The 60,948-nt window shown below is 39.4% G+C and overlaps 3 protein-coding genes and 1 long non-coding RNA gene across 5 annotated transcripts; all 4 read right to left on the reverse strand.

Moving 5' to 3' along the window:
• Nucleotides 1–12,461: 12,461 nt before the first annotated feature.
• Nucleotides 12,462–13,985, reverse strand: LOC117488079 (homeobox protein HMX1-like). Its single transcript, XM_034136815.1, has 3 exons — nt 13,973–13,985; nt 13,561–13,908; nt 12,462–13,046 (listed from the first exon to the last, which is right to left on the reverse strand). The coding sequence occupies exons 1-3, from the start codon at nt 13,983–13,985 to the stop codon at nt 12,517–12,519; spliced, it is 891 nt and encodes a 296-aa protein (XP_033992706.1). The 3' UTR covers nt 12,462–12,516.
• A 1,605-nt stretch (nt 13,986–15,590) lies between these two features.
• LOC117488052 (homeobox protein HMX1-like) lies at nt 15,591–17,573 on the reverse strand. Its single transcript, XM_034136780.1, has 3 exons — nt 17,324–17,573; nt 16,546–16,728; nt 15,591–15,976 (listed from the first exon to the last, which is right to left on the reverse strand). The coding sequence occupies exons 1-3, from the start codon at nt 17,571–17,573 to the stop codon at nt 15,591–15,593; spliced, it is 819 nt and encodes a 272-aa protein (XP_033992671.1).
• An 11,389-nt stretch (nt 17,574–28,962) lies between these two features.
• On the reverse strand, nt 28,963–31,800 carry LOC117488162. 2 transcript variants are annotated; one of them, XR_004556507.1, is made up of 4 exons: nt 31,725–31,800; nt 29,696–29,743; nt 29,218–29,373; nt 28,963–29,027 (listed from the first exon to the last, which is right to left on the reverse strand). It is a non-coding gene; the product is annotated as an uncharacterized LOC117488162 (long non-coding RNA). The 2 variants fall into 2 exon arrangements; XR_004556506.1 differs by lacking the exon at nt 31,725–31,800 and having other exon boundaries at nt 29,696–29,920.
• Nucleotides 31,801–50,868: 19,068 nt separating this feature from the next.
• On the reverse strand, nt 50,869–52,674 carry LOC117488161 (alpha-2 adrenergic receptor). The gene has a single exon (XM_034136955.1). It carries the CDS (start codon nt 52,672–52,674, stop codon nt 51,376–51,378), a length of 1,299 nt encoding a protein of 432 aa, XP_033992846.1. The 3' UTR covers nt 50,869–51,375.
• Nucleotides 52,675–60,948: the final 8,274 nt, after the last annotated feature.

Here is a 60,948-nt window from a genome sequence, read left to right on the forward strand (position 1 = left end):
CAGAGAAAATGTCAGGAGTTTGGAAGTATTATAAAATTGAAAGCGAAGGCAGTGTAACAGCCAGATGCAATGTTTGCAAGGCGGAGGTTCCGCGTGGTGGAAAGAACAGAGCTACGTTCAACATGACCAATCTAATACAAACACCACCAACAACAACACGACGAGTACACAGCGGCCACTCAGGTAACGGCACTGAAACAACCGACACTTTCAGAGACTTTTAAAAGGAAAGAGAAACTACCCCAGAACAGCCAAGATAGCTGAATTCATCGCGTTGGATGACCAGCCGTTATCTGTTACCTTTTTTTTCCTCTTAATGCATTGCATAAAGATCGGATCGGGAAAAATCGGTATCGGCAGATTGTCAAAATCAAATGATCGGAATCGGATCGGGAGCAAAAAAAGGTGATCGGGACATCCCTACTGAAGGCATACTGGACACTCATGTGATTCACTATTGCTCACTCTCGAGGAACAATGTATTGCAAACTGGACGAGCCTTGGCTATCCAGTTGGTGGAGGACTGTGTAGCGATTGTAAGGATTCTCACATTGAATCTTATAGTGTCAATTAGTTGCATGTAAAACAGGCAACCTCTACTATCTTGTATAGTTTTGTTGAGAACATGCGCCAAACTCCGGTCTGAAAAGGAAAAGGGAAACCAATGTTGAATTGCCTTAAACCTGCATTTTTTTTTCAGCAGGGGACGACTCCTTGTTACGGTCCAATTGCATAGAAGTCTATGAGAAAATCACCCTGCATCAAGTGGTTTTCAAAACAGCATGATGTTCATTTTGTCAATAATGGTCCTATTTGGAGTGAAATGGATAATAAAGCACGGTTAGGTTTTAGCTGCCTTGTGATTGACAGGTCACTACCAAAGCAATAGATTGGCGAAGTCACGCCCATCTACTTCCGCCCCATGGGACCTTATTTCGGAAAAATAATGTATTGAAGTCAATGGAGAGAGAAAACTTATCTTTCGATCCCGTTTGAATTGTGCCATGAATTACACATATGATGTTTGTCAATCTTAAAAAATAATTTCCATGTCAAAAAAGTCACAGTTTGTCGTAAAACTGTTGAAATATAAGACTATGAAAAATACGCAACTAGAAAGACTACAAATCCCAGAGTCGCGTAAGTGATGTCACAATTGTTTTCCTCCACTAAGAGATAGCTAAGATCAGCGCCATATAGATAGAATCTATCTATATGGCGCTGGCTAAGATAAGATAACTTTAACAAGATGCCTGTGTGCTTAGTACCAGGTTGTTATCATACCAGCAATGGGTCTTGCTCGTTCTTTCGCTTCCCGTCTGATGAAAGGACCAGGAGTGTCTGGATCAAGCTAGCACGTTAGTTAGCATTACAGCCTTGTCATTTGTATTAGCCTTAACATGAAGTAACATTAAGTAACCCAAAATGTTAAACAGTAAGAGTAGTAGTCATATTTCGTGAACCCTTTGAAGAGTACTCTTACACCGGTGTGATCATTCTATAATACACAATTTAAGCCCGGGGGAGAAATGCTAACGCGAGCGATCTTCTCTACTTCATGCTATCTGCACAAATGGTTGACATTAAACATTAAAACGACCAGGCAGTTCAGAGAGAATCAAAGAAAGGCAGGCAGGCAGCTTTGCATGACTTTCTTCAGGACGTGTTTCATTGTGGTGATAGTGAGGGTAGTCAATCGTTTTGTTGACAAGACAGTAGTGACGGCCATCTTGGTGACGTGTGTTGTTCTGTGAGACCAGAGATGTAGTTCATTGAGCGTTTCACACAAACAAATGTGTTACTTCACAGTTTTACGACACATTTTTTTTTTTTTGACTTGCAAAATTATCTTTTAAATTGACAAACATCATATGTGTAATTCGTGGCACAATTCAAACGGGATCGAAAGATAATCTTTCTCTCTCCATTGACTACAATACATAATTTTTCCTAAATAAGGTCCCATGGAGGTCCACCGGAAGGGGAGGGACTTCGCCACTCTATTCCCAGCCGTACTTAGCTCCACCCACTTGTGTCACCATTGGTCCCAAAAATCCAAAATGGCGACTTCGAAAATGCCAAACTCAAAGCTTCAAGACCACAAACCAATGGTTGTGACACAGGACTTCTTTATGTCCACTTGTTATATACAAACTATATTAGTGTGTTTTGATTATGTTATTAAATAAAATATTAACTGTGATTCTAAGACTTTCACACTCAGTTGTACAGTTTTATTTTTTGGGGGGAAGTGACTGAAAATCCAAACGATGCTGGTAAAATCTACGGATGACATTCAAATGACTTTGTTGTCCATTTAAGTGGCATACAATATTCTTTTGCATAGGCATATACATATAACAACACACACTATCAGGAATACACAGCAATCAAAGAAGCTTTATCCAAGTGTTTGTTCAGTTTGTGTATCATACCGATGCCTTTGTGGCTACAGGGATCACAAATTAGATTAAGCTGTTGGTTCATACAGGCTGCTTTTGCGTTATTGAGTGTAAAGGTTGTTTTTCAGCAGCTGTGAGTTAATGGTTCTCTCTGTGCTCTGAGCATATGTAATGGTTTAACTGTAATGATGACACAGCCTGTTTTAGGGCCTCAGGTGCATCTACCTGGCAGGATGCCACTGAAGCTATTAGCTCACAATCCAATGGTCCCTATACGGGGAGTAGTTGTCCTTTCACTGCATCAACCACAGCTCGACTTGTATTCCACTCAGCCGCTGATTGCTCAGTGATATGTGTGTTTACCGATGATAAATTCCCATGACTGGGCTGTTGCACTTGTGATGTGAGCTTTCACACTGGATGAGCTGAGCGATGCGCAGCTGCTCAGCCCTCGGGGAGAGCCGGGCTGGGAGCACATGCTGCCAATTCAGAAGGAAGCAAAATGGTTACAGCGCAGATTATGACATTTTTGTGGTGAGAGATGTGGGTCAGGTTACCGTCCTGTCTCCAATTGCCTGGAAGAGGAGGGTAAATCAGCAGGAAATACACCAGCTGTCAATTAATTGTCACTTTCACACTACTGTCTCGTATCGGATCAGCACTTTGTGTACAAGCACATCACAGGATATAAAAGGTTATTTCTGCACGCCCAAGCACAAGTTTTCCTTTTTTAGCTCATTCACATTTAAGTGCAAACTGTAATTGAGATAAGCATTGACAACATGAACACTGACATGGAGTAGAGTGAGATGAAGGGAAGTGCCCAACAACAGTAGTCTCTGGTGTCCAATTTTCACATTGCCTCATCGCACTAAAGCAATCTAAATATGTCAAGACACATAGAATAAATAGCGTCAGAGTATAACCAAATAAATAGATCTTAATAACATGAATTAGTAAAGTCAACAGTGACCACACGCGTGTTGTATACATGATCAACCCGTGTTCTATCAATAGTTAGCTATAGTGGCATCATCATAGACGTCACAGTCCATCGTTAAATCGTTTGAACTAAATGCTCGGTACAGCTTGCTCTCTGTTGATGTGGTGTGAGCTTTTGCACCAAAATAGAGTGTTCTAGCATAACTAGAGGATGCAACATGGCAAATGTATTGCGTAGGACCCAAGAAGGCAAAGTGTGGAGTTGTTTGGATGAGGGATTCTCAAAATATTGTGAACATTACTAGAGGCCATGCAATCGGTCCATTCGAAACACGCCTGTTTTGAAGCGGCCCTGCTCTAGTTTATTTCAATGGTACATCACTTTTATAAGTTGATTATTGTATTACTTTAGATCAGGGGTGTCAAACTCAATTTCATCGCGGGCCACATTCACATAAAGGTTGCACTCAAAGGGCCGGTTGTAACTATATAAATATATAATATATATATATATATATATATATATATATATAAAGTATTATATTACATTATTGCCTCTGAATTGGATTATTATCGGATAGGATAATAGCTTAGTAATTAACTACGTCTGAGAGCAGAAGTCCAGGGCAAATAATTGCAAGTCTCTTCAGTGCGCATGTCAAAAAACGAGATGCATTGTGGGACATGTAGTTTATGGGCAACCTGCTTCATGTAACCGTATAATAAACGTATTATATTCTTTGCATGCTCTTAAGGGGCACATAAAATGAAGTTGCGGTCCGGATTTGGCCCCCGGGCCTTGAGTTTGAGACCCCTGCTTTAGATGCTATGCTGTGATACAGTTTCACGAAATAGTAGCCGTTTCACAAGAAAGTGTTTGTGTTTTCAATGTCAAAAATGTTTTGTTTTTTTGTTTTGAAGGGGCTAAATACATAGTTCAGACCTTAACTCAGATTGTGGGATTGCATCCACACATCTCGTCTCACATAATTTAAAGGTAAATATTGGTTTAAATTTAAACATTAGCAATGAGGCTAACCACGGAGGCACATTTGTATCTTTGTGTGCATCTGCCAAACGTGACAGATTATGACATTAACAGTTCATGCTAATAAACATTAAACAGCGTTAAAGACAAGACACAATTTGTATTTTCAAATGTCATATCGGAGCACAAACAAAGAGCAAGGTTGTCCCATCTTGAGCAGAAAAGGGCATTATTGAGCGACTAATAACATGCTATTGATCAGAAAGAGAGTCCCTCAGGATGGTTAAGAAACTGATACGTCTGCATTCACTCACATTAAAGGTGCACAAGCACCAATACAGACACATTTATTCTGGTGCAGGCGCACGCAGACACTGTGCCTCCCTGTTAGTCACAGAAGCTTCTTCCCAATTCAGTCGATAGGCTTCCATTAAGAGGGGGTAGGCTGTCAAAGCAACCTGTGACCTCCTCTCGCCCTCGTGGAGCCCACCGTCCTGTGATGTCCGTATCAATATGATTTTCAGCCCTTTGCGCCCATCAACCGCAATTCCCAGTGTCCATTAGTCTCAAGTATCTGTTTCCTCCAACTTGTACTATTGATTTCGGTGTGTCTTTGTAACAGAGCATGTACACTGATCTTAAAGACGAGGACAGCTTCATAAAACACTGTTAGACTCAAAGTTTCTCTATATTGTTATTATTATTATTATAATTATTACTTTCATGACTTCTGTCACTCTTGATAATTGTATTAATGCTCATAATTTCTCTGTGCAGTTAAGTAAAGCGATGACATCTGATTCTGGCTCAGATGTCAAGTAGTCTAAAGACGGCTGGACCGGTGCCCTCGTAGGTCAGGGCTTTTCATCTTAGGGGCCACAATGAAGTGACCTGTTGTTGCCACACACAGAGGGAAACCACAGCAAACACAGGGCACAATATGGCCCTATATCCCTGGAGACTTTGTGTTGCTAACACCCACATCTGTTCCTGAGAGGTGTCGCGCCGGTGTGATTTTAGTCATAACAGACTTCACCTTCCTTGAATTAGAAGTGATTTTATCTTAAATTTAAGAAGATATTCATTTGATACAGCAGCATAGAAAACACCCTTTTGTAGGGTAAAATCAATAAAACAATAAAGAGAATCAAAGTGTTTTAAAATATGGCTTTTTATATGTGGATTTTTTAAGTCATATGACATGTTCATTGTGCAGTTGGCTATTATTATTATTGTACTGCAATTCATTTGGGTTGACACTCGTTTACATCTTATATAAGTATACAACACAAAATATGTATATTCATGCATGATTAGTGCATTTATAGTGTTGATGGCATAGTTAAGGTGGAAAAGTGACTGGCCTTTGGTTATAAGCATTTAATACATTTCGTGACTAAAGTTTATTTTTTTTTATTATTACAAAAAGCATACATTTAAGAAGAAAAAAAACGCTACCCACAAAAAATGTAGAATAAATATAAATGCTGGATATATATCATTCTTGCAGACCATTTGCACACCACATTTCCATCAAAATAAAAGTTAAACATAATGCAAAGTTGCAAAAACTCAAATGTGACCTCAGTGTCTCATTTGTAGCTCTGGCTCTGTGTCATTTGAAAGAGTCTGGGAGTGATCCTAGTTAGTTCAATTAATACTCATGACAATAATAACAGATATGAACCCTTAAGTGTAAAAAACTGAAACATAAATGCAGAAATAGCCTCCCTAGGTGCCTTGGTCATTCCACTGCTTCCCCACTGCAAGTGTGAGGAGCATATGCTGACATTTGGCCGCTCTTCACTGTTGGGGGCATATTTACCACTAGGGGGCTTCGGGGGTGAGATGAGATGCCCCCTGACACAGTAGAGCAGTTCCTGAGAGAGGAAGATGGATGACCTTTGGCTTTATTTATGTCGTCGCCACTCATGCAGGACCTTTTCATCAGATACGGTCATTGTAATCCCTCAGCCCCCATTCAATTTACAGAGGCACTCTGTCACTGCAGACCACTAAAGTCGACCAAATTAATGGATCAATAAGCCCTCTGAAAGCCAGGCGGGAGGGTCCACATCCCTCGGGTCGCTATCAAGTTACCAGTCATAATGAATGGGGTGTTGTTTATGTTGTAAAGTGCAGCGTCACCGAGTCCTTTGAACAATCCACCCTCTTATCCAGGGATTAGTACACCACTGTGCTGTCTTTTCAAAGATGTGATTAGGAAACTGTAAAATGGAAATGTGTAAAAAGATGACCGCTTTTCGATAATGCAGACGTTTTAATTGCCTTTATTAATTATAAATAGTTTATCAGTTAAATCAGCCATTAATCAGAAGAAACTGACAAGATGTGCAAAGCCACTTTTTATTAACTGGTGTTCATCCTCCTGCATGACATGACACTATTATTAAACCCCTTTTAATAATGACTTAGTATACAGTACATACCTTATACTTGTCCGAAAGTGACTAACCCACAAGCAAATATGTATTTCTTTATTTACTGTATGATCACTAACATTTATTGGGTTAAACATTTTTTTCACAGCAAGGCAAACCAAACATTAGTTGTTATACCTGACCTATGGCCTTAAGATAAGCCCCACAAACTTCAGATTTGACAGAATTAATTAATAATTAACAAAATAAACTTATAAAATCCCTCATGAATGATTGTTCTATTACACATCTGTTAACATGAACCTTCACCAACAATAGAAGTTGATATTCATTTTCACATTTTGTGGTAGCAGAACAACAAATCTGTCTGTGTAATCTAATGTGTTTTCCATTTTAACAATGAATAATTCTGGTTTATATTGGATATTGTGGTGGATCAGTGGGTGAAGCCATCAAAACCACACAAAGGGTTTGATTTCTGTGTTTCATTTCTTCATTGTCTTTTGAGCAAATTGGAAAATTCACCAATTAACCTTGAAATATTTCAGTTGTAACAGTAAGTGCTTGAAACTTAAAAGATTGGTTCATTTCAGTGACAAGATGTGTATTCATTGCAGCTGTTTCAGCTTCACTGAGCTTTTTAAGCATATTCCAGCTAATTTGTTTTGGTTTCCCGGCCCATACCTTTCCCTAACAAAAGAATGACATAGGCTGACTGTATTTTTGTTTAGGTGTGATCAGTCATTGGTTAGGGGAGCCAATGATAACAGTTATTGACGAACAAATTCAGTTTATTCAGCTTGAATTTTCTGTGTCAAAACATTTCTTTTTACATTTTGACTGCTTCTCTGCCAATAGAAGCTGAAAGAAAACCCGTTGTAGTAGTTTTCAGTAGTTCCAGCTCACTTCTGCATCATTTTAAGAAATTAAGCTCAGTCTTTTCCTCGAGGCAGTTTAAACAGTAATTGGTAGTAATTATAAATCCCATCTGAGAATGCACAAAGAGAGCTCACGGCAAAACAGGCAAGCTTTTCAGCGTAGCGCGCCAAGTAGGGTGTGAACAGGGATTTAATGGCTCCTTAAACAACTATCCAGACGTTCGGGTCTGGTTACGAACAAGGCCAGTGGTGAATGATTGATATGGAAATCTCAATCAAAGATGTCACCCGGCGTTAGGGAGATGAAATGAGATATGACGTGATCTCAACCTCTTTGAAACGAAATCAAGATGATAGCTAGCTAACACACTCATGCACCATTATAGTACAGACATTTCAAAGCAGTACTGATATCCCTGCAGTACAGTAAGTACAAACATCGGTCTCTATTCACTTTTCTTTAGTTTGGTCATGATGTAAAATAACTTCACATCGATGTCTAAACAATGGTGAAGCGAAGGCATGGTCATCGTGCCACATCTCCTTATTTGCATGCTAACGGCATGAGAGAAACACCCACCACAATCATTCGGTGGGACCACATCATCACTTGCAATTCTGTGATCAATGATTTCAAACAATAGTGTTCGGCCTTCAAGTATTTATCATGGAATGGAAACCATGTGCGGCGTGGTTTAGCACTGGTCAAACTAGAGGAACGTGCTGACAGCTCTGGATGTCCTTGAGTTGAACATCAGCTTGGAATAACTCCGCCAAACTCTAGCTCTGTTTCTTTTGTAGAAAAACATTCTTAGTTGCCCCTGTTGGCAGTAAGTCAATCGTGTGTATTAGGCTACCGCACAATGCTCGCCAGTCATCGATAGCCCTAAATGGGTGCATATGGTGTCTTGGCTTTGGGCGTCTTTTTGATCAGGTTGAGATTTTAATGGATTTTCTTCGCCTTTTGACAGATATGGGTGGGGTGTGGGGTGTGGGGGGGGGGTGCAGTCCGGTCTGGGCAGACTGCAGGCAGCCGGTGGGGTCACTTGAACCTTGTGGTTGGAGAACAGAGTGCTGAGACACAAAGAGCCAACACTGCGCTCACAAGTGTCCGACAGCGCGAGAGTCAGGAAGTCTGGCGACTGTAAACCCCACCATGCCCCCCACCCCACCGCCCCCCCCACCCCACCCATCTCAGACACACAAGACACGCCAAGCAGGCACTTCTATACTCAAACCTGCACTCCTACACTTGTGATGAGGACATTTGTATTGGCTTACATTCACCCTATGCAGACTAATTTAACCATAACTGCTCAATGATAAACCCAACCTTTAACCTAGCCTTAATAAACAGTAGCATAATAATATAAGGGCCATCCATTATCTATATATAGACATAGTGTCTCCCCAACCCCAAAAAATAGAATAGAAATAGAAAGAAAATTGAAGAGTGTTTATTAGTAATTATTTGTTTTACATCAATAATGTTTGTATTTAGAATTTGTGGTTAGAAGAGAAATGCACAAAATGGTAATTTCCCATCAGTATTTGAAATTGTTTAATTTTCTATGTGTCTATACATTAAATGTATATGGTGCTGAAATATTTTTTAGTGGTGTCCTTTATAGTTTAGATTTGTTTTCACACACACACACACACACACACACACACACACACACACACACACACGTTTATACTTAAAAAAAAGAACTTAAAGAAATGAATGTCTGTGAATGTAGGCACATTTGGTCTAGGTTTTATGTTTACACTCGTAGCCCATTTACTTGCAAAACCTTAATTTAGCCCTCTAGCACAGATCAGACATGAAAAAGTTCAAAACTATTATAAACTAAAATATGTTCAATGACGTCTATTACATTATTGTGCGACTAAGAAGTGAACAACAATTTGCATGGTTCTTGATACATCTCGTAATTTACACTGATACTCGTAAAACATTTCTGTAATGTGAATTGGCATTATAGTCAACACCAATTCCACTTATATAAATGCAGGGTGTAGAAATATGCTGTGGATTGCCTAAACTAATACACGTTCCTTATTATCCACTGACTACAGTATATAATGATATATACATCTGAATGGGGGTGAGGCACTGAGGCAGGGAGGGAATAGTTGGCTGAGTCACGGCTGGTCGGTTGAATGCTAAAATGTAATTCAACTTTGTAATGTTAAAGCTTATAGGGCAATACTACAAACTTGGTTCCAAAATAGTAAATATTCAAACAATTAAGAATAGTGCTGTAATTTATCATACCAATAAGATATTTTAGCCGTGCAATTAAAAGGTTGCTCTCAGTTAAATGAATCGAACCCTTCAGTTTAAAGTATCCATAGTGCTTTGATTTGTTGAAATAAATGCAAGAAACAACATTAAAAAGAGAAGAATTAACTAATAAGCATATCTTTATGTAGAATTTTAAGAGTTTTCCTTTTAATTTACTCCAAATGTATAAAGAGGGCTTTCACAAGATAGCCTATCAATGCGTACATAATCCAAAATCTTGTTGAAGAGGTATTCCTTTCTTTAACACTCTGCATTTTAAAACTAACATATTAAACAACAACCTCAAATCCTTTGGTGATAATTTGACAGTAGATTTCTAACTGCTCTGCATAGGTGGGGAGGAATTTAGTAGAGACAACAACAGATTTGCAGGCAGACTAAGTGGTTGAATGAGCAGGTTAACAGCGCCGGGGCCCTGAATGGCTGTGACAGGGAGAGAGCAGTGAGAGGCTCCAGCACTGAAGGGGGAAGTGACCCGGAAACGGTGTGTAAGTGCAGCTTGCCGGGCCCTTTAGGAAAGGTCTCTCCAGAAGCACTGATGCAAGTCCACCTAAATACACATTTCTCTTGTTTTCTCGCCTTTCTCTGCGGAGATGCATTACTCAGCTACACTTGTGCCTCTCTTAATGCTGGAAAGGCAGAGAAAGACAGATAGTGGGAAACCCTCTGGATGTGTTCATTAACAACATGACAACGTCTTTTAAGGATTCCATGGTTTGAGGGAACTACTTTACTTTTAAAAACCGGAAGAAGATGCAATTGAATTGATTTATTTGTTTTGAAACTTTATGAATGCATTTTGGTCTGTCCTTTTTGTAGATTTTACATTTTAGAATACTTTATTAGTCCTGAAATTGGGTTTTGTGACAATTGCTCAATTTTGGAAATAAATAAAACAAAAATATAAAAATATTTATATAAATATAAGAAGTTAAAGTAAGAATAACCAATAAAACAAGCAAATCAAACTATTTATATAAACAAGTTGTTTAGTTGTTTGTTTTTCTACTTCTATAAAGAAGCATTTTCCAGCTTACATTGTGACATCTTCTCATCTGGTCCTGCATTTCCCCAAAAACTATAATGTTAATTTGAAACACTACAAGCATCAATGTACACACACACACACACACACACACACACACACACACACACACACACACACACACACGGTAACGGATTGTGAAGATGAGGTGTTTTGATAGATGGAGCAACTTTCACATGCATGTCTAAATGAAGCCCAACAGACAAATAAACTGGTTTACACATTTCTGAAGTTTAGGAACACAGTTTAGGGGGCTAACTAGTTAATGCACAATAATTGGAATAATGATCATACAAAAAAAAGAGAAAACTATTCTTTGTTATTGCAAATAGGCTTAGGCACATTTCTTCACTTGAGTATTTCTATTTTACTTTATAAAACTATTTTACTACATTACAGAGAGAAATATTGTTCTTAATGCACATGATGGATTTAGTTAGTTTTGTTAATATAACAAAATATAAATTAACTAATAAATAACGATGCTAAAGTTATTAGCCCTACATACAACAGCTGCAATATGAAAGCAATGTTTACATTAATATTCCAGTAAGATATGTGATTGTTAAATGGATTTGCATTTTGAAGACTTTTACTTTTGGAACTTAACAGAGTATTTCACACTGCTACTTCTTCCACCTCTGCTGAAGCAGTGCTATACACAATTTGTATTTAAACAATGAAAAGTGAAATATTGCTGTTAACTACTTTATGTCAATAACAAACTCGCTTCAGGAATATTTCACAAAGGCGAGTTTGTGCGCTATAAAACAAGTAATGCAACCTGGAGCCACTATTTTACTGTTTATAAAAATATTATAAGGTTTAAAGAAGTCATTTTGCCACTTCAGGGGAAAAATCTAAACTTTGACTTAGTTGATGGCAATGCAAAATTGCAACAAATAATTACAAGTAAATAATAACAAGAACCTAAATGTACGATAAAAAGAAAAACACAATCAATAAGTAGATTTGATATAAAGTCTTTAATCCGAATATAATTCAGCTCGAGTCAACACACGTTGGTAAAATTGCAAATATTACACCTTTTTATTGTAAAATTCATCATGATATAGTAACTGTATTCACAGTGTAACAGTCTGAAAAGTCACGAAAACAAACGATAAGAGTTCATTAAAAAAATAAGGCCATATAGATACAAATGAAGTGTTGTTCCACATAAACTAGGGTTTAAACCATAAGATAACGAAAATAAAATATATATTATTGCAGATTTATGAAGTGGATGAAACATTAACGTACATTCATTCAGATGACATTACTGCTCGAAATAAAACTGGCCATAAAACTGCATGCACATTTTTCTGAAGATAAACGTCCTAAGCATTGAAATATAATAATAATAATAATAATAATAATATTTAATTTGGAGGAGGACAAAAAGTGGCACATGCATGTCTTGGATTAATGGGAGATTTTTTTTATGAAGTAAAAACAAAAAAAGGGCAAGTCCAAAAGACAAAACAGGAGACACTGTATGCCCAAATGTCCACACACTGTCTTGCGATTCCAAACAGAGAAACGGCCTCAGTCTGCATCGAACAGGCCATAATATTTGCCAGTGTTGGAGAAGTAGATGTAAGGCGCGGCGGCTGCAGTGGGGTACATGACGGGGAAATGCATGGGTAACAAGCATCCTCCCAGCAGGCTGCTGCTGTCTTTGTAAAAAGTGGGTAATTGCACATTTTTGCCCGCGTCTGAGAGCTGAGACCCCTCCATGTCCGTGCAGGAGACCTGTCTCTTCAGCTTGTTGCGGCGGTTCTGGAACCAGATCTTCACCTGAGTCTCTGTGAGCTGCAGCGAGCTGGCGAGGCACGCTCTCTCCGAGCTGCTCAGATACCGCTTCATGTCGAAAGTGGCCTCCAGCTGGAAGATCTGTCTCTTGGAGAAGATGGTGCGAGTTTTCTTCTTCACCATGCCTTTAGAGTCCCCTGGGCCCTCCTGCTCGGACGCGTCCTCGGCGCTGTGCTCACTGTGCGCCCCGGGACAGGAGCCAGCGGTCCGCGGCGGGCTGTCCTCCCCGCGGTTTGCGCGCCGCACCCTGGGCTTCACTGCCGCTGTGAATGAAGCGACAAAACGAGCTTTGATGCAGCGGAAAATGCAAACTTACGCGCTACTTTTTTGCGAAGAAACTGCACAATAATTACTGTAGCTTGATTATTAACTATAAAAACATCACCTCTGGTCTGGGTTATACCCCCTACAGTTTCTAAAAAATAATTTAAATTAGTCTCTTTGGTGTGGATCCAGCTTTATATGTGTGCACAACAGCTTCATCAGCCTACACAGTCTACTATTTCTAGATTCCTTCCAAAATGTATTAGTCATTGAAATTAAAATACGGGAGAGGCATAACATTACATTTAGCTGACGCCTTAATAAAGAGATTAAACTAAAATGCATTCAACTATGAAGAAACAAACCAACAAAAAATATCCTGCAAGTGCTAGCGATAAAACAAACCAATAGCAAGTTCTACATAATGTCAGATTTCTTCTTTTGTATTGGCCATTGTGCATTCGATACTTCCATATACTTATTACTGATTTATTTCTATAAATTCCCAGTTACCTGTCTCTTCTGAGCCGCTGCCGTGCCTCCTCCGGACGTCCCACGGGTCCTCACACCGCGCCCGTAAATCCTCCTTACATCCAGTGTCCCCCCGCTCCTTGGTCCCGGCACTGTCCCCCCTGTCCCGCTGCTTCAGGTTCAGGATGTTGTCGATGGTGAAGGTCAAAGAAGCGCTCCGGCTCGGGGCATCCTCTTTGCTCATGTTCCTGGGCATTTCATCCGCTCCTCCGAGATTCCCGAAACACCCGAAACACCGACGTCTCCGGACGCTCCGAGCACCATTGCGCCTCGGCTGCGAATAGCGCGCGCAGAGGAGCGAGTTGCAACGTTCTTCTGCGACCCGGAAGACTGCGGTTTAGCAGCTCCTGATTGGTGAGGGTGTGGGGCAGATGAGGGCGGGGTGCAGACGTACGCTTGGCTGCCATACTGTGGCTTTAAAACCCCTTTCTGTCGTAGAAACGCTTGCTTCCTGGCTCCATCCATAATACTGACTCAGACTAACATTTGCACAGTTCCTTGTGAAGTCCACTTGACTTAGAGTTGTGAGAACTTTGGGGTTCCATGACATACAATTTATTTAGCCATATTTACATCACAGTTTAACAACTTGTTACTGTGGCTTTGAGAATGTAAGTCCCTAAAAGATGGGGTCAAGCTTTAACACGTATTCCTTTTTCTCATACTTTGACAGCCTGAAACCTTTAATCCAACATCTGAATTTGTCCTAATCCCTTTTTTAATTTGGCCTTCATTGTTCATTTTATACAACCTGATTTTTAGTAGTGGAAAAAAAGGGACGGGAAACAATCCAAGTTACCAATTTGCCTTGCCCAAAAAACCACCAAACAATTTGTGCATATATTTTTATTCACATGTGAACATATCCGTGTACAAAAGTCTGTATTAAAATCCTCTTAAATAAAAAAATAGTGTCAAAGAATATTGCTAACAACTACCCATGCTCACAGCTATCAAAAGTCACAAACACCAAACTCCTTTGCATAAATGATCTAGTCTCTACAGTTTATTTGATCAAACCGAGAACACAGTGCATAATACTCCCAACTAGTGTGTATGGGCTCAAATAGGGCAGTAAGATTCAGAGCTTGTGAAAACATGTTCAGAAAGAATCATAACGTGGTTGTTTATAACCCTTTATAAACCTGCAACAAAAACTGCATGAAACTAGGAGAACAGAAGTAGAAGCTAAAAATGGAAATGTTACCCCTAAATTTGTCTGTAAACGCAGGGAAAACATTTATACTCGTATACCTTAAAGGTGCAGTCTACGATTCTAGAGAAAGATTGATGATATTTTGAAACAAATACCTGAACAAATGCACCCCTCCTATCATTGCTGATCAGAAACCACTGCCTTTCTATAAATAGCCTTTCCCTCCTGGAAAAGTTTCGTGTAGCTCTGTCTGAACAAGTAATTTGATTGCCATTTACAAAGCCAGAGCTGTGTATGAACAAAATGTTCACGCAGAATACACGTCTAACTCGTTTTCACAGTTTCATAAAATATTTGTAAAATTCAGTTTTCATGGTCTTGAGCATTGATCACATTTGTGAGCTCATTCCTATTTTTGCAACCATTTTTTTCAACTATTGCAAATTTCACCCAAAATCTGGAGGAAACGTTTTATAGGTTTACAAAGACTTATACATGCCAAAAGCTTGTTTCACAAACTCAATCATATTGACCCTTATTAGATCCCATAGATATGGTTCTTCAATACAATTTCTGTGAAAAATAATAAAAAATGAGCAATACATAAAACCTATGAACCTGGTGTGAGATGTCCTCTGTAAAATACATGATTGTGGGCACCTTTAAACCTCAATTATTGTCCCTACACTTTATATTCCAAAGGTACTTGTTTAGCAGTAGCATTTGTTATAAATAAATTGGAATGCATAAATTGATCATCTAACTCAACAGGATCAGAAACTGAACTAAAAGTAATACTTTTGCAGAATCATTGGGGCCAAAAGAGTCAAAAGTCTTCTCCGTCTCTTTCTTAAAGTCACACCAGTCCTGTCATCTGCGTCGTTAGGAACGACACCGGATGGCTGAAGTGGGAAGTCAATGGATAGTGGATAGAATTGGAGAAGCCGACCATCTGTGGCGTCTCGCGATACAACACGGGAACTCTGACGACCCTCTGGCCGGTGTAGGGGAGGGCGGCACTGCTAGCCTCCATGTCGGCTGCTATCAGCCTCTTCCACTTGTTCCTGCGGTTCTGGAACCAGATCTTCACCTGGGTCTCGGTGAGCTGCAGCGAGACGGCTAGCCCGGCTCGCTCCGAGCTGCTCAGGTAGCGCTTCAGGTCGAAAGTGGACTCGAGCTGGAACACCTGAGTCCGGCTGAACACGGTGCGGGTCTTCTTCTTTCGTGGCACTTTTTGGTCACCTGAGAAGAGGAAGCAGAAGAAGGGTTACTAAATGGAACTGGTTACAACTACGCTAACAGTGCAGTGTAATTGAAAATGGTGAATGGATAATATCATCTGCCAGATATACCAATATTGGTATTTAGTGATAACGTTTTAAATGCAACATTTCTGGGAAGTTAATAGTAAAACTGTTTATTGATCAAAACAAACATAACTGTTGTTGGCCAATCCAGGGAACCAACTTATTTTTTTTTTTTTTTTTTTTTTTTTTAACCTTTATTTAACCAGATAAAAACATTGAGATAAAATCTCATTTTCAATGCTGACCTGGCCAAGAAGGCATTTAAATTACCCACAATGACTCACTAAACTCCCAGATACACCCCTGCGACCTAATATAACACTTGTATTGCCCCTTGGTGCTGATATCCTCTTCCAAGAAACATATTCAAATACACCAACATTTAGAAACTACAATACAATACTAACAATGCCCAACGTTAGCGCATGCGTAGTAGTGACGAATGCCCTATAAAGTGGGTTACTTTTTTAAAGGGGTCTGTTATAACCTTTGATTCGGCCTCACCTGTATCACAGCTGTCTTTTCGGGAGAAGCAGGAGGATCGCGCATCGTCCTCCTCTCTTTCATCCGTCAAACTGTCGTCCCCCTTCTCCCCCGGCTCCTCGCTCTCCTCCCGCCCTGTTAAAGTTGGGGAATCCCGGTCGCTTGTTGGCACAGCGTCTGTGTGTTCGTCCTTGTGCGATGGACCTACGGGCAGTGAGGAAACATAATGAAATCCTGCCCAGTATTCAAGCTTCATTTCGCTCCTGTCCAATAGCAAGACATTATCTGACATGTTTTTGCACTAAATGTGCCCATTCATGCGGTTCCAACATTATAAATAAGCATCACATCTCCGCTGCAGGTCTATTTAGAGCATCAGAGTGAGAGTGTTGTCGATGCCAGCTCGGTTTATAATTGGGGAGTTTAGGGTGTTTTACCCACCGAGTCACTAAAACGTGCCACAACCCATGTGTCATGGCCTCTTGTGGCCTGTTAAATAACCGGCTGTTTTTGTGAAAGTGCTGCTAGACATGATTTCAAACTTTTACGCACGTAATTCAAAGTTCGTGTGTTTTTATACGGACAAAATGTGTCATTGCAAGTGGTTCATGTTTGGTACAGTGAGGATAACTGCTGTCACGACCGTTTTTAATCATGTTCCAACCCTTTAAAGCAGATATGAGCCCGAATTAAGAGACTATAAGAGTTGTTATTTACTCTTTCCACAACATGTGTTATTCCCGTACTTTTTATTAACAGATCAGGACATACCAATGCGAATATTATTGGATGCACTTACTTCTTGAGCTGCCGTACGCTGTATTTGGTGATGTCCCGCTCCCGGTTAACACTCCTCTCTCATCCAGACGTTTAGTTTCCAGTCCCGGACAGATCACCGGGCTGCGGTCGGTTACTTTCAATCTCTCGGTCTCCACCCTCTCCTCGGACGAAGCCGCTCTGTATGCAGTCCCCAGCAAATTCTCAATGTAAAATGAGCAACCTCTGGACGCAGGACCCAGCTTGGATCTCGGCGATTTATTATCTAGCATGTTTACTTGTCCGTCCTTTTCAAGACTGTGAAGTCTTGAAATCCGAAGCAAAACGCTGTTTCTGATTTATAAAATCATTCCACGGTATGTGTTGTTCCCAGCCAGGAGTGTCTTCTGCTCTGCGTAAACCATCCCGACGCGACCCATGAGAGCACCGAGAGCTCAAGCCTCCGCTGTCAGAGATCCAGACATAAATATCGTCCTGGAGAGACGAGGAATTACTCCAGAAGAAAAACCCCAGACTGTCTCGCTCCTCGCAGCCTCTGTGTGATCGTCTGCCTGCAGGGAGCAGAGATGCTGTATTTAGGTCAATTAGGGAGCAACCCAAAGCAGAGATGCAGTGTTGTCCTCAGGGCTGGAGATGGAGAGCTCCATGAAGAATGGCACAGTACCGCCTATTGGTTACAACTGTGCATGCACACTTAAGGTTTACTATGCACCCGGTTAATCTCTTAATCTCCCAATACTCCTATTCCTAGCGGCGTTGCAACACACATATTCGTCCATTATTATTATTATTTGTTTTAATATTACACTTGCTTGATTAATCATTACTATATTCCTGACTATATTAATAATTCACGTGTTGTTGTTTTTTTTACGGAAAATGTTCCAGGGACGTTTTTTCGATCGTATAGAACTAAGTCAAGATGAGAAGAATAAGCACGCCAACCCTTCATTTTCATGTTTACTTGAAAAGCATAAACACAAAAACAGTGTGAGACCCTCGAAATGTTTATAGAATATATTTTTCAAATATATACAAACAAGTATGAAGGTATAAAACTGTAATAAACTTAAATACCTTAATAAATAGCAGATAGTTGTTTTTTGTGAAGTTTGGAGAAGAAAGAGAAATTGAACTGGTTAACGTCCATCGCATTTTAAACCTTTATTTATTGGCTGTTATGTTGGCTGTTGTGTCTATAAGCAAAAGTTATTTTGTGTGATTCATTTTAAACTTGGTTATCTACACGTCTAAAAAAAACAAACTTATTATTGTTAACAATATAAACATTTTCAGCAAAAGCATATTTATATTAAATTACATCTACTCACTTTTGCTAACTGAAAAAAATCCAGTATTTATGAATATGCACAATTTCGCTTAAAGACAAAAAATGTCGCCTACTTCAATAAAAAGTTAGTGATCGTTGTACATACCTGAGGTTAAAATGTCCACACCCTAATTGCTAAAGTCTATACTGGACCATATTTGGCTATTAAACATTTGTGACGTCACAAATTAAGCTCATGCAGGACCAACAATCCTATTTAGCAGAGAAAACATCGTCCTTCAGCGGACGAATGTGAAAAACAAAAGTGACGTAACAAGAAAAACACAGTGTTGAGCGGAAATGGATGGGTGGTTAAACTTCATCTCTTGCACAAACACTGTAAAAATCTGACGAAATACCTAAAGTCCACAAAATGATTCATGCTATGAGTGAGTTGTTTGTTTTGCAAACTTGCATTTCCAAATGGACCACTATATCCGCAGGCAACAACAGTGTTAACACCATGTTGCTCATGGAGCTGGGAACATGTTAATCTTCCCTGCAGCTTAAAGCACCAGCAAGTGTAGCCCCAACAACAGGCCATGAGCACCGTCTCACTTTCACACCGACCGAGGCTTTCACCCTGGTTAGGAAGCCTTTATGCAGCCTATCATGAACACTGAAGTGTAGCTTACCAACTTTCTTTGGAAAGAAGCTATGCCACCTTAAATGTCCGTAGATGGGCTGACAGTGGGCTCCAGCTTAACATGAGTTAATCAATGCTGAAGGTGGAGAATGTTTATTCAGCTTCGAAGCTGTGAACGGCGGAGTAAAACACCACCTCGTTTGGAGTTGTAATAGGATTTAAACACTATGAAAAGCTTACTTTCATCTGTAAGCAGCCCTGAACAAACGCTCAGAACATTCCAGGCTGCAGGTTTTCAGGCTGCATGTTGCTTAAACTTTATTGAACCTAACTTTTCTATTTATTTTTGCAACGAAAAAATCCTAAAACACAGGAATATAAGTTAAAAAACATGAAAGATTAAACTGAATAAAGTGGTAATCTGTCAAGTGTATGAAATCCCTGACCAGCCATCAGTGAAGCAAGGCAGAGAACAACAAACAGTCTGTTTTCTCAGGAGTTAGTGGCACAATTGTTCTCCATTGTGCCACTAACTTGACTTTATATAAGCCTCTTTCGCAAGTAATAGCCTATCAACCTAATACTCTGGAGTGTAACACCTCCTCAGACATTTTACACGAAACCTTGTAAGTGATTAAACGTATTATTCAACCTGCCTTATGTAAACGTATTATTACGTCACTAAGTGTGCTGCATAGTTTTTTATTTTGTATTCAGAAGAAAGGTCAAGAGTATTGTAGAAATGTTATAAAAGGAAGCGGTTGCATAACTGTTAATTCTAATCGGATGTTAATGTTTGCTGATTCGAAGCAGTTTTTGGTTAAAGTTGAAAGAAAAATGTTTGCTTTTTAATTGAAAACATTCAGTAAAAAAAAATCACAATTATTTATTTAAATGAAAAAAAAACACAGGTTATGAAGCACATGTTTGTGTTAAGTGACAATGGTTTCCGTTGCGTAACAATTAAGTAAAATATCTCCAGTTTTTATTAAGCGTTTAACACAAAAAAATGCTAAAAATATCAGTCTACTTCGGTCAGATTTAATTGACAGTGAGCAAACAACCTCAGATTGTCTCAGATTCTAATTCTAATGTTGTTGAATCCTGATTGGTGCATGGAAGTATGTGACATCACATTATCTCCAAATGAAGCCCCGCCCTCTTAAACCAGTGATGGAAAGCACAAAGAAAAAACAAATGAGTTAGTCTCCCTTGTGAGATAACCATAACGTACATAACTGAAGGAACCATCCCTCATAGTGCAGAGGCTAAAGGAGAACATATATTTTCGGGGCCTTTGAAATAAATAATGCAATGCGATATGCAACCGCTTGTCAAAGGTATTATTGAATGTTTTTCTCATTAATCCTTTTTAGAGTCTTTGAGACCTTCTACTATTTAAATTTAAAAACAAAATGGAGTCTTCTTCTTTCCTCACGTGACCTTCCAGATGTATGTTATGACCCTCATGGGGGACTCCGACCCTTAGGTTGTGAACCCCTTGTTTGAAATTGTCCAGATGTGATATCAAGCCATGTTGACTTCTTTTTTCCTAGTATCTAGATGTTGGTCGAAAACGATTAGATATCTTGTTTCTGATGAAGTTCAGAACTAATTTAAATGTTTTAAGTGCACAGTAATTTGACTGTGGTTCTTCTTTCGGGCTTTAGAGGAACTATTGCGTGTTATTATATACTTATTGGTGAGCGGTTCATAAAGTCATACAGAGACGCGGCATATAAAAGAGATTTAATCAAAGACAACAATTGCTTGAAATGTCCTCACATTAATATGGAACTACTTTGTGGGCTTTTAAATATTGTAGAAGGCCGCATTTTGAAGATGTTTGCATGCAGTTGAGGTATTATTAAAATGCAGGATTATGGCAAAATGTGCGTTTTGCTGTTTTTGTCCCAACAGTCTTTCCCCGACTATAATTCAGGCGGACATGTTTCTGTGCCACTATGTAGAAAGCTAGAAACCATCTCATGCCACAAAAACCAAACACTTCATCTCTGTCTGGCCTCAGTGGGAGGCACAGAGGCATGTTCAGGGTCTCCTGATTAATGATGGCACTGCGGCTTCACATGTACATATGATGCAATGACGAACTGAACCTCATCATTACATGCTCCATGAACACCCAGAACTCTTTTTCTATACTTATTGTTACAAAATAATGCAATTTTTTTTTTTTAAAGAAAAATTCACAAGAAAGGAAATCCATAAGCAGAAAACTAATTTGGATACAAACATTTTACTACATGCATTTATTCCTACTGCGTTAAGAATTATTTGACTCCTAATTGCAATGGAGAAAGTAGTTCCTAGTCGAAGTAGCAATCCCACAGTGTAGAAATAGTACATTATACGTCCATCATTAACACATTTACTTCTATTTTACATTTGCAAAATGCACTTCAAGTATCAAAAGTAATATTTAGATGGTTGACATGCAGCTAATGTCACTATTTTACATATTTAGGTAAATAAATTAAAATGTTTCATATAGGCAAAGCTAATTATGTCATGCATGTTACTGTAAATCCTTATTTGTAAAATAAGTTTTATCTAATAATAATGTAGTTAAAGAATAATGTGAGTACAAGAACCTCAAAATGCATGTTTCTTAAGTACAAAACTGACAATTTGACTTTGATTTTTACATTTTTTCAACCAGATAAAATGGTTGATTAAACAATAATCCGATAGTCCTTTTAAAAGCAACAATTCTCTTGTGGATTACTTTGATTTCTTGACAACGGCTCATCCAAAACATAAGCATAATGAATCTAATACATGTTATTGTAATGCAGTATCATTAAATAACATTATAAGCTTGTCGTCATGCAGGATGAGACTCCCTGCATTAATACGCTGCTGAGGGAATCCTCCAAATCATTACTGGCACTATAATGGGCCTCTGTGGCGATGCAAGCTGTTGAGGTTAAAGCCAGGGCCGACAATGCGATAGTGTATATGAGGTCAGCGAGGGCCAGACATCTTAGGTCGGCCTTAACAGAGGCGGTCAACCAGAAGGCCCCTTTATGCCACATCAAGCGTGGAGCTATTGACGGATCTGTCTGATTTCCAGCTCTCTTGCAACCCCTGCTCACCATCCTTGTTGTTTTATTTCTCCAACTCAAAAGGCTGGATTTGTTCCCATCAGATGAGGTTTTAAGCACGCTGTTTTTTTGGCACTTTGTGTCAAATAGGTCACTGTTGACCCTGTGTGAAAACAGACCTCCAGGCTCCCGCTCTCACTCACCAGAAATGCTTCTTAATCTGCGTTTCATACCTGCTCAGAAACTCCAAAAAGAGCGCTCCACATTACAAGCATCGAAACTGACACATACTTTTCCTGCTTAATCCCTATTAGCCCTCACCTTACTGCACCCCCGAGCCCAATTCATCGGGACAAAGCAAAAAGGCATTCTGGGAGCTGTTTGGTTTATTGCAAAAGCCCCCTGCAGCCTCTCACTAAAAATAATAACCTTGTTGTTTTTCTCTTCTCTTTTAGTTTGAGTTTTTATCTCTCCAGCCTCCAAAGAAAGCACACTATTATTTGCTGGGAATAAACTATTAATGCCTGTTTGTTTAACCCTTGGACGGCAAATTAACCCCTGTTAGAGCCACCTTGTCAGCTCAACACAAAGGAGGAAAAGGCTTGATATTTTAAACACATTACGTCCTAATGCTGCACATCCCCACCCCCTTTTTGGGTTTTCAAAGAACATTTACTCTTTTACCAGCTAAAGACCTTCAGAAAAACACTTAATTTTAATAGAGAAATATAGGTTTTTGCATTGTTTTCATGCACTAATTTGCCATCTTGTTTCCTTTATCGTCAGGAAAAGTGCTTTTATAGGATTGACCAATCTCAGGCTGTTTCCCATGTGTGTTAAAGTGATCAAGGTAATCACAGGAGAACATACCTACACGGGAAACATGTTTTATCCCTGTGGATGTGAACGAAGGAGCACTTCTGATGGATTACAGGCCTACCAGGGCTTATGGGACATCAGATCAATGAGAAAACATCAGCTCCCCTCTAATACCACTAATGTCTTTAGCTGTGCCAGGAACCCGGGTCAAATGTTAACGCAGCACTTGATTCTTGAGATGGTTTCAGCTTTAAAATAATTGAAGGACGGCTCAAACTTTTAAGGCTTTTAGGAGTGTCTTATTATAGAAACTTTTCTCTTGGCCCTTCTATAGTGTGTCCCGAGCACACTCTATCCGACCCCGAGGTTCAGATCGTTTTCACATGCAGACTTAAGGATATATGGGCTTCCAGCCGAAGACGCTTCCATAGAGGAATCGCGTGAGAAAGAAGTACACTCAAGGTAGCAGCTGACTGCCGTGGAGAGTGCACTGCCCCCCGAGGTCAAAGCACTTCTGTCATATTAGCTTATACGCAGGGTCCATATTTTTCAATAAATCATGCTCCTGAAGGGTAGCTGGAAGCACACGGCTATTAGCCGCAGTGAGGCCTGCCTGTGGGCTTCCTCCTGCGGCTGTGCTACACCTAATGAGGAAGGGTCTCATTTCCAGATTAGAAAACAAGTATCATCAATTTCCAACACTTTGATTTAATCCTCAATAGCATTTTATAAAAGTTTAAATCTACTGAAAGAGATTGCATGTTTTTAATCCTTTTTATTGAGCAAAATTCCAAAGTAAGAGGCCAATGTTTATTTGAAAAGTGTTTGATTTAAAGAAAAAATATGTATTAATGTTTACGTTATCTTTTGAATAGGATGTAAAATTAATTGACTTGGATATTTACATTTGATGTTACTTATAGTATAGAAATATTGTATGTTTCATTTCTATCTTTTTTTGAAAGCTTCACTTATCTTGAAAATGTACTTGTATAATACACCATTTAATCATTAAATAAAGTCTAATATATAAAGTAAAATAAAAGCCTTCACTGCTATCACAAATACCTTAATCAATTATTATAATCCTATAATAAAACAAATATTGTGGTATACGTTTACGTTTTGATGCTACTAGTAATAGTGTACTTGTAATAGAGTATTTCCACTCTGTTGTGCTCTACTTTAACTGAAGTAAAACATTTGAGTACTCTGAAACGTATACGTTTTCCCCGTCCCCCCTCTTTGCAATGAAGACATTAACAGAAATCTGCTTTATGTCCACTTCTTGTCTTTTATTAGAATGAGGGTCGATATGAAGTCCCCTCGTAGTCTGGGGGCCATCTGATCTGATTAAACATACATGCAGAGGGGAGGGCGGGAACACAGCGGCAGGGCGGATGAGAGTCCACTTTAATGTCTGCCTGCAGGACACATCAGTGTTTTCACTCCTCTTGTCACGCGAGTCCTCCGCTCGTCCCGCAGCTCCGTAATCTCCGGGTTTCGTTTCGGTCCGTAAAAGCATCTTTTTATTTGTGTAACTCCTTACTCGCGACACTTTTGCAGTTTGAAGGCCTACAAATAAAATGTACAAAGTATAAAAAGTTTGGAGCCGACATGTTTACTCGAATGTATAATTAATGGGATATTTAGATGATATATGATGTTAATATATAAATAGGCTACGCGTAATTATTGCTATTGGCTGAAAGGTCTACGTTAAAGTAGACTTATAACCTCTAATCTTCAAAAAACGAATTTAAAGTTTTTGGGAAGAGTAGGCCTATTTTGCTTTAAAAAAAACATATTTGTTTTAGCCTGTTAACGTTTTTTTTCCTTTTTTATGCCCAGTTCGTTTTTCAGGAATAACATCCATTTTCGATTACTCTTTAAATACGTTGAACCGATATGTTGAGGCTTTACGTTAATTTAAAACAACTTGTGTTTCAAACTTGAAATGTGTTTCAAACTTGAATTTTTGGCTACAGCTTAAAGAAGACATACATATTTCTACTTGAGGCAAAGAAGCCCTACCTAAATAGGGTCATCACTGTTTCTAGGTTTCCTTTCCAAACTTTAGATATAGTATGCTCTCCGTGTAAAATGTTAAAATGGAGTGTACGGCGGAGCTGAACCCTGTTAAAATAGCAAATAAACTGAAACAGATTAACTTTTAAACTTGACAAAGAAAATAACCACTTATAAATGACACTGTTTGTGATTTACACTGTTGGGGAAAACACGTTACGGTAATAGATTCTTTTTTTGAAAAACTTTGCTTGACTTTGTAAATAAACACGTTTCTTGGCAGAGAAAATCATCGCACAGTTGGCAAACAAAATATTTAGACACGTGTAATTTTGGAAATTACTTAACATTTAATTATATTCTCAGTCCTAAAGCAGTTTACGCACTTGTTTGTCACCTACCTTCTGTTGTAGGCTACTAATGCTCAGTGGATTTCAGTTAGTTTTTTCCCATGAGCGGTTATTTTATTTGGAAAATTAATTTTGAAACTACTGCTTTTTGATCAAGAAAAAATATGTTTTAATTATGATATATATATATATATATATATATATATTTTGGTATATTTAAATGGATGTTCACCCCCATGTCCTTAGGATGTGTAAAGTCATCCTTCCTCGTTAAATTAAGTCAAGAAGCTGTTCATGAAAATAGAAAAACATTATTGTATCAGTGATACAATAAGTGTTTTTCTATTTTCATGAATTGGTATGTAACTCAGATGATGGAAGAGTGATACAGTATCACTCTTCCATCATCTGAGTTACATACCAATGCTCTCCCTTTTTAACACTAACTATAATTATATCAAATCATGGCAAACATATCCACTATTTTGCCACATTTTAATATATTACATTTGAAATATAATCAGAATGTGTCCAACATACAATATACAGAATATGATTAATGCTTTAAATGTGATGAATTATGACTTGGTCCTACATCCAATGTGTTTCTGCTTAGAACAAAAAGAACAAACACCTAAATGAGAGGGATTTCTTGAAACGCACACCTCTAGTTTAAAAGTTATGTGCTAATAATTTTGGATGGTGTGACATGAGAGAAACGGGCTAATTTGAAGCTGTTTCAGAGGGAGGCAGTGAGGGAGGTCACCACAGCGCCTGAAGCTGCTTTCAACTGGGAGGCCAAAAACTCACCATATTGTAATTTTCTGTTTAAGTTCAGTGTGTGGAAACATAGAAGAGGCCACTTTCATCTGCCGCCTGTACGTGATTATTGTTACTCTGCTTTATATCACTTTATGGAGACGGACTAAGACATTTCCAGATTGAGAAAGACATCATAGCGTCAGTATTTGAAAGTTGAAATTAGTTGTATTTGTTCCTGCGTAATGAACATTTACAGCTGGAAATCATTAATACAAACACAGTGAGTTCAAAGGACGTGCAACAACACCAAATGCACACTTCTAAAATCCAAGACTAGAAATAGTTCCATAAAACAAACCTTATTTAGTTGTCTGTAACAGTAAAACACTATTGTACACCTACACTCAAAGAAATGATATGTTAGATTTACTTAATCTAGTTATGTCAACCGGCTGCACGTAACAAGGCTAAGTAAATAGGAAACAGACTAGTAAACTAATATTTACTTCTTGCATTTAAGTAAATCTTACCAAAGCATCTTAATTAAATGCTACATCATACAGTTATGTTGTATTTGCTTAACACAGTTATGTTGAATTTACTTAAATTGTTGTTTTTACTTAACACAATTATGTTGCATTTACTTAAAGTTTGCACTGATTTACCTAACACAGTTAGGTTGTAATTACTTAACACAAATTAGTTCCATTTATGTTGTAGGATTGTGTTATTTGCACTTAACATCATTTAATCCAAATTGCTCTATCAATATAAGTAATTCAAATGACTCCAACTCAGTAATTTGTATTCCGCTCACTTTATTTTAAATGTTCATTTTACACTTATAACATTGCATTTTGCAAACAACCATCTGAATTGCCACAACAATTCAACAACAAAAAAACACTTAACTCCAACAGCCCATTTGTGGTAGGTGCACATATTAGAATTTTAAAGCTCTTTGCGTAAAAAACCCATGACAGCTGCTGAACTTGACAGTGATGAGAAACACGAGTGACTCAAGAAGTTAACATGTGGGCTGAAAAGCTACAATAATGACTTATTATCTGAACATTTTATAAAATGCAACTTTACTATGAAGTATGGTGTTTTTATGTCTTTCCAAACACTTAGATGAAACGCATCACATAATATTGCTCAAGCACATAATGTGTTACAGTAGATCTTTGCCTCTGTTATACACATGAACATATGTCTTGAACTTTCAAAAGCAGAAATACAATTGTGAGTGTGTGTGTGTGTGTGTGTGTGTGTGTGTGTGTGTGTGTGTGTGTGTGTGTGTGTGTGTGTGTGTGTGTGTGTGTGTGTGTGTGTGTGTGTGTGTGTGTGTGAGAATGTACCGAGATGGAAATGAACTGGACGTTATCTCTGTCACAGTATTTTGTCCTTGGGATTACTCTTGTAATCTGTTTTTCAGAACCTGCACCTTGGTTGACAGTCTGTTGCCATCCAACCCCATCAATACTTTTTGAATGAATTCAAATGTATGTTTCAGGTCCTTGGGGTAGCTCAGATTGAGGCTGTAAATCAGTCCAAGCAATACTGCCCATCCATTTGCCAAGTATTTCAGCTCTCGCAGCACTCCAACACCCTCGATGATGGTCCATCATCCAACATCCGCAAGTGGTTCCCCGGGTTCTGCTCCTTCGTGTTTCACGAGATAGAGTCCCAATACCATTGGCTCCATTTGGGTTGTTGCAAGTTCAACATCCTAAAGTGGGATTAGAACATAGTATTCATGATTATCAGTATGAGAACCCTGACACACATCATTTTATAATATGAAACAAATGAGCAAATCCTTTTATTGGATCCATTGTAAATAAATACATGTAGTTGTAAATGTACATGAACAATATAACCAAAGTAGCAGCAAATACTTTGAATAAAAAACAAATTCAATTATTTTTTATTTAAAGAGGACATATTATGCAAATGTTCAGGTTCAAATTAGTATGGAGTGTCTCTACTTTAAAGAGTCCTCTCCTGCTGATGTTCAGGTGTATATCAGTATGTAGTGTCTCTACTTTAAAGAGTCCTCTCCTGCTGATGTTCAGGTGTATATCAGTATGTAGTGTCTCTACTTTAAAGAGTCCTCTCCTGCTGATGTTCAGGTGTATATCAGTATGTAGTGTCTCTACTTTAAAGAGTCCTCTCCTGCTGATGTTCAGGTGTAATATCAGTATGTAGTGTCTCTACTTTAAAGAGTCCTCTCCTGCTGATGTTCAGGTGTATATCAGTATGTAGTGTCTCTACTTTAAAGAGTCCTCTCCTGCTGATGTTCAGGTGTATATCAGTATGTAGTGTCTCTACTTTAAAGAGTCCTCTCCTGCTGATGCTCAGGTGTATATCAGTATGTAGTGTCTCTACTTTAAAGAGTCCTCTCCTGCTGATGTTCAGGTGTATATATATATCTATATATCTATATATATATATATATATATATATATATATACTCCTGCTGATGTTCAGGTGTATATATATATATCTATATATCTATATATATATATATATATATATATATATATATATATATATATATATATATATATATATATATATATATATATATATATATATATATATATATATATATATATATCTATATATATATATATATATATATCTATATATCTATATATATATATATATCTATATATCTATATATCTATATATATATATATATATATATCTATATATCTTTCATTCAAGTAGACGCAGAGCGCTTTAAGGACACAGTCCCGTCGTGTTTCAACTGTGGGATCCTGAGGGACAAACACATTTTCAAAATCTTCACACAAGAATACTGATTATGCTTGTGTGCTGATTTTTGGCAAGTCAAAGAAGGGGGTCAGAGAGGTTAAAATATATTTATATGAGAGGGACAACGAGAGAGAGATAAAGAGAATATGGTGTTGCAGTGCCCAAACTACACAATTTATTACAACTACATACCTTGTCCATGGCTGCCATGATCAGGCCCAAATTGCGTCCTGCTGTTCCCCCCTTCTTTTTGAAAACCTTCATCAACTGAGACGAATGGCGATCCAGTTGAGACATGAAGGTAGGCAGCAGCGGAACGGTGGTGATGCGGGTGAATTCTGCGTTTACCTGCAACACATTGTGATACAGGTTCAAATGTTTTGTTTAAAGCTAATAATATCCATCAAGTGTCATAGCAGAAAGGACAGGACATCTACTGGTGTAAACCAAACAAAGAATTTCAGCTGAGGTTCTTTTCTTATACATGTGCATCTATTAAAATAGCTCTGCACTTAATACAGGTAAAGATTCAACATGACATCTACTTAAATGTGTTTTAAGAGCATTCCATGTTTTGAAAGAGCATGGGCATTCATAGTATGTGCATGGATATGGGTGTCTCTGACCAAAATGGCCGTGTTTTAATTTATAGTGCTTCAGTAATTGGTACCTTGTAGATTGAGTCTCAGTACACTGTTTGCATCTCCACATTCAAAACCTAGAGAAAAAGAGAAATGTGTTAATGATCCAAATGTATTGTAAATAACAACTATTATTGCAGCCATTAACATAATTCAGGGTGTGAGGTGCAGGATATAGCAACCCATTACTGGATCTTAAGCAGTGGTGGAAAAAGTACTCAGATCCTGTACTAAAGTAAAAGTATAAATACTCCATTACTTGCTATAGTCCCAAATTCAAAATAATACTTAAGGTAAAGTTCCAAAGTGTTATTAGCCAAATATAATAAAGTATCAAAAGAAAAAGTACTTTGTGCAGAAAGCCTTTTGTAAAAGGGTTGCATCATAGAATAAAAATGAATGTTCTTATAATAAAAAATCTACATATATACAAGATTTTTTTAATGTTGTGATTTGTTAATATAGAGCAGTGGTTCTCAACTGGTGGGTCGCGACCCAAAAGTGGGTCGCGGACCCGTTTCGAGTGGGTCGCGGATGTGTGAGTGAAGAAAAAAAAGTTGAAAAAAAAAATTGGAATTTTTTTTTTTTGGGGGAAAAGTCAAACTTTTATTTTGAAGGCCCGATTTTCTTCTCAGAGTGTACCAGAATGCGTAGTTTATGTTAGTATTTCTAAAAATCTCCTGGGGGAGAATCCCCCCAGACCCCCCTGCTGGGTTGGGTTTCAGCATGTGTGCCTTTTTATATAGTTCAGCTTTGATTCCATCATCTCATTAAACCTTTTTTAAAAGCATACTTTAGTTCTGTGAAGGGATATATGCACTGTACTTCACTTTTATTAATATTGTATGCTCAAAAGCGTATATATTACAGCACGATTTTTTGTTGAATAGATTTGAGTGCTTCAAAATGTTGGGTCGCGATGTATTGACCAAGTAAAAAGTGGGTCCCGAGGCCTGACCAGTTGAGAACCACTGATATAGAGCATATTTTGGAAAGAACCGAGTAAATTAGTAGTACATGTATATGAATATAAACATTATCTAAAAAGGTAACTACAAGTGTCAAATAAATGTAGTGTTGTAAAAGTACAATATTTCCCACTGAAATGTAATTGAGTAGAATTACAGAGTAGCAGAACATGGAAATACTTTTCCACGATAAATAACTGTTTAAACACAAGCAGTTGCCACGGCAGGTAAGTGGCAACTGCCACACACATTCGCTTGGCTCGGCACCCAGAGTAACACCCCTTCAGCAGCCGCAGTTGTCTCAGCAAATAGTGGCATCTGCGGCTGAAGTACCTGCCACTATTTAATCTTGCTCTCTCTCTCTGATTATTATAAAGAAACACGTTTTCGGGTGAATTACGTGTCTATTTAAGAGCTGTCTTAATGGAAGATGTGCTTGTTGAGTGTGTTCCTGTACATGCTTTAAATAATTCACACTTTGATATTCCTGGCCGACATAATTAACGTAACGACCAGGCACGGCTCCGCCTGACGCAACAGTACAGTGCACAGATGGGATTTTTATTTCTTCCAAATAAGCTTTACAATTGAACAAAAAAACCTCCCTCAGGGCGTTACACTTGATGAAGTTATTTTTAATAGACTTAGAAGACCTTAACCGACTATGACCTTTTTGGCACTGGAGATGTTTGCAACCAGGCTCTCAAATCTTTAAATCAAGCACATTTAAAAAAAAAAAAATTTAAAAAAGGAGGGAAAAAAACGTGTCCACTTACTTTTGGTAAGAGCTAACATTACTATTATAACCACATCAAGCTAAAATCATTAAATACATAACGATTGACTTATACAGACAAAGCTTGAAATGTCACCTCTTTTGTGACATATTCTAACACTTTTAAGTGCAAGGGAACATAATTAAAAAGTGACCGTTAAGCTAGCTGTTAGCTAGCTGTTAGCTAGGCTGCACCGCTTTTCAAATCTATCATCAAAGTATACAGTTGGTAGCAGGGAAATCAAAAATACACATCAACTTTTGTATTTCAGGGACCGTTTGTGTTTAATATATGTTAATATTTAAGAAACTTACCATAACATCGCAGGATGGCACAGGAAAGGGAAAAAATGCGGTTCTGTCATCTCACAGTCACAGGATTCAAATGACAAATGTCCCCGGTCTTACAGCGCATGTGCTGAGAAAGTACGGCAAGCACTTTGGGACAATCAGTGCGTTTTAAATAACTTTACCATTTAAATACAACACAACATGGTAATGTAATCCCAAAACTTTGAACTTTTACATAAATGCAATTAAAGTCTCTTGATTTAATTGTAAAAAGTGCATTTACTTAGTAGTTTCAATATAAAAAAAGCAATTAATGCAAACAACATCCATATTTCATTTCTAAGAGTGTACAGTCCGCCAGCTGAGGGCGGCAAAACTCAGTTTATACTCATCAACAAGTGGATCCATAGAGAACTGGAGTAGTGTTTGGGATTGGAGTCAGTCACTGTTATTAATGGAATTGTGAAGATATATTAATTTGTTTAAGGCCATTTCATGTTTTCTGAAGGCATGATCCAAATGCATTTATTGTAAAGATTCAAATTAGTACAACATCATCCAGTTGCATTTTTAAAATTTATAATCAGGGTTGGGAGGGATTTTTGAAAAATGTATTCAGTTACAATTACTATATATCTGTTAAACAAATGTAGTCAGTAACCTTATATTTTTATCAAAATACAAAAGTATTGTAACCATGATTACTTTTGGTTTCTTCTGGATTACCTCAATATATAATTTTATACAAATAAGTAGTGCCTTTTTTTTGTATCCTGATTACATAAGCCTGTTAAGTGTAATCCGTTACTCCCCAAGCCTGTATACGTCAAACTCTACGATCTGAAAAATAATTTGGTACTGGTAATTATGATTTTTTATTTTATTTGATAAATACAATTTTGGAAGTAACTTTGGAAGTTCAATGTACTGCCAAACAGCTCAGCCAGCTGCTCATGCACATCTGCACATGACAGATGACATATTGAACTGATTCAGTGGTTGTACCACCGTACTTTGTCACTAGATGGCAGTGTTGTGCTTTAGTCAGTGAGTTCTGTAACAGTTCAAACCACCCTCAACCTTAAAAGGGAAGTGAGACCTGGACAGGTATAGAAGCCATCATAAAGCAGGAAACATTTCAGAAGACACATGATCACAATATACGCCTTCTCATTTATTATAATCAGTGCAATGAATAAAAAATCATTGTTAAGCCAGATTTGTTTCCCGAAGGGTTGTACTGCCAAACAAACCCCAAGTGGTTTGGAGTTAATATGTCCAAAAATATAAAATGCCAGATATTGCATGACTCATGTTCTTCTTACCAAAAAGCGACCTCATTTTAGATAAAAAATGAAAGCGTTATATCCAAAAGGTAAAAGCTTGGCACCTCCATGTACTGAAGTATAGCCTGTAAAGAGCCAGAGGATATTCTCCATTCAGTATGTTTCATTATTTAAGCATTTAACTTCAACAAGTGTATTAATCTTGTAAGTAGTTTAATCTTGTAAGTAGTTTAATAATGTGCGTTTTACGTATAGGCGGCACCCTAGGCATACATTTGGAAGTCATTTCATTTCATTTCAAACCTTTATTTATTCAGGTTGTATCCCATTGAGATCATTGACCTCTTTTTCAAGGGAGACCTGCTCAAGTAGGTTCCACATGAAACATTAAAAACATAAACAGAACAACAAAAGGACATCATACAGTAGCATTACAGGGATTACAAATGACATACTATCCACATGCACAGGTACCAACAGCTTCCGATTCAGTAGCATCCAACCGAGCTTTAAAAACATTTAGTGGCAACAGATTGCTCAGTTTCCATTTTAATTGCAGACTATTCCAGGACAGTGGAGCTGCGCATCTAAATGCTATTTTCCCTAAGACAGTCCTAGCAGTTGGCACATTTAATAAAACCACAGCATGCGATCTCAGGCAGTAGCCACTTACAATTCGCCGTGAGATCAGGGAGCAGATGTAGGATGGAAGTTTCCCTAACATGGCTTTATATATAAAAATGTACCAGTGACTGAGCCTCCGTACAGTTAGTGAAGGCAGACCAGCCCTTGCATACAGGGTACAGTGATGGGTTAATGCTTTACAGTTTGTCACAAGTTTGTTTGAAGTGCAGCAATCACATGAACAGTACAATTACCTTTTTGCCATTGCTTCTTTGCTTATAACTCCAGGTTTATGTGTTTCAGTGTGTTGAGATGTATCAGCGGGAACAGTGCAGCACTATTTCTTTCCCCCGCAATACACAGAGGCCATAAAGCCCTACTGCCGGCCAAAAGACAATCACTGGGAGGCTCATTAATAGATAATTGAATGGAGGAACATGGAAAGCCTCATCTATCAGGAAGATTGTGTGAGCTGCGACAGAACAAAATTACTTTACCTGAGATTATCTTATCCTCAAAGTCAGAGACATTTGACGTTAGAGATGAGGGGCATACACGTCTTCAAATAATGGACTTCATCAGATGGATGAAGCCATGTCATGATGGTTAATATATTCAAAGGTAAATATGCTTCTGGTTTAACCGCCTTCATCCAGCTCTCCTGTAGTGCAGGATTTTGTCCTGTGATTCACTGTAGGCAGAACATGGACTCCTTGTGTCTGCTCCTCATAGTTTTGACCCCCTTCTGTATTAGCGATGACAAAAATATGGACAACGGTAAAGTCAGAATATGTTCATTTTGAGAAATTAAGCACATCTGATAGGCCAGTATCAATCCTTTATTGCACAGGATAACAGCACAGCAATATAGTTGATTAAACTTTAACACAGAAGTCAATTGAGATAACTGTTTACGGTTTGTCTTTACGTAAGAGACATCTTTTAAACAAAACCTGAGGCTTTAATTCTCTTTTTTTTTTTTTTAAAACAAGACTTTACTTTTTTACATAAAAAGCACACTTTCTCTAAACATCTTTAGATTATATAATTGATTGCCAGTTTAATTCGACGTGCTTCGCATCTGGAATAAAAAATGATATAAGGCGTTTAAACTGCTGCATGTTAACAAAAACAGTTACATTTTGTGTTGTGGGCATAAATATAATCTATACCTTTTTATAAAGTACTTTCTCTATAAGGTGCCCAGTTTTATTTTTCTGGAAAATCCTCTCACTGTCAGCAGATTGAGTGTGCTCTATTGTCATGTGACCTAAGTGTGAAACTGACCATTACACCTCTTGACAGTTGAGTTATTCAGTGATGACAACTGAGCAAAATTACCTGCTGATGAAAACAGTGACATGCAATTGAAAACTTCTAGAAAAAGAAAGTTAGTGAATCTTGAGTAAGGCATTTACCCAGAATCTTATAGAATACGAGTTTATATTTTCCTAATTGTACAGCCCAGCCACGTAATGGCTCTTTAAAGTGTCTAAAAGGAGAAATTGCTTTACATTTTGAGATCTTTCAGGTCAATATTGTCCTGTCTGAGTTGGCCAAGAGCCTGTGAGAGTTACAAATTACCCAGCAGCACCATGACAGCATCAAGTGCCCGGCCCTGAGCTGTCTCTGAAATCACCAGAAGACACCAGAGTGAGCAGTTTGGTTATTAAGTGCATTTCACTCTGTGGAATTCACACCTGCCTGGGCTGAAAATGAGGACTAGCACCTGTCTCTTGCAATTACGCTCAACAGAAAACACAACGAATGCACATCGGAGGCAAAGGCTGTGTCGGGGCCCCTGTGCATAATGTACAGCTTACTTCATTACAAGGAGGCAGAGGGCTCCTTCGGATTCAGCCTATCAAAACAAATGAATCCTTCAGAGGGGCTCGGGCTGAGAAGATAGAAAAAATAATATAGCACAGCCTATCTCCTTTAGTGAAAAACACTTCCATAATGCAAATTGGTGTTACGAGGCTTTCATATTATCAATGGGATTTTCTAGAAATCAGTGTGCGGGGGGGCGTTGGCTCTGCCAGGGCGCAGTTCCTAGGAGTCTAGTTAGCGAGGTAATTTGCATTGCCTCTGTCTGTCTTCTTCAGCAGCCCAGACACAGACATGTGTTGGAACATCATTTAATACTGCAACGCAAAACATCTCACTTAACAAGACATGTATGCAGTCAGCACAGAACAAAGCAGGCTCTGCAGAATACACATCTGATATGACTCGGCTAGCATATCAAAGAAGTAATTTATGAGGAGTATAATTTTGGTTAGTCATGTATGAATGTAGAGGATGGGGGGAAAGGTGGGTAGATCTGCGGACGAAACGCTCTGGGGGGCCAAACGGCTCCGTGTGTACGTCCTATACGATCATTTCCTGATAACGATGACGCCATAGCCCCGCCTCTTCCCACCTCTGCTGCTCACCCCCGCGTCACCCGTGTCATTGCTGATGTGTTTCGCCAACAACAACAACAATGGCGGATCACAGGGTTCCTTTCGTGCTCCAGACGCAGTACTGACCATGCTACAGATGTTAGTGCAAAATCTACAGCTCCTCTAACACAACCATCAGCAACAAGTGGACATGGAGAACTACATGAATTACATGTTGCTAAATCCACCGCGGAGAATAAACAGAAGGGCAACCATGGCAACCATGCTCGGGGGGTCTTCTTCGCTGCTTTCGGTGTATTTTGTGGCGCAAGTACAGCGCCACTTACATGCCTGGCATATGTACTACAGCGGGTCGAGCGGTCTCGTGTGGACACGTGGCCTAAATCTCTTGGAGGGGATTTGTTTGCTTGGGTGTTAGGTTCAAATATCATCAATCTTTCTCCATTTTAAGCAGCTCCATGTGCTAATTCGTGCCCTTTATTGACAAACTCTTGCAAATTGGTTAAAGTTATTAATTGACCTCTAATGGTTAGGGTGGCAAGGAAGCGAGTTTTGCCAATCAATGATCCACATCTAGACTCAACATATATATTTTATGTACCAAGATATAAGACATAAGAAAAGTATGTGTGCGGCCACATTTGCTCTAAAAATATCATAAAACCCAAACAGTAAGGTTATAATAATATGAGCAAACTTAGACGAGAGCTCTTACAATTCTCCCCCCTCCCTAAAGCAGCTTCCAATTTTCTGCATTCACCTCACATACTTCATAATCCATTATTCCTCCTTGTGCCTTAATTGTATCCTATGCAGGTAAATTGGAGACTTGTCACCATACATCACTGCTGTTTCACTTTCTTATCAGCCTCCCAGGTGCTGTTATGGCTCAAAGCCTAAGTGTGCTTTGTCCCCTGCTAATGTAGAGTGTGTGTCTGCCAGACTCTGACAGTGCAGGGAGCCGCAGGTGGCGTACCTGGCGCTTACCTAAAACTTAATCAGAGCTCACTGAAACAAAAACAAAGTCTTTAGTTTCCACTCTGCATGCAGCACCCTGCGACTGTTGTTATGCACTCACTCACTCACTCACTCACTCACTGTGTCCTTTCGTCTTACTCTTATTTTAGATTATCTAAAGCAATCCTCAGTGTTCTCCAGTTGAGATTTGACTGTCGAATACTGTGCTGAATTATAGTTCAGTCTATTAAGGCTCCTTCCCTCAGTTGAGTGAGCCTCAGTCACAGCACGTACACAGAGCAGGATGAAGCATGTGCTTTGGCTGCATTCATTACAAATGTGGCCCTTTCCCCCTCAGGGTTATGCGGTTGTGTTTGTGTGCTTTGGAACGTAACTGCTGTGAAACGATCAGAAAGGGAAGTTTGTTGGAGAGAAACTCCGTCTGGAGGGAACTTTGGGATTTTAGCCTTTGCAGACCATTTACATGCACAAAAAGTTCACTACAGGAAAAGGAAAGCCACAAAAAGCTTAATAGGGCCCCTTTAAAACATTTGCTGTCTTTTGAAGATATTAACAGTACTAGCTGCAATGCTTGACTTTGTAATGACTGACCACTCTGTAGGGAGTCATTTTGAGTACATACTTAGTATTACCACAGTATGTAGTAAGTCCATTAAGGCTATGCAATCCCACTTTCAATAGCATGTTTCCCTCTTCCCTGCTGAGTCAAGCTCCTACAGTATATTCTTTACATGAATTCACAGATGACAGCAGGGCCACATTACAATTTGAAATAAAAATGTATACATACATTTAGCGCTGATAGTTCAATTTAATGCATAAAAGAGTCTTTTAATGCAATTTTAAAGCCATCATTCAATCCGTACATCACCACCTAGACCTTGACTGCTTCTTATCCACGTGCTGAATTATTTACCCTCTGATCCTGACACTGGCTGTTTGAGGGTGGCCATTATATTATGCATGAGGTAAAGAAACACATGAGGTTGCAGGGGAAACGATGACATTGTGGATAAGACGGGACAAATGCAAATCCCAATCTGTGAGCATCGAGTAGAGTTCAGTCGGTGTCGAAACAATATTACTCTTGACTCTTTTACTTTCATCAAGCGCCTTATTCTCGTCTGTTATTAGTTGACCTTTGCAGGAGCACTTAGTGAGGAGTGCAATAACAGATGGAAATAATAGTGGCTCTCCAGAGATATGAACAATATAAAGCTTTGGAATAAGCTGAAGCAACAAAGCTCTGTATCACAGGATGTACTTTCCTCAGTACTGAGAAAGACCTTAATTCTTGGATTGCACAAAGAAAAACAAGTTTCTTTACAGAGAGAATGAAAAGCTTAGAGACGTGAAAGTTTCACTGATTGACAAGTCTTTCATTAATCATCCGGAACAGTTACAGTATAGCTCTCGTCTCTTGATTCCCGCTATAATGAGAAATGGTTGATAACCAGCCTTCTGTTTTAATGCTGTCTTAAGGGGCAGCCAGAGGAAACCGACATTGGCGTTATTGACTGGCAAAGCAGAGAAACCACCTGATGACATTGCTGATAAGAGCAACACATTGTTGCCATTAACGGCCGCATTGATCAGTCTAACGAAGACAGCTGGGAGGCAGTGATACATCAACAGTTGCTGAATCAGGGGTTCCTCTCAAATACAGAAATATGGTAAAAATGGTTTATCATCAGTCAAAGCAGCTGAGCAACAAGACTTCTTTGACGGCCCGTCCACACAGCGGCTTTGGAAAAAGCTTGCCGGTGGGCGTGTCTGAAGCTCGACCAACAACAAATCACATGGATCTCCCGCCCCTGAGACACAAGCAGCGGTTTGATTGGCTAGAGCTTGTACTGGCATATGATTTGATTGGCTGACGCTTCCACCAAACGCTTCAGAAGCTTCAAAAGTTGAACATTGCTCAACTTTTGAAGCCTGAGATGCCTGGAAAGCTCCGCTCTGCTTCCCACAATGCAGTTCGGCGCAAAGTGAGGCAAAGTGACGTCACCCCATTCAAAGTGAATGGGCAGAAGCGTTGGAAGATTTTTTTAACGCTGCTGTGTGGACGTACCGTGATTGTTCACCACTTCAGCTGGGAATATCCAACCTGTCTCGCCGCTGAGCCGCTGTGTCATTTTGTGTTTTATCTTTTGTTTACAGTTATTTGTGACTCGTTCTGTTGTAATGGCTTCTACTTTACTGCAAGAGTGTATTGAAAATGCTGTGGGAGAATTTCATTTCAACTGTTGAAATGGTTCTGATTTTCTGGCCTAAGAAGCATTCTCTAAATTCACTCTAGCCAGATAATTTTCCACTCTAACCCAAAACTCTATTTCTTCAGCCCTCTTGACAATAAACCCCTTGTCTTTTTTTTTAAGGGAAACTGGGGATGTTTAGGGGGAGATACCAAGTCAAAACCATTTGCTACATAGTTGTAAACAATGGTCAATTTTGCTAGTTGTTTCACACAGAACACCGGCAGTGGTCTCTTGGGTGAAAATCACTTTTTGGCCCTTGACCCTATACTGACTCCTTTTGTAAGGAAGATTACGTTCGGAGCTATACAGTCTTATTGACTCCTTCCTTGTTGATGCATTTCCAGAACATCTCCTTGCAGCAGTTAAGAAACCTCTGGAGCTCGTGTAAATGCAGGAAGAGATAGGTGTAATTTCCTTGGACTTTAGAAAGTACAAAAACATTTCAGTAGGAAAGGAGAGGGAAGAATGTCCAACGTTGACATCACCTTTATTGGCTCTGCTTCCAGCATCTTCCACCAGGTTCTGCTGCCGATAAACAGATCTTTGTAGGTCATGATTAAGGGCCCCATCGTCTCGCCCACTCCGTCTGCTACATTTCAGCCTTCCAAGTAATGAAAGAGCTACGTTACACCGAATGCTGCACGGCCTCGGGGGGGCTTCGCTCTTACTTTCATGCATCCATTAACAACATGGCCAATGCCTTCCAGATGTCCGCTCAAACGTGTTGCTTTCTTTAGAGTCCTCAGATCAATTGCTATTGATGTTGTCATTATTCGTAAGATTTATTTACGGTTCGAGGCTCCGGAAAATGTAAATTAACTTTTTTACCTTTTCTAGTGCATAATGGCTTGTGAAAACCTGTATCTGGAGCGTATCAATATGACATTTTCAGTCGTTCAAATGCGAGATGGATGAAGATCTTATTGAATAAAGAAGGTATTATTTAGTTTAATCAAATCTTCCAGCAGATTTGTCACAGGAACACTAAGGCGCGGTCATTTTTATCTCATTACCTTTCAGCCAAAATCCCATTTCTGTCACCTTGGCTTGGGCGGAATAAGTATAAAAATTGGGTCTCAGACATCAAAAGCCTCCTGCAATAAACACAGATGTTACAAACATGGAAATTTGGCAATTCATTGAATGATTCATCACAGTGCAGGTGGAGAATTCACAGGAACTCACAGGGCAGCATGTGCATACTATTTGCGAGACTACAAAAGCTTGACAGGATTGCAATGGGGAGACGCAACAGGAACCATAAAAATACCCAACATTTTTACATAAAACTGTAACAAGATTCAAAACACAATTGTTATCTCTGCTTTCTGCCAGCGTGGGAGAAATGAGAAAATCCAGCACCAGGAATTACAGTCTAAGTCTTTGAAGGATTGCTCTTTAATATGCAATTGAAATGTAAAAAATAAGCTCTCCATGCACAGAATACAGTCCAATATGTAAGAGGTTAGCTTAGGTCAGACTTAATTAATCCCTAGGGGGAAATTTGAATTGCATGGGTAAGAATATAATAAAACCATAACTATCATTAATTACCTGACACATGCAGGATTACCATTTTTAAATGCAAATACACCCAACCTTTACAAAAGAGAGAGCAGCAGGCATTAAGAGAGCATCTCGTCCTTATCTTCTTTAGCCTCTGTATTTGCATACAGCAGCATAAAAGAGTGAACAATAGGTAAGTAAGATATTGGCCGTATTCCGCTGAAAACATTACATATTTTGAGGGAACATTGTGTGCTTTGTCTCCCTCCGTGCGGTCAAATTTAGTCAATTTTCTTGGAGCTCAAGGATATTTTCAAACTGAGAACTCGATTATATCCCAATTATTATTCTGTCTTGAAGGATGTTCTTACAGTGCAATTCAACAAAGAAAAAAACATCACTGCTTTTTGTCAGAATACACATAATGCTTCCCTCTGGACATCATTAAAGGATAGAAGTGAACATTTTAGCAGCAGCAGTTTTCACGGTGCGATTACATTGGCCCAGTGTCAAACTTATTACAGTACAATAAATGCAAAGTTTACTTCTTGAGTTGTGTAGTTTTAAAATTCCTTTAAGCAGAATAACTTGTTTCTATGGGCAAACTGTCAATAATTTTGTATTACTTTATTAATGACACTTAAGTCCTGATTTAATTTGACCTGATAAAGGTCTAAGGATGGATATGTTGCTTGTGATGATATTTTGTACAAAGGATTTGACATCCAATTGCTACATCTGTTCTTCTGTATTTCAATAGAAGATCGATAGATGTTCAAATTCTCCCCAGTATACGAAGCATATCTAGGACCTCTTGTCTATTTTGGCTTTAAACTTGATGTTTAAGTACAATCTTGAACTTAGAAGCAGCAGTTGACACAACTCTTGACATCAGGCTCCACAATGCGTTGAGCACACTTTCAAAAACATGCTGATGTTAGCATTTAGTTCAAAGCACTGCTGTGCCTTTGCGGAATTTTATGCCGCATGATTTTGAGGATTTTCTATGATATTCAATTGTCTAAATGTGTGTAGATTAAAAGTATCCCCTTACTGTTATTGCTGCATTTTTTTCAGGACAGCCATTGTTACCTTTTAGTCTTTTTTCAGTTTTCCTAGAATGGAGTGACCTAGAGTTTGTAAATTAACTTTGCTTTTATTTTTTGGGAATGTCAACTTGAGACAGTAAACTGCGTCTTGTACAAACAATATTCAATAATCAAATTCTTTGTAAAACATGAGCCAGAGCTCTTCAGATGTGTCCTGTCAAAAAGGAGGCTGTGATATCTGTCCTTCAGGGATGATGACACTTGGTGTTGAGGATGTGAAAGCAAGGATATCCACAATGGTGCACAGAATTGCTCAACATTTACATATACAATAATCAATATAATGCCTAGCAGCCAACTGTTTCATATCCCTAATCAACTTTTAGATTTTTATATATTTTAAAAACAACTTTAGTTGCAAATCCCATGCTTCCACAGCTGCCATAAATCAATGCTGCTTTCCCTCTCATACATGGATCCAAAGTGTAATCTTTTTAAATTGCATCATCCTGTGAAAGATGATGCTGAAAGTGACATTTAACAAAATATACTGAGCCGTTTACGATCACTTGCCCAAGTTAAGCGATGTGTATTTGAGACACACGAGTGAAATCGGCGTTAAATCACAAATTATGGCAGGTGAACATTTAATGACCCAGTGGTTGTTTACTAGAGCTGTGATTGATGATAGTTAAATCCTCCCACATTTAAGTCCAGTGGCTGAGTGAGCAGCGAAAACATAATTAAAACAAGAATCTCTCATGTATGAAAACGAACCACCCAGAAGTAAACATAGATTAGTTTTATGTTATTTTCTGTAATTTCCACCTTCAACCCACAAACTAAAAATATCTTGTGAAGCCCTGCTGATTTCCCCGATGGCAGAAATTCAATTTGGGGTTCAGCAGTTGTTTCAGCAGCAGTACGTTTTAATGGAAGACGGACACTCTGTGTGGTGCTGAATGAGGCGTGAAACTGCTTGTGCCGCCATCTTGTCCACGGCCACCTGGATCTCTTATATCTCAATGGGACAATCCTGGTTAAATAAAGGCACTCCATTAACTGAAACCCCAGACCTGCCCTGAGTTCTCATTAATGTAGAAATAGAACAATTGCTATATCAATATGTCTTCCGTAATCCCACCTGACTTCAGAGCTCACCACATAAACTAATTTGCAGTTATCTGAATGATGTTCGGTAGAACATTTAAATCACAGGCTCTTGTCAGCACTTTTGGGTTAACAGAGAGGCAAAATTTAATAAAAAGCCAACAGAAAACGGACGTAATGACATACTGTAAGTGGTAGTTTTAAACATTCACTTCAAATCTACAAAAACATTGTGAGGACTTGTTTTTTATTTTTATTTAACTTGCCATTTTGTTTCCACACGCTGTTTTCCTGTTGACACACAGTGGGACGCCAAATCCAGATCAGTGGGCCTGCAGGTGCTGAAACAAATCCAGTGATCAAACAACAAACAGTGTGGGCCTGCCACAGCTAGACTTAGTCAGCTGTGGCAGGATGAGGCTCTGTGTGTGGGTGACGGAGAGAAAGGGGCCCGGCAGGAACAACAGTGGGAAGCACATAAACTCTGTTCACACAGATCTCTCACAGATGACGTCTCTGATGGAGGCCACAGCGGCACATCTCTCCACGCTTTTGTTCACAGCAGAGAGTGCAGTGCTGTCATAAAAATGCTAAAAAAAAGGGGCTACTTTTGAAAGCTGAAATTAAGCTACATTGTTATAGACTGTAATGTTGAGCGTCCTCCTCCACTTGAGAGCCTTATCAGCACCACACTCGGGCTACTCATAACACTGATTATTTGAAGATGAGTCATGAGTCCAAATTCAAATACATCCCACCCTACCTACAGTAAGAAGTGTTTTAGTAGAATTTGTGGGCAAACATTTAAAAAAGTTACACACAAATTATACAGATTCAACTCTATGTTGCATAACACTGTGGTCCAAAGAGTTGTTTTGGAAGAGGAATACAAAAGGACTTGATTTAATTTCAATATAACTTCAGTGTTTTGATTAAAATTTGACATTAGAATTAGCCTTAAATGTTGGCATGCTGATGTTAGCGTGTAGCTCAGAGCACTGCTTCTCCGTAGTACATCCTCCCAGCGATATTAGCTGTACACTTTTTATATAATGGAACATTGTTTTTCCATGTTTTTGTTTAAAATTCCTCTATGATATTCAGTTGTCTCAATGTCTCTAGATTTTAAAGTTCCTCTTTCCTGTTATTGCTGTGGTTTTTCACGAAAACCCTTGTTGAGTTTTTGTCTTTTTTCATTGTAAAGTTTGTAAATGAGCTTTGCCTTTATTCCTCTAAAATAATGATGTTAGAATTGCGTCTTAGGTGAAATGCTGAATTTGGTGTCTCACTCCTTAATCCCCCTGTGTCCTTGGAAGAGGTGCAAGACTTGGCAAGCACCCCTAAACTCTTAAGAGGTTGTCTCTTTAATGTTTCCTGCTATGATATACGAGTACCATCCTGATTCAGCTGAGGATGTCTGAGGAGGAAGACGGTCATTTTACTAAATCACTCCCACAGATGCTATTGAGACTTATTTATAGTTGCCTAAAAGTGAGTAAAGTTTGAAACTATGCTCAGCTAACCATAATATACGTTTCTTGAAGACAGCAGTAGTGCGTGTTTTCTTCTCTCTTATCTGCATGCAATCTATTTCAGAGTCCAGTGCCCACTTCATCACATTTGAAGGGACTGAGTTGCGGTTGAGGAAACTCTTGTAAAATCCTTCACGACACAATAATGCACCGCTGCAGGCTCTTTTCACAACACATACTGTACAGAAGCGTCCTGAGACCTTGGGGCGGATATGGATATTTACTTTGATGATGAGGCCTTTTTATACTGCAGCTAACAGTGAAGGTGGAACTGATGACCTCCATCTTCTCCCATGAAACTAAGTTTTATTGGCCAGAAAGTGACCTTCATCTCTTTGGAGGTTACTCTCTGAACACAAACCTTATTTCTAAGCCTTCAAAGGCATTTAATTCTCTTTGCACATTACATTAACTCATTCCTACCCTTCATATTTTGCACGGGCAGAAGCCCCCGGTGTAGTTTCTTGACCCTGAGGGTTCTTTATGTTGAAACATGTTACTCAGTTAGGTTTAGAAATAAGATAATGGTTTTGGTCTAAAAAACAATGTGCGTGACATGATGACTTATTGTCTTGTCTTCCGCTTTGGGTTTTACATGGGACACGAACCCCAGTCCCCTTGGTTTAAGTCCTGTTTGACTGGACAGACACCCCTTCCTCCCTTCCTTCCTTCTATCCTACTTAACTTAAATATCCGTTCCCTTCCCTTCTCTGCTGACTTTCGGGCTTTCAATACTATATACGTTTCTCTGAGCGTCACACAGATTGGTTTGCATTGGAGTTACTTTAGGCCCCGTCCACACGGACACGAAACGGATTGTATCCGCGACAGTTCTCTATCGTATGGACTGTTCGTGGCCATAACGGAACCGCGGAAACGGAGCCCTCAAACGGTAACGGGTCCCAAGGTGGGTAGATCTGCGGACGAAACGCTCTGGGGGTGGGGGGAGCCCTAACGGCTCCGTGTGTAGGATCATTTCCTGATAACGATGAAGCCATAGCCCCGCCTCTGCTGCTCACTGCAGATGTTAGTGCAAAATCTACAGCTCCTCTACCACAACCATCAGCAACAGTGGACATGGAGAACTACATGTTGCTAAATCCACCGCGGAGAATAACCAGAAGGGCAACCATGCTCGGGGGGGGGGGGGGGGTCTTCTTCGCTGCTTTTGGTGTATTTTGTGGCGGAAGTACAGCGCCACTTACAGGCCCGGCATATGCACTACAGCGTCTCCAGCGGGTCGAGCCGTCTTGTGTGGACGGACACGTTTCTAGAGCCGATACCGTGTGGACGGAAGACTTTTTTGATGTAGATGCAGCCTTAAAGCGCAGTGCGTCTCATACGGAGCGTTGGCGTTGGATGCCCTTGGAACGAGACCTGCCTGCTAAATGCCATTTCAGTAGATCTGTCTCCTTGATAACAGTCCTAACATGTTCATTAAGCTTCCTTCATTATGTTTTCTTTTTGTAACACATCACCGAATGTATGTAGGAGGTGTTGCTTGTAGAGACCACAGAGAATAATTACCTTTCAGATGCCTACACCCCCTTCAGCTGTCTGGTGTACTGTCTTTAAGCTTATTGTCTTACTGTTTGGTTCACTCTCACTGCTTAGTGTTACTGCACCTCACACTCGCGCTAAAAGTCAAGTTTGATTTATTGCCAGTTTCATTGCATTAATATTTAAATGCTGTAAGCACGCACGCAAATTGGCTATCTAGGGATGTATTGTATGTACTAAAGGGCAAGAGGATGTTGTATCAAATGGAACATATTGCTAATGATTGAGAGGTTGAGTCCTGCAATGGCATTTTTAATTAGCCTCGATTAGTTGTTGCTTCTGGCCTGTTAATTAAAACTCTTGTTTGGCATCACAAACCCAACACACATGCTTATTTACTTAATATTTCCTGCTATATTTACAGCATCCGCAGCTATTCTCCAGTGTAAAAGCGCTTACTTTGACACATGCAACAGTGGCATTATGTGATAATAAATGGAATCTTGTTTTCTGTGCCCTTTCACACCCTGCACAAGTTAATTATCAGCAAGTTCACACTGTGCCTCGGGCTCTGAGTTCCAGGCTATAATTATAATTGTGTATGAGATTTGACAAAAAAATCTGTGTTGCACTGTCACACACAGGAAAATAACACATGATGTACGATAGGATTTGATCAGCTGTAGCTGGTTTGCAGTAGACTTGGCGATGGAGAGGAAGAGTCAACCGGAGCCATGCTGTTTGCCTTCATGTCTCCCCTCGGGCTGCTCGGGCTCACTGAAGCAAACACAACGATAAAAGTGACTTATGGGGTGTTTAGGAGTCCGCCTGTTGTTCCCCATCAACACAAGATAATAAAAACTGTGTAAATGTAGAGATAAGTAACCTTTAGTTAAGGTGTTTACAGCTCCCACTTACAATGTCAAGACAATGGAACGCTTTAACAAGACTAAAACATTTGTATTCCTCTTAATTTAAAAAAAAAACTTTTGATGTCACTTTCGACAATTTTTACACCACCACATTTATCTAACAGCTATATTTACTGGCCAGATTTATGATTCTACTGTACGTTGTATTATGAAGCCTTAAACTACCCCACAATATATAAAACTGTTCAAATTTGCTCTCAAATGAGCAAAATAGCAAAATCCTACTTACACACACAGATATGTATAATAGTGTAACAGTAGTTACTGCTACTCCGTCCTGCTGCTCTAACAAAAGGTGTATCACTCCACAGCTGATAATAGTCCTAAACAATGTGCTATAACTCCCACCCCAGTCCGTTAAACAAAGAAATGTAGATAAAAGTCCTTGTTAGCCGTATTATAATATGTTACTACTATACTCCTACAGCATGGATACAGTACCTTGTGTCGGTTTGCTTTCCCCTTGTTGTATATAGTGTAACTACAGCTTGCAAAAGCATGTATACTGTCTTTATTTATTCAAATTCTGATTAAGAATAATACAAATAAAATGTAGTACCCAGCTGTTTCAGCCATTTAATCAGGCTTTCTTTTTTTAAATATCCCTTTTAAATCTGTGATTCGTCTAGTTCAGTCGGATTTAACAGATAAGGATAGGGTAGGGTGGTCCAGAAAGATAGACTAACAAGCTTTGGTAAGTTTTTAAGGATGTGGTTGAAAACAAAAACCAGTCACCAGCCTTGTCATTTAAATGTTCCTTCATGTGATCTTCACACTTGCATATTTTCCTGCTTTTAGATTCCCGTCTCTTTTTCTAACTTTAGCGCTCGTTTGAAAAAGTTGCAAAAGTTAGATTGAAAAGAAAGTCTGAGGCAGTCTCTTTCAAAGCCAGCCGTTCACACCTCCTCGTATCCAAGCCGCTCTGGATAATGGCCAATCGGCGCTCTGCTCAGGCAGAGCGTCTTAGATTAGCTGAGAGAGAGTTAGTTAACAGAGGCTCTCTCCATCACTATGTGTGACAGCTACACTGTGATGTATGTTTGGCTGAAGTCAACAGATGGGATAATTCATCACACACAGATATGTAGATGGAGGTGTCACTCGTAATTATTTGATGCTGGTTCAGCAAACTCGCCTGAATAACATCAAGTAATAATTAAATGATGAATAATGAGCCAAGCAACAGCTTATATTTCAATGTGAAAATACTGTGAGTATGCATGATTAGAATTTAAAGGTGGAAGGACTCATTTTTATTTCACTATTAATAATTGATTAATTGTTAAATGTCCGTCACCTCTTCTTTCCTAAACGATGCCCTGTGAAGCTCTGTGGATTATTATGAAGCTTTATAGCTGTGAAACTCAAAGACAAACCAAGCGTGAAAGGTCTGAGGGGAGCTTCAAAATGTGCTTTCACAGGCATACATTTGAATTCAACTTTCTTTTAAGGGCTCAGCCACCAAATAGCTCTGTTAGGATGGGATTGCTGTTGCAATCTCATGATGGCCGGTTCATATTTCCCCACTGCCCAGTCTGATGTCTGGGAGAAAATTGGAGGCAGTCAGCTGTAGCGTTATAGCCACAGTACTCTGAGGCTTTCATCTTTCACAGAATTCGTCAGCTGTAATGAAGACATGACAAACCAAGACTGCTTTTGAGTGAGATATGTGCTGTTTACTCTCAAACACATTTGTCATTTTTACCATTGTATCTGAAAAGCAACTCGAATGACAGCTAATTAGGTAGCACAACCTCTTGATTTGTTATAAAATATGTATTTCAGGGTGTATTCCCTTAAACCTTATAAGTCATATAATAATATACCGTCCCATTGTGTACTTTTGGACAATAGAGGATGGTGAAATCCACCTTAGAATTGCTTTTATATCACTCTTTAAAGCTTTCACTCCCCCTCACACCAGCAGCCTTATTTGCTATTCACAGTATTTATCAGACTGTCTTTGTCTTCAAAGTCCATCGTTGTTCAATGTCTAAGGTTGTAAAAAGGCATAAAGAACGTCTCCTATACTAACTGCCCAACACTAGTTCAAGATAAAATAAATATGGACCAATCAAACTCTGTTGAACCACTAATGGTTTCCTTACTATTGAGAACTGTTGATAGTCAAATAAATAGTATTCATAGCCAATAAGCCACTGTCCTCATCAGACCTATACAAAGAACATTAGAACAGCAAGCTTGTATTGATTCATATTAGTTTGACGCCATAACCATTATAGCGTTGGTTTAATTTACAGTATTTGCACAATTTTAACATAAAGCTGGACTTTTTAAGTTTTCACAGTGACAAGGATCTGCAGCTAAACACACCAACCTGTTATTTCTCATCAGCCACTTCACACCTACCTGTTGTGAAGTCTGTATTCCCGTCATTTAAAAAATACAGTCTGGGATACTGTTGTTTTTTGATTTTTGGGACCTAAATCTGAGTTGGCAGCAAACAGCAGTTGGAACATTGGCAGATGGACTTAAACACACTTCTTATCTGGCTGTACACACTCACAGCAAAAGAGGAAAATAAGAGTTTGCTGTTGGGATCACCTCAGTCCTGCCGTAGCGGCCCCGGGGGAATATCATATTATGAGGTAGCCAGACATAACATCAAAACTGTTGGGCTGAAAGCTCATACCCAGGAACAGGAATGGCCTCTGTCCATTCGAGGAAATTAACTTTTTCTTTGACCCCATTCTGCCACCCTGATTGATTTCAAAGTCCAAACTCACACGGCTGGAAATATAGTGTTCAGGCTTCCAAATGTGTCAAACGTCCCCTGATAGAGATAATGAGCAGATATGTTCACACTCTGCTTTTGATTGTAACAGTGATACGGTGTGTTGGGTTTAATTGTAGTGTGAAATTCTGCATAATTAAAGGGTAATTCATCTACACAAGGCGTAAACCACCAGATGCCATGTAATGAAACCTGTCAGAGTGCATGGTCTCTGTCTCTGTAACTGTCTTTCCATTCAAAGATAAACATATTCAAACTCTATGACATGCTTCTTAAACACTTAATGCCATGCATGATCATTCAAGGGGATCCACATCACGCCAACAGCTTATTCATATTTTATTTTTGCACGACAGCAGACAGCTTAAGCAGAAGAAGTATTTGTACCACACTTTGGAAAAATGTCAATGTGAAAACAAAAACTATACAGGCAGAGAGGTAGTTTCATGAAAAGCAAATGTGTTCCTTAATACTTTGTCATTTATGGCCACTGTGAACATAACGTCATCAAAATAATTAGCTTATAGCCTGGAGTGTCAGCCCTTCTCAGTGCCATCTTGATTCTATGGTCCAGTCAGAGAGCAGAGCAGAGACTGTTGTAGTGATTTTGTCTGCCATAGTAAGAGGGTTAGACCCCCTATATGGGGTCCAAAATAAATCTAAAGGATCATTTATTAATGTATCCCTAATGACTCTCTAATGATTCTGTTGTTAGTGAAATAGTAGATATTAGAGTTTAAGTCTTTCAGGCTTCCAACAATATTCAAAATAAATAATTGACTAAATGTCACTCAGGTTAGGGCTTGTCAACATATTAAGCACATATGAGGAGGGGTCACAGGATCTTTTTCAGGTGAAGGGCTGGAAAACACTGCTCTGTGTGTGTATACAGGGTTATCAACCTGGGCTGAGTAGAGACCCCAGAACTGCAGGGGCCCATTGACCTCTATAAGCTTACTGTGTGCAAACTGATTTTTAACTTTTTCCCCCAAAGATATAAAGGCAACACATTGACATGCTAAAGGGCCTTAGTATTGGCTCAATCACCAGATTTGGAAATAATAGTTTGACATTTTGAGAAATACGCTTCTCTCTTGGTTGAAATCAGAAATTAGCTTAGCATAAATAATTGTTTTTACCATTCATTAATTCCATTAAAAAGCAAAAAAAGCATTGTATTATCCAAAATGTAATCTGAGGCTCCGTCTGGAAAAGGATCCCATGTGTCGAGTTCTAAATTATCTCAGTTTTGTGCTTATGTACTGTATGATGAACATGTTGAAATGATTAGGCCTTTGTTAGTTTAAATCTGTGGCCGACTGATACTGTGGCACAGACATTTATAATAACCTGCAAAGTGAATGGTAGCAGCTAAGGGGTGTTTAGGGGGGCTTTCGAGCTTGTTTTTGCCCTGCGGCCCCAGAGCAGCTAAATCTGGCCATGTGTGCATTTTCTTTTTGATGTATAAACAGCTTGATCAAGAATGAAACGCCTTTAAGCATTTAAGCACACTTCAGTAGGGAAAAAAGGAAAGATGGAGCTCACTATTCAGACTGCTAAAGCCTGTAATGGGATCATAGTAACTTGTAGGAACACACAGCAGGGGGTTGAAGGAGTGCACTGTCATGACTGAATTACAACAGAACAATGAGACTTAACAGTGAGCAACATGTGCTGGCTTCTTCTTTTTTTACCGTTGATAGTTCCTAGTCATTGTCACGGTGGTGCAGCAGTTCCCATCTAAAAGGATTTTGCCCACGACTTGCAGAGGATCTTCTGGAAGGCGCGTCTGAAGTCTCGGTTAAAGATGGTGTAAATAGCCGGGTTAAGGGAGCTGTTACAGTAGCCAATCCAGAAGAAGAATGTAAACAGGGGGTCGGGGATCTTACAGGAGTCCCTGCACACACCGCGCAAGCTGTAACTGAAGAAAAAGGGGAACCAGCACACTACAAACACCCCCATGACCACCGCCAGGACAAATGTAAACCTCTTCTCCCTGGCCTGCGAGACCTTTTTCCTGGCAAAGGAGCTCCGGCGGCGCTTCCTCCTGGAGGTGAAGAGGTCCATGGATTTGTTGCTGACCCTGGCGATGCGACTGCACTGTTTGCTGATTTTCTTTTGGCTGGCCCTCTTGGCTTTCAGGGAGTCCTCCTGCTGCTGGGGCTTGTGACCTTTGCCCTCTGAGGAGGAACTCTCCTCCATGTCCCCATCCTCAGTATGTTGCATGATGGTGACGGTGCGTTGGCTGGGCGTAGGCGGGCACTGACAGTGGCCGTTCTCTCTCTCGCCATGGTAAGGGGAGGTGGCTTTGCTCAGTCCATTTTCAGTTAGTGTCACTCCATCTGGCCTGGGGATTTTCCCAGACATGGTTCTGGTTCTGGTTTTGGCCACCTGGTATATCCTGATGTACACCAGCACCATGATTATGCATGGGGCGAAGAAGGACGCAATGCTGGAGGAGAGGATGTACCAAGTGTCATCATTGAGCTCGCACTGAGGCGGGGAGCTGAGGTCCTTGTTGCTGTCTATAGAGATGAGCGGCGGAGAGGAGATGAAAGCAGATATGAGCCACACGATGATGATGATGCACTTTATGCGTTTGGGAGTCCGCTTCAGGTTGTACTCTACAGCCTGCGTAACGGACCAGTAGCGGTCCAGGCTTATTGCGCACAGATGAACAATAGAAGAAGTGCAGAACAAAACATCCAAAGCCAGATAAATGCCGCACCAAACTTTTCCGAAATACCAGTAGCCCATAAGTTCGTTCGCCAGAGAAAACGGCATCACCAAAGTGGCGACCAGGATGTCCGCGGTGGCCAGAGACACCAGAAACAGGTTCTGTGGGGCTTTCAGCGCCCGGCTCGTCAGCACCGCAATAACCACCAGAATATTCCCAACTACGGTGAACAGAATGAGAAAACTCACAAGAGCCGCAATGCTGGCTATCGCTGCTAGAGAATATCCACTGTCCAGACTCCAGGAGGAATTCAGATGGATCACCGTGAACGCGTCCATTCCGCTGGCGTTAAACGAATCCATCCCGGCTGTGCGCGCCTTATGTATATCCTGGAGTGGCTGAATATTGGCATGAATTCACATTCAGCCTTCTAACAACTGAGGAGTCCATCCAAAACGCGCAGCATCCAATTTACAAATCTGACGACATGGATACGCGCGTATAAAAGATCCTTAACATATTTGAGGGTTAAAAGCAGCCATTTGACCCTATCTCAAAATCACTTACTTCAATTAAATAATAATCTCCCGTTCCCCTTTCATAGTCTTCTCCCTGATGGTGAGGAGTTGAGTGCCGGCCAGCCGCAGCTCTCCTCCCTCAGCATGGTGCGCTCTCGCTCCTAATGATGCCCCATGTGTTGTTCTCATAAAACTCACCCACTGCTGCCCCGCCCCCGCCACACGGCATTATTTTCATATTTTTGGGATATGATAAGGTTAGGGAACAGACTGAATTTTAGCTCAAATGATATCAATTTCTAATGCATCCCAGTTTTTAGATGTAACCCTAAATCTTTCCAAAGGTAATAGCCTAATAAAACACATTTTTTACTACTTTTCTTTACCTCAATTAAATAAAATCTTGAATACTGTAGGATGCTTAACATTGCTGATAACCAAGCATACAGGTTGTCAGGCTATTTGAGGTGAAACTCAGAAATATGTGCACAGAAACCTGAGAGACACATGAAGGATGAGATCTTTGGAGTTTTGGCAGCAGTCTCGTGGGGGGAGAGAGTGAAGGAGGAGAGTCAGAGTGTGATTGGGGTGAGTTGAGGGAAGTTGGAGATGTGAGGTTTGTTGGGTTTTGGCGTTGAGCTCATCAGGGGAGAAGCGGGCTGCTTGTTCAGATGAACCGTAACGTATAGAAGATGGATTGATTTCTCTTCTTACACACCTTCACACGTCAACATGTTTAGGGTTGTTTCTCATTACTCATGCTCCCACACACATATATCTATACTTCCAACCCAACACACTGTGTGTTTAATGTTTCTTTTAGTGCTTTTGTAAAAGCATATGCCCTTCAAGGGGTGGGGAGCTGATTTTAATGGACAGGGACAAACATTATGTGCATTATTTACCTGGTTTCTCCATCTTAAATATTGTTTTATCTCCTATAAAATAGTGAGTTATTGGGGAGGCTTTAAATAATCCTACTTTCCCACTTAGAGCTGTTCTCTATTCTGCACATTACAGCACAGTGTAATGCATGGTTCTGTGATGGAAGTCAAGTAGCTGCCTTTTAGTTGTCGAGAGCTAAAAATGTGGAGAACTCCTCACTCATAGTACAGATTGTTTCATTTCAGCGATGTTTTATAACAGAAAATGTTATAGCGGCAACAATGTTTCACACAATATATATCAACCTGAGGAGAAAAGGCTGAAATAACAAGTGCCTGTGCATAAAGAGTCTTTGAATAAGATAAAGTGTTATCCAATGGATGATCTTGCATGATCCCTGCAAATCACAATAAATAGCGATCATAATTCAAAGATTGTTCCTCAAGGTTATCCACGATTCAATTGTGAATTCTAAGAGATATAATACCTTAAATGGCATCCAGGAAAGTAGTACATTCGGTTAGCCTTATAGGTTTTATGTGAGAAACATGATGTGAAAAGTATAAAAACTGTAACACTGCTCACATTTTCTACATTCAATTATGAATCTCTTTGGAGAATAATCAAGTGTTAATATCCACATAATTAATCTGACAAAAGAAACACTGGCAGCAAACAATCATATTTAGGGTGGGTTTTTAGGCTACATATGTATACTGCTGCTGGTTTATAAAGCATTGAATGGTTTGGGCCCAAAATACATTTCTGACCTCCTGCTACATTATGAACAATCCAGATCTCTCAGGTCTTCAGGGACTGGTCAGCTTTCTGTCCCCAGAGTCAGAACTAAACATGGAGAAGCAGCGTTCAGTTATTATGCTCCAAATATCTGGAACAAACTCCCAGAAACCTGCAGGTCCGCTGCAACTCTTACTACTTTTAAATCCAGGCTGAATACTTTTCTTTTTGCCGCTACTTTGAATTGAACTATTCACATCTTAAACTGCACTGTAACTTTTATTCATGTATTTTTTCTTTTAGTGTTTATTGTATTATCTTTGCTTTTTAACGACTGTTTTTAAATGCCATTTTCTGAATGTCTTTCATTTTTGTAAAGCACTTTGAATGGCCTTGTGTTGAAAGGTGCTATATAAATAAACTTGCCTTGCCTTACATATTATCATCTTTACAATATAATACATAATTTCATCCTCATAAAACTTAGGGCACTTCATAATTTAAATCAAGTCTGAGGCAATGAAATACAGTCACATTAAACATAGAACAAAGTACCAACAAAGTTTATTTTCAAAGCTTTGAGTCACTTTCCTTTCTCAGCAGAATGCTTTAATAGTGTCATTTAAAAAAAGTTTTCTTTATTACTTAATGACCCTGATTCACAGAGCTTTAGATACCTGTGAGAATACTCAAAGGACTGATACAATGCTCAGCTTTCTGTCCTGATTGAATATCAGCTTGAAAGACTCAGTTCTGAGATTGAAAACCATAAAAGGCTCTTTGTCTCCGAGGCCTCGTGAGAACTTTAAGGCTTAAAAGCAATTCAGGACAATTCAGGACTTAAATGTGTCTGGGTTTTTTGCATCATCCTGCAATCTCTTTAAAACTAAGGAGCAGGGCCTGTTTCTCTTGATGTCAGAGGTGTGTACTAATTACAAATAGGGTTAGTATTGACTCTTGGATACCATTGTGCAGCTTTAGTAAACAGTAACACTTCAGTATATTCAGCAGTCTGTTGCAAAGCTAGGTGAAAGCATGAATCATTGTCTTACCTCATCCTGATAGTTTGCCGGCGGTGGAACCATGACCTTTTGGTTGAGCTTGCCTCACTGCAGTATCTTCCATAACATCAGGTCCATGTTCCCTTCATAAATTCAGAGTTGCCATACTGGATTGGAAGCTCTTCTCAATGTATCCAAATTATTGTAAGATGAGTGCAATGTGCCATCACAGACAATTTCAATGTAGTAATTTTCGCACTATAAAGCGCACCTGAATATAAGCCGCAGCAGCTAAATTGAATGATGTGTACATATATAAGCCGCACTGGACTATAAGCCGCAGGTGTTTTAATGTTTAATTACCATATCTAAGAGTTCGTGCACAGAGGGGATTGTCGGGAAAGAGATGGCTGTTTGAGGAAGCTCCCATTTATTAACATTTCAACAAACAAGTTGCATATTTGCATAACGTATTCAAGTGTTACCATTTAGTGCAATAGTAGCTACAGAACATGTACTGTGCTGTGTAAACTGTACTGTATCACATAGCGTTTCAGACACACAAACTTTTCAACTTTCAAACTTAGGAGAGGTTACGTCTTCTTTGTGTTATAAGATAGGACTGGCAGGGTCAGTCAAACCTGGTCGTTATCCTGCGGAGCTCCTGTCCCGGTCCCTTGCGCTCTCTCGGCCCGGTGTCTACAGGGCTAGCCCGAGGATCCCCCGCTAGCATCCCCCGCTAGCAACAGGCCTTCAAAACAATGTTAGAGGCGCTCCTGAAACAGCGTCAAAACGGGTATATTTCCCGGGCTTTAATATACGCTTTGTTTCACTCGTTTGTTGTTTTGCTCCTCCGTGTTTTCAGAGCAAGTCGTCGGAGCTGTAAAAATCCATAGATTAGCCGCACCGTTATATAAGCCGCAGGGTCGAAAAATGTGAAAAAAGTCGCGGTTTATAATCCGAAAATTACGGTAGTTTAAAGAACTAATTGATGGGAAATTGTGTCTGCTTTTAGCCATAATTGCTACTCTTATTCATCTGAAATGTCAGTGTGTGTCACCCCATTAGGAATGCCCTTTTTTTTGTGTTTTTAATATATTTTAGAGGCTTTGTCCGTTGTATCTCGTTTCATAGGTGGATGTTCTGTGTCCTTTTTGGTTAACCTGTTTTGGATACTTCAGACAGAAATGTCTTTTGAACATGAGTAAGAGGGCGAGATCAGATTGAATCAGGACGCATAACTGCACACGTAGCATCTTAGGCCCCGCTCACACGGGACCGTTTGCGTTTATGCACAGTATGCGTATTCAAAAAAGTCTTCCGTTCACATGCATTTGTTTCATTTAACGTGTCTGTTCAAACGAGGCCGCTGGAAACGCTGTAGTACATATGCTGGGACTGTAAGTGGCGCTGTAACTTCCGCCAAAATACACCAAAAGCCGCGAAGAAGAGCAACCCAAGCAGCCCCGCTGCAATGTTGCCATGGCTACCCTTCTGTTTAAGCCCCGAAACTGAAACTGAAACTGAAAGAAACTGAAGCACGTCTCCGTGGAGAGGACGGCTCAGAAAGAGAGAGATATTCTCTACAAACACCGGGTGAGATCCTCCTTTGTCAATATAATGGATCAATGCATGAAATCTGACTCTGTTTATTTTGTTTAAGGAGTATATTGGGCGTTAACAATTCTGGTTTGCCTTTTATAATATTATTTCATTCAAGAACCCCTTGTGCGTTTAATTAACACAGCTATTTTTGATAGTTGCTTCAGCAGTGAGCAGGAGAGGTGGGGCTATCGTTATTTTTTCAGGAAATATTCGTATCGAGGTGATTACACGGACTCGGTTGACCCCCCAGAGCGTTTCGTTTGCAAATCTATCCACCTTGGGACCCGTTATTGTTTGTGGGGTCAGTTTCTATCGGCCTCGTGTAAATAATAGGGCTATACGCACGCGAAACTATGCAGATACAAGCAGTTTTCTCCTCGTGTAAACGGCGCCTTAAAGCTACGGACACTTCAAAGTCTGTTTACAGCCCCCTCTCTTCATGTGAAAACAGTTGTATTAAGGCCCCGCTCACACGGGACCGTTTGCGTTTATGCACAGTATGCGTATTTAAAAAAGTCTTCCGTTCACATGCATTTGTTTCATTTAACGTGTCTGTTCAAACGAGGCCGCTGGAAACGCTGTAGTACATATGCCGGGACTGTAAGTGGCGCTGTAACTTCCGCCAAAATACACCAAAAGCAGCGAAGAAGAGCAGCCCCAGCAGCCCCCGCCGCAATGTTGCCATGGCTACCCTTCTGTTCATGCCCCGCCGTGTATTTAGCAACATGTAGTTCATGTAATTCTCCATGTCCACTTGTTGCTGATGGTTGTGGTGGCACTAGCAGTAGCTACTGACAGGAGGAAGTGTGTGTGGTGATTGCTGGTATTCAGCGGGATATAGTAATTTCCTCAGCATATGGATAAATGCTACGGGGAAGTTAACTGAAAGAAACCGAATCTGTGGATATTGCATCGACCGACGTCTCCGTGGAGAGGACCCGCTCAGAAAAGAGAGATATTCTCTACAAACACCGGGTGAGATCCTCCTTTGTCAATATAATGGATCAATGCATGAAATCTGACTCTGTTTATTTTGTTTAAGGAGTATATTGGGCGTTAACTATTCTGGTTTGCCTTTTATAATATTATTTCATTCAAGAACCCCTTGTGCGTTTAATTAACACAGCTATTTTTGATAGTTGCTACAGCAATGAGCAGGAGAGGTGCTATTTTTTTTTTTTTTCGCTATTTTTTCAGGAAATATTCGTATAGAGGTGATTACACGGACTCGGTTGACCCCCCAGAGCGTTTCGTTTGCAAATCTATCCACCTTGGGACCCGTTATCGTTTGTAGGGTCAGTTTCTATCGGCCTCGTGTAAATAATAGGGCTATACGCACGCAAAACTATGCAGATACAAGCAGTTTTCTCCTCGTGTAAACGGCGCCTAAGCCTTTTGTGGCTCCAGAGGGAATTGTGTAAAAATGAACACATTAAATCCAGCTTTGTTGGCATCCATGTTTACATTTTACTCTACAAAAAAGCATAGTAGCGCCTCTTCAAGAGGAAAATATCACTTTGTAAAGAGACAGAAGATGCAACAACATGACAGAGTGAAGACTAAATCTCCAACACCATTTTTCTTTAGAAACAAGATGACAAAATTACGAAGCAGTTTTAGCAACTTTAGAAACACAACATGACTCGTCATCTTGATCACCTTTACAGGAATATGATGTATCATCTTGTGCATGCATGATTTAGGAAAAAAGTGCTCCTTGCACAGAAGACAAGGTCTACAGTGGCAGGAGTGTCAAGTGGTGAGCAGCAGGTTGAGAAGAGCTGAGTAAACAAGCGCTCCCTGCAGAGCGCTGCAGAGGAGTGAGTGGCGTGTTGTTAACTGAACACAAAAGCACTTGTGAGGAACGACAAGGTGGAGAGCGGCTGAGTGAGAGCTCAGCGTGAACCCCATTGTGGCCCGATCATCACGGGGCATAAACCTGACAAGTAGGAATTCAGACATTTTCATTTCTCTTAATGTCAGTAAATTGGTTTTATAATGTTAATGCGTCAACATCATCCACGTAAGAGACGCCAGAGGGAGGGAAATGTTCTTTTAAACAGTTTCCAACGCCAGCATCTCAGATTTAAACAACCTCCTTAGATGGTCTCTTGAGCTTAAGAAGTAAATATGCCTCTACTAACCCACATCTACAATATTACATGTCATTTGTTAGACGCTTTTATCCAAAGCAACTTACATACATTCAGTACTGTGGACAATCCCCACAGGAGCAATTTGGGGTGAAGTGTCTTGCCCAGGGACACAACGACATGCTGACTGCAGTGGGACTCGAACTTGCAACCCCCTGATTCCAAGTCCAGCACACTATGCATTGAGCCACAGCCTCCGTGTGATGATGCCAATATGGTGATGACAAACTGATAATGCCTGCTTAATGAAAAGCATAGCTTTGGAGTGTCTTAAGCCTGGTTAATACTTGACTTACTTGACATTGCAATATGCTAACAAAAAATAAACTAGCTGAATTATATTAAGTGTCTGAGTGCCAGTGGGTAACATTTTAATCTATAAATACCATAATTAAAATGAAGTCAGTAGGGTTTTTTCTTTATTAGAATACTAAAATGTAATACACATTTTTAAAGGGTAAAACATGAATGCATACAGATATAGCATGAATTTGCCCGAAGGATCTCACCTGCAAACACATTGATTCACAGCTAAATGTGTTTTGTATATTATGAGCAATATTCACGCATGGCTGCATTAATGATGCAGTATGAAATATGGCCACCATTTGAGTAAACCCTCATACTGCACCTTGTGAGATGTTACATTTACTGGTGTAAATGTACTGCTTCAATTAGCTGTTGACTTCTGGTGCAAACTATAAGTTCCTTTGAATTAAAGCTTCCAATAAATGAGAGGTGATAATGTTATAATTAGATCCACAAAGAAATGAAATGACATCTACTGTATTTTGATTATTGGCCGTTTGAGTAATTTATGATTTTATGGAGTTAGCAATGTGACATTTGTCTTATTATTTTGGTTTTACATTATAGGAAATGTGGTGTAACTGCTTTTTGTACAGGTGCAGGATATTGTGATGGGAATTAATTTGTTCAATAATGTTTGATATACTGATAGAACAGACCATTTATTAATCAAATTTAATCACATAATTTATGCACATTTTCAAGGCATTTCAACGGGCTCTGCGCTTCATTAGGATCCCTTACAGAGCAGCTACACATTTACTGCCCTTCATTTGTTCTAGTTAATAGAAAGAATATGTGAAAAGCTCCCAGTTTTCCATCATGTGATTCTGGCAGGTCTCATTGATGAAGAAACTATAAGTCCCCTCCTCATCAGTAGTCTAATCTTCACTGAGTGACGTCAGACACGGGGAGGTCCCAGCCTATCAGAGCCCTGCAGATCAGTCACTCAGAACCAATGTAAGGCTACTAAGATTGGTAACTAGTTAGACACTCATCAATCATGCACCCAAGGTTAATGAGGGCATTGATATCTTGAATAGAAGCTAACAGGGATTTCCCCAAGCGGAGGGAAAACAACACGTACAATAAAAAAAGCAACGTCCTCATGTTTTGGACTGTTGCCGTGAAGACACCTTATTTTTGTACATATCCGACTAAATTAAACAATCTGAAACCTGTGAAATGTACTTAAAAATGTGTTTAAACAGTTAATGATCACAATGGTTGCCTATTCATTGTCTGTCAATTAGAGAATTTAGTACTTGTTTAAACTCTGATCCCAATCTATGAACAGTTTCTTAATTGAGTTTCCAGGAGATAATTCATTTAAATTAAAGTACCCATTGATGTAATTCAAATGAAGTGATCTCTATTGTGATAGAAAAAGATCCATGCGTCATTCCCTTAAGTAGAAGTGTGATTGA

Source organism: Trematomus bernacchii, unplaced genomic scaffold, assembly GCF_902827165.1.
Source record: "Trematomus bernacchii unplaced genomic scaffold, fTreBer1.1, whole genome shotgun sequence".
Lineage (NCBI taxonomy): Eukaryota > Metazoa > Chordata > Actinopteri > Perciformes > Nototheniidae > Trematomus > Trematomus bernacchii.

Excerpts from the sequence above, each read along its gene's own strand:
- LOC117488079 (XM_034136815.1), bottom strand. Across the intron at positions 13,047-13,560 it reads CAGCGGCTCAGAAGAGACAG|CGGCAGTGAAGCCCAGGGTG; the intron begins GTAACTGGGAAT and ends CTTCATTCACAG.
- LOC117488052 (XM_034136780.1), bottom strand. The coding sequence starts at position 17,573 with ATGCTAGATAATAAATCGCCGAGATCCAAGCTGGGTCCTGCGTCCAGA. Across the intron at positions 16,729-17,323 it reads AGCGTACGGCAGCTCAAGAA|GTCCATCGCACAAGGACGAA; the intron begins GTAAGTGCATCC and ends CACTGCCCGTAG. Across the intron at positions 15,977-16,545 it reads AAAAGACAGCTGTGATACAG|GTGACCAAAAAGTGCCACGA; the intron begins GTGAGGCCGAAT and ends TCCTCTTCTCAG.
- LOC117488161 (XM_034136955.1), bottom strand. The coding sequence starts at position 52,674 with ATGGATTCGTTTAACGCCAGCGGAATGGACGCGTTCACGGTGATCCAT.